This window comes from Hyperolius riggenbachi, chromosome 8 (genome assembly GCF_040937935.1).
Source record: "Hyperolius riggenbachi isolate aHypRig1 chromosome 8, aHypRig1.pri, whole genome shotgun sequence".
NCBI classification, from domain to species: Eukaryota; Metazoa; Chordata; class Amphibia; order Anura; family Hyperoliidae; genus Hyperolius; species Hyperolius riggenbachi.
This window is the reverse complement of record NC_090653.1, coordinates 159,423,730-159,495,818: the sequence shown is the minus strand read 5'-3', so window position 1 is coordinate 159,495,818 and position 72,089 is coordinate 159,423,730. Positions and strand designations below refer to the sequence as shown.

The window sequence follows — 72,089 nt, the reverse complement described above, 5'->3', positions numbered from 1 at the left end:
AGAGTGTGGGCTAGCCGACTCTGGGCTAGGCTCTGGAGACGGCGTCCTCACCTCGGGGCAGGCAAACTTGAGATGTCCTCGCTGTCCACAGTGGTAACACTTTGGAACATATGTTGCATCAGGCGAATGAGTAGCAAGTGCAGCTTTCAGCCTCTGTGACTGTGGTACCCGATTCCCACGGTTCGCAGGGGGAGGAGAGCTAGGTTGCATAGGTCTCCCCCCCTTTCCAGCTCTGGGATGTAGGTTTGCAGCTGTCCGGTACACGGGTGGCCACAAAAGTGTCTGCGAGGTCTGGTGAAGCTTTGGTGGATTCAGGCTTCCGCTCCAAGACAAACTGCCGGACCTCTGGTGTACAACAGTGCAGCAACTGGTCCTGTACGATGAAGTCCTCCAGACCTTGGTGAGAGTCTTTGTTGAGGCCTCGTGACCACTGCCTGAACACAGTGAGCAGGCAACCCGCCAGGTCTGCATAAGTGTCTGTGGGGCCTTTCTGCAGGGCCCAAAACTTTTTGCGATATACCTCTGGGGTCAACTGGTACTTAGAAATAATTGCAGCTTTTATCGCATTATAGTCATTGTCTTTTTCAGCGGGTAAGTCCACAAACGCCTCAAGCGCTTTGTCCCGCAAGTTGGGGGTCAGAAATCTCGCCTACTGCTCCTGGGGCAGATGATGCTGATGACAAGTCTTTTCAAAGGATTGCAAGTAAGTGTCCAGGTTGGTTCCCTTCTCCATTTCAGGGAACTTAACCTCCCTGGTGTTCTGGACGAGCTCAGCTCGTCCAGTCAGTGACGCCGGAGGGGACCGCTCAGGCCCTGGTGGGCCGATTTGAATAATTTTTTTTTAAAACACGCAGCTAGCACTTTGCTAGCTGCGTGTTGTCCGCGATCGCCGCCGATGCGCGCTACCCGCCGTGTAACAGGGCCCCCCCGAGACCCTGTGCGCAGCCTGGCCAATCAGTGCCAGGCAGCGGTGAGAGGTGTTTTTGTGTAAACTTTAAACATGCAGCAATGTTTTTTCTTTTTGGACAGTAGTGGCTTCCTCTGTGATATCCTCCCATGAACTCCATTCTTGTTTAGTGTTTTATGTATCATAGATTTGCTAACAGGTATGCTAGCATATACCAGAGACATTTGTAATGCTGGGAAAACACGGTTCGTTTTGGAGGCAGATAGATGGTTAGATAATTTCCGACATGTCCGATCTCCCGTTCGATCGTTTTGTGGCTCGATTCCTGATAGAAGTGAATGGAAAAAGATAAGAAAATCATCTGCAGAATCGAGCGGCAAAAACGATTGAGCGGAGAATCGAGTGGCAGAAACAAACCGTGTATGACCAGCATTAATCTTTAGCTGACACTCTAGAATTCTTGTTCACCTCATTGGGTATTCTGTGCTGTGCTCTTGCAGTCATCTTTACAGGATGGCCACTCCTAGGGAGAGTAGCAGCAGTGCTGAACTTTCTCCATTTATAGACAATTTGTCTTACCATGGACTGATGAACACTTTTATAACCCTTTCCAGCTTTATGCAAGTCAAAAATTATTAATCGTAGGTCTTTTGTGAGCTCTTTTGTGCGAGGCATCATTCACATCACGCAATGCATCTTGGGAAAAGCAAATCCAAAACTGGTGTGTGTTTTTTATAGGGCAGGGCAGCTGTAACCAATACCAATCTCTCGCATCTCATTGATTGGACTCCAGCCAGCTAACACCTCACTTCAATTAGCTCTTGGAGATGTCATTAGTATAGGGGTTCACATACTTTTTCCACCTGCACTGTTATGTTTTAATATAATGTTTACATGGTGTGCTCAATAAAAACATGGAAACATTTATTATTCGTGTGGTATTAGTTTAACCACATGAGGACCGCAATGTTAACTCCCCCCCCCCCCCCCCCCAGCTTTAAGGCCAAGCACAACACAGCACACAAGTGATTCCCCTCCCTCCCCTTTTCTCCCCACCAACAGAGCTCTCTGTTGGTGGGGTCTGATCGCCCCACCCCCAGTTGTTTGTTTGTTTTTTAATAAATATTTATTCTTATTTATTTTTATTAAATATACATATTTTTTTATTATTATTTTCCCTCTCCCTCCCGCCCACCCGCCGCCAGCCAATCACGGCGATCGGCTGTCATAGGCTTCAGCCTATAAGAGCCGATCACTCTCAGGTGCCCCAGGGGGACAGCCGTGTGACACGGCTGTCCCCAGTACAGCACTGCTGCGGATCGCAGCGCTGTACAAACTAATTAGACAGCGTCTAACAGTCTCCCGATCGCCGCTCGGATACTGAAGGCGGGGAGGAGTACCGCCTTCTGAGCAGGAGATGTGCGCGCAGTTGGCAAGTAGTTAAGCAGACTGTGATTGTTTATTGGTGTGACTTAGATGAAGATCAGATCACATTTTATGACCAATATGTGCAGCAATCCATATAATTCCAAAGGGTTCACATACTTTTTACTGCTACTGTACTTAAAGAAAAACTCCGACCAAGAATTGAACTTTATCCCAATCAGTAGCTGATACCCCCTTTTACATGAGAAATGTATTCCTTTTCACAAACAGACCATCAGGGGGCGCTGTATGACTGATATTGTGGTGAAACCCCTCCCACAAGAAGCTCTAAGTACCAAGGTACTTCTGGCAGTTTCCTGTCTGTGAACCCTGTTACATTGTGGGAAATAGCTGTTTACAGCTGTTTCCAAGTGCCAAAACAGCAAGCAGCAGCTACATCACCTGCCAGCAGTAAAAATGTCACCATGTAATAAATGTCAGAATATAAATCAGGGATTTAAAATATTTTACAATGGGCAAACACTGACTATATCATTTATACATAATTAAGTAGCCATGTGCGCGGCTACTGTAGCGGCATATTATTTACAGCATATTATATGCAAAAACCATTTTTTTTTTACTAGACCAGCATTGGAAGGGTTAAACACAGAGGTTTAAAGTTCCGTGGAGAGATATGCAGAAGTTCAGATAGATACATTCTATTTAGTTGAATGTATCTTTTGATAAATGTTACACACTTTTTGGCTGTCCTCCAAGCTCCTTCTCAGTGAGAGAGAGTGAGTCACATTCAACACTTAGATACATTTATGTAAACAAAATGTATCTATTTCAGCTTCGGATGCGTCTGCAGAAATCTCCAGGAACTTTAAAGCCCTGTGTAACCCTTCCAATGCTGGTCTAGTAAAAAAAAAAATGCTGGTTGCATATAATATACTGTAAATAATGTTTTAGAGCAAAGTTGAAATGCAGGGTTATATTCCGCTTTAAGCCCCATTAGGGCTGCTCGTCCTTCGCCATCTCCCTGGGTGACGCCTGTCACCCACAATTATTGCCGCACTCCCACAATTGTCCCCGCACTCCCCTTCCATGTTCCTGTCCCTGGGAGCGATCTGTGCTTGCGCAGTACTTTTGTGCAGTACTTCTCGTCTCTGGTACACTTTAACCTCCCTAGTGGTATAAGTCTTCTCAAATTTTAGATTCTAAAAGAGATTTTTCTGGAAAGAATCAAACCGCTAAGTATAGGCAGCCAGAGGGCCCACCCCCACAGTTTAGGTAGTCAGAAAGTGCCCCCCTTGTTATTGGTAGCCAAAGAGCCCCCCCCAATCCAGGTAGCCAGAGAGTGCTCAATTATCCCCTTCAGAATAGCTAGCCAGAAGATGCCCCTCACAATCAATATAGGTCACAGAGTGCCCCCCTCCTTCCCATACCCTATGCAGAGAGTGCAGTGGAGCCTAGATCACTCACCTCCCCAGGATCTGGCCACATGCTGCAAGTCTTCCTCCTGTCCTCCGGGGGATCTCTATCTCTATGCTGAGATTGCTCCGCTCTCGTCATGTGACAGATGGCAATCTCCACATAGTGATTTTCCCCGGGCGGGCACGGAGAAGATGGGCTGCTGTGACTGGATAACAGGGAGGTAAGTGATCCTTAGAGCTCTGATGCACACTCTGTAACCCGGCCCAACTCTCGGTCACGACTATAACTGCAGTGAAAAGTAACCCCAAGCTACACTACAGAATACCGCCAAGGGGGTTAATGTACCTGTTTCTCTCCACTGCCTGTGATGGTTTGTGAAAAACCCCATGAAGGACCTTTTACATCAGCAGAAATGGGTATCAATAGTTTTATATAATATGACATCATGGAACTGCTTTTTATGCCTTAATGTGGCCCGTTGCTTACCAACACATGTAATATAACAGTTGTCTATACTCAGTTTGGGGAAAACCCCTCCATGGGCCATCTGCCGCCATTTTGTGTTTAGCAGAAACAAGTGTTGACAGCTTGATATTTTGCATCAGTGGAGGTTTCATTGTCTGTATGTACAGTAGCTAATGATAAACATTGAAAAATGCCTCTAGGAATTTAACAGGTACCACCACTTGTGGCATAGTAAACAAAAGCATGGCAACATGTGAGTCTCAGGGCCTTGAAATGAGCAGTTGCCTGAGGGACCATGGGATCGAGACACGTAACCGAGGCTGTGGAGCCTAAATCGTCTGACTCCTTAGTTTATGATTCCTCTGACTCTTCTAATTTGCATATAACAATCTTGTTAATTGAAAGTATTTAACATAAAAGGCATTTAATCACTGCCAAAGCTTAGGAATTTTAAAACTATATTAAGATAGCATCTGCTTTTGGGAACAAAAAAATCCTGGCAAGGAAGCTGACAGTGTACCCTGTAGGTCACCCCAGCCTGTCATTGCCAACATGAATGCTCCAGCATGTTGTCTACATAATCAGATTCATATGAGCCTCATATCAGCCAGGTTCCAGGGTTTAGCCCTGCCACCTTAGAGAAAAAAGCAGCTGCCTGTTCTGCAAGGAAGCAGAGTTATGCACCAGAAACCAGCTGATACAGGGATCAGTAAATCTTATTAAACAGATAGGCCTACGCTTTCTAAGTGCTTTCCTAAGAGCTTTTGCAGAGCAATTTTTTTTTCACTTCCTGACGTCAGTCAGGAAGTGAATTCTTTCACTCGGAAATGAATAAATACAATGGGCTTGATTCACAAAAGAGTGCTAAGTGTTAGCACGGCCGTTTTCGCGCGAATTTTCGCATTGCGCGCGCATGCGAAAATTCGCGCAAAACGATAATGTTTTCGCGCGCAAATGCGAATTTTCTTGCAAAAACGATATCGATTTCGCGGTAAAATTCGCGTTTGCGCACAAAAACGTTATCGTTTAGCGCAAAAATTCGCGATCGCGCGCAATGCAAAAATTCGCACGAAAACGCCCGTGCTAACACTTAGCACTCTTTTGTGAATCAAGCCCAATGTATTTATTCATAGAAGCGCTCAGGAAATTGCTATACAATGCGTTTTTTCAAGCGCTCCATGATTTCCCTATACCTTCCATTATAGCCGAATCGCCCCTGAAAATGGTACAGGCAGCGCCTTTGTAAGCGGATCGCAATTGAACTGCTTACATGTGAACACTCTCATAGGAGTCATTACACAAGAGCTTTTAGGGCGATTTGTAAAATCGCCAGCGCTTAAAAAAACCTGCAAACGCTCATAGTGTGCACAAGCCCTAAGAGTACTTGTACAGGCTGCAGACAGGAACAAAGAACATTGATTGGGCCTTAGGCAATCTAACTGTGGGTACATCTAAGAGTAATGTGCAGGTACTCTACAGGAGAATGAGGGGATTGTTCCTTTATTACACACTAGGCCTAAGGCCCGTTTAAAAATGGGTGCTAGGCTCTTGCCACATAAGCTGCACGTCTGTGCACGCCCATCACGCGCACACCGCCACGCACACATCGCACACGCAAATGCCTGCCTCTCCCCCGACCCTGTGCTCCTCCTGCCCCAACGGCTGCACAGGCGCAGTAGCCAAAACACACGGACAGGAGGATGATGCAGTGACGCATGGTGTTTTATTATACAGGATTCTTCAGGCACGATCTGAGCCAGGTTTATGGGTGATGGACAACACTTCTGCGTTCATGTGCTCAACATTCTCAGTGGATTCACTACAGCTCTGAGGGGAGTGCAAATGTAGAGTATAGTAGTACTATATAACTTCATTTGTAGTCACCAACCGCAAATTAACAACATATAAAATTAAGTCAGTATGAGTAGAAGTGTAGATGGGCACCAAATGCTTGCAAGGGACAGTCACTATCAGACTGCTCTTATGATGGTTGTGCTCACGTAAAACAGCAATCAATCATTAGAAAGAGAAGAAAAGTCGGAGCACCAGCTCATGCACATAGGGAGGCCTGTATCTCTCTTTTGTAACCCTGCTGGAATGCCTGTATGCCTATACGACTGCCATTAAATCCCTATGTGCATGAGCTGGTGCTCCGACTTTTCTTCTCATTCTAATGACATATAAAATTAATATTTGCTTACAAAATGTGCTTAAACCTGCAACACAGAATTATTGGCATCTCGTTGACCACCCCTACTAGTGACGCAACTACACATCTGGCTTTATTCTTACAGAAGAGATGTTATTTATTATTTGTAAAAGATTCCGGTGTACTCATCAGATGTACAGTCACAATCAGATATGTATATCTGATTTTAAAAATATGGTGACTGCTTTATTACAACAGCATAAGTAACTTGTTTTTTGATTGGTTTATTTCATTTTTCGTGGACTAAGCACTGCTATTACCATATATTTAAATTATTTATGATGACTATTGTCATAGACCGCACGGGCCGGTCTTTGATCGGGTCAATCACTCAGAAACTCGGTCTCGCTGTCGCTTTGCGCATAGATGCCCGTATGTGGATTCGCAGTCTATGAACCGACTAGCCCAGAGGAGCGTCCTGACTCCAAAGGATTCACCACGCACGTACAATTCAAAAGCTTGCCACCACATGTGAATCAGCACATGACTGTAAATATATTAGCACACTGCGAACACTGTAAGTTAACCCTTAGCTGTATGCAGGGATCGGTGCCAGATCTGTCTATCTGTGCGCCTATCTTCAAGCATACGGGTTATAAATACAAGATACTCTAGAACACAAGGTAAGGTTTTCGGAGGAGTAAGTACGATTGTGTATGTTCAGGAACAGGTCATAACCGCTAAACGATTTTTAAACATTTTAATAACAAAATTGCATTACACACATTTACATACACTAATTAACATACACACACAAAGCTTAAAATAAAAGGGAATAATTGTGAAAGGTTTACTTAGCCGAAATGCAGTCTGTGTAGGGATATTTCCTTCTGGGAAAATAAATGCCAAGTCCTTGGTTTCAGAATCATAGGTATATTTTGTAATCCAAGCATATGTTACAGTTCCAAGATGGCCGCTAACCACATGGTCCTCTGGTTAGCAGCAGCAGGCTCTCGTGAAGATGGGATTTGGAGGACTGAAGTCCGCCTGCTGGCAATGTGCTTTTAATTAAGCTGGTTTGGGGGTGTGGCCACGCCTGCCCCCTCTGAATTACCCACCAATGACAGTCCACCTTCTAGGAGGATTTTGAGCTTAAATGGTAAAACACTGTAACTCATAAACTATACATGTTATATTTAGGTGGATAGCAGGTTCATACTTGTCAGAAAATACCGATTAATATGACATCTTGCATGAGTGCGTTAGGCTGTCCTGTCCCCGAGAAGGGTCGTACACCAATAACCAGACGGGGTCGTACACCAATAACCGGACGGGTTAGGGTTATGATTTTTATATCATCAGCACATTGAACAGATTTTAACGAACAAGACTATATTAATTTCATAGCTGTGCTATACACGGTTTTCATTTAACAGACCAAAATTAAAAACCAAATGCATTTAAACCTGTTCCCCAGCTGTGCCGCTTCGGCTGGACTCCCGCTGGGAAAGCTGCCTTAGCCTTTCCTGTGATGAAAGTAACTTTTGGTGCTCAATTAGCATCTGAGTGTGACCAGCCAGAACAACCTTTGACATATTAGTTTTACGTGTAGGAACGCTAAGTATTATGACGTACGCATGCGCAGAGGGTTAGCGGACGTTTGTACGCATGCGCTGTATTTTGGCGCCAGAACTCCATATATAAGCACTTCCGCCCATAAACAAAGTGCTGTTGTTTCTGACAGTTCTGGATGAGCCTGAGTTCGGTGAATCCCTGCTCTGTGTTGTTTTCCTGTTGTGACTCCTGGCCTGTGACCCCGACTCTGCTTGATTGCCGCCTGCCTCGACCTTTGCCTGTGACCTCGATTCAGCCTGTTATCCGCCTGCCTCGACCTCTGCTTGTGACCTCGACTCCGATAGACATCCGCCTGCCCCGACCTTGGCTTGTGACCCCGACTACGCTCTTGTCTTCAGCTCCAGTATCTGACACGTTGATCTCCACAGCGCAGTGTCAGCTGTTCTCCAATCTACTGTGGGATTTACCTAAGCACAACCTGGTGGGCACTAGGCAGCGAAGTTTCCACATCCCCCTCAAGGGGTTGTGGTCCTGCTTCCCCCTCAAGGGGTCGTGGGTGAAGACCCATGGTCACTTACATCCTGTGCTTGGGTGGTCCGCAAACGCAATAGAGCGGTCAACAGTCTCAGCATTCATCATATCCTAACACATGCCTTCACTGAAAAGAAAAAATGGCATTTTGCGCTGCTTTGCAGAACGATACAGAATCGCTAATTGTCTTGACTTCCGTATCATTCATGACACCTCCCCCACCAGGTCAGAGCAAGGAGCACGACCTGATCGGTGCGTCTACTTGGTTACTGGACAGGCTCTCGACGTTTTTATCTGACTGTACTTTAGACAACTCACCAGAGGCATAAGGCCGCTTTGTCCGGTGTGTCCCAGTGTCCGCTTTGCAGAGGGCAAGATACACACCAATCAGGCTTACCTCTAAATGCCTGCCTGGGTTTGCCCAACACTTCCTGTAAGGGAGAGAGTCGTTGGCTGACATCCAGGTTACTTTCTGACTCTCGGGTGCCAGCCCGCGAATCTGGAAGCAGCGTGGCATACCGCTGCTCTAACTGACTACGCCCTGGCAAAACATTTTGGTCAGCACAACCTAGTTGGACATTAGAACACATTGTAAAAAACAGATTAACCTTCACCTGGGTGGCGCAGCTTGCCCCTCCTACAGGAGGTATAGAGGGTTGACCCCTGTGTAGTTTTGCGCTGGGTTGCTTCTGCCAGGGTGAGACATGAGAGGAACTGCCTGTCTCCACCAGCTGTTTTGTAACAGGCAATGGTGGAGCACTCTGGCTGTTATAACAGGAGGGGAGGTCTAGGCCCCCAGCTGCCTGCTCTGACACCTGGCCCCCTTCCGCAGCCCTGCAGGAATCTGACCCAGGCAAAACAGGACCGTTGCCTCCTAGGTTAGAGGCAATCACATTTAAACATACATTATTTTCAGCAATATGAGGTTCAGCATGAAACCGATTAGCAATATTTAGTACAACATCAATATCACAGTTATGTTCATTTCTCACATAATGTACACATGCATCTGAAACAACACTGACAGGTTTAGAATCAGACAAACAGTGATTAGACAGCTGTCCATTAGAAACAGGTACCTATTCCTTGCCTCCTTCCCTAGGAGAGCTAGGTACCATTACCCCAGCTGCCTCTCTCTGTCCCTCCCCAAGCTTGTACAGTACCTGAGTAGGTCCAGACTGGCAATCCGGGGTGGTGATCATAGGTTCATAAAAGGATTGTAGGGTGCCAAGATCTGTGCCCAACAGCACAGGCACTGGGATGTCATCTGTCACCCCCACAACTTTTGTCTGGCGCCCCCTTCCCCAATCGAGAACAACACGAGCGTTGGCGATGCATGCGTGTTTGCCACCAACTCCCATAAGTGTAACACGCTCATTAGGATGGAAATTCTCCCTGGTGACAAGATGAGAGCAAACCAATGTAAGCTCTGCGCCTTTTCGCGGAAACCGACAGCAATCTGGTCGTTTACTTCCACAACTTGATGATTTCTGGAAAGTCGAGGATTTGCTGCTCCAATGACAAGGTAGGCGTGTGCAGTAGAGTGTGGGCTAGCCGACTCTGGGCTAGGCTCTGGAGACGGCGTCCTCACCTCGGGGCAGGCAAACTTGAGATGTCCTCGCTGTCCACAGTGGTAACACTTTGGAACATATGTTGCATCAGGCGAATGAGTAGCAAATGCAGCTTTCAGCCTCTGTGACTGTGGTACCCGATTCCCACGGTTCGCAGGGGGAGGAGAGCTAGGTTGCATAGGTCTCCCCCCCTTTCCAGCTCTGGGATGTAGGTTTGCAGCTGTCCGGTACACGGGTGGCCACAAAAGTGTCTGCGAGGTCTGGTGAAGCTTTGGTGGATTCAGGCTTCCGCTCCAAGACAAACTGCCGGACCTCTGGTGTACAACAGTGCAGCAACTGGTCCTGTACGATGAAGTCCTCCAGACCTTGGTGAGAGTCTTTGTTGAGGCCTCGTGACCACTGCCTGAACACAGTGAGCAGGCAACCCGCCAGGTCTGCATAAGTGTCTGTGGGGCCTTTCTGCAGGGCCCAAAACTTTTTGCGATATACCTCTGGGGTCAACTGGTACTTAGAAATAATTGCAGCTTTTATCGCATTATAGTCATTGTCTTTTTCAGCGGGTAAGTCCACAAACGCCTCAAGCGCTTTGTCCCGCAAGTTGGGGGTCAGAAATCTCGCCCACTGCTCCTGGGGCAGATGATGCTGATGACAAGTCTTTTCAAAGGATTGCAAGTAAGTGTCCAGGTTGGTTCCCTTCTCCATTTCAGGGAACTTAACCTCCCTGGTGTTCTGGACGAGCTCAGCTCGTCCAGTCAGTGACGCCGGAGGGGACCGCTCAGGCCCTGGTGGGCCGATTTGAATAATTTTTTTTTAAAACACGCAGCTAGCACTTTGCTAGCTGCGTGTTGTCCGCGATCGCCGCCGATGCGCGCTACCCGCCGTGTAACAGGGCCCCCCCGAGACCCTGTGCGCAGCCTGGCCAATCAGTGCCAGGCAGCGGTGAGAGGTGGATCGGGACGCCCTGTGACGTCACGATGTCGATGACGTCATCGCGATCGTCGCCATGGCGACAGGGGAAGCCCTAAAGGAATTCCCGTTCAGAACGCGATTTCTTTATGGGCAAGCGCGCCGGCGGCGATCGGAGGGGTGGGAGGGACGCCACAGGGAGGGGGCATCATGTAGCTAGCGCTAGGCTAGCTACATGATAGAAAAAAAAATTGTGCAAAAAAACCCTTTTTTTTGCACAATTTTTTTTGTTCCAGAACGCCAGGGAGGTTAAACTTGGGTGTCCCAAATGGGCATGCTGTGGGCCGGGACTCCGGAGCACTTGGCGAGGGATCTTGGCCTTGTGCTCGCAGTTTGGCCATTTCAAGGTCATGTCTGCGTGCGTCTTCTCCTCTCTTTCCGCCTGCAGCTGGCGCTCTGAAGCTTCTCTTTCCGCCTGCAGCTGGCGCTCTGCACGTTCAGCTTCTCGTTCCGCCTGGCGTTCTGAACGGTCAGCGTTTTCTCTGACAATCTCCAGGTACAACTCAGGATTTGTATCCAACAGTCTTTGTAAAGCATGCTGCATTCCAGCATCAGGAACACAGGAAAGGTTTGCATGGACGGGCTTCTGCCGGTTACCATGCTCCTCCGCATTTAGTGCGATCTGTTCAGACTTGGTTCTGTTTTCCCTTTGGGCTGGAGGCGTGTCAATTCGATTTAACAGCTCACTTCCAGCTCTCCCAGGTCCAGTAACTTTCGAACCAAGCGAGGGCTCTTCCAGCATCTGATCCGGCTGGGTATTCAGTCCCAATAAGTCCTCGATTAATTGCAATTTTGTTTTATTATACGTCTCAATGCCTCTTTCTTCACACAAGTTTGCCAGATCCGACAATTGCATTCGCTTGTATCCTGCTGCATCAGCCATTGTTGGGAAAAAAAAAAAAAGATAGAAAAAAGAGATTTGGGGGTGCTCTGTGCTATATGTTTAATCCATATAAATGGTAATGCACCGGTTATCGACCACAGATTTTGATCTGTTCTGAAAGGTTAATCAAATGATGTTGCCGTTGATGTTCTGAACATACACAAATCCCAATAAGCTGCCAACCAATGTCATAGACCGCACGGGCCGGTGTTTGATCGGATCAATCACTCAGAGTCAGAAACTCGGTCTCGCTGTCGCTTTGCGCATAGATGATTGATTGGTTTATTTCATTTTTCGTGGACTAAGCACTGCTATTACCATATATTTAAATTATTTATGATGACTATTGTCATAGACCGCACGGGACGGTCTTTGATCGGGTCAATCACTCAGAAACTCGGTCTCGCTGTCGCTTTGCGCATAGATGCCCGTATGTGGATTCGCAGTCTATGAACCGACTAGCCCAGAGGAGCGTCCTGACTCCAAAGGATTCACCACGCACGTACAATTCAAAAGCTTGCCACCACATGTGAATCAGCACATGACTGTAAATATATTAGCACACTACGAACACTGTAAGTTAACCCTGATCTGTCTATCTGTGCACCTATCTTCAAGCATACGGGTTATAAATACAAGATACTCTAGAACACAAGGTAATGTTTTCGGAGGCGTAAGTACGATTGTGTATGTTCAGAAACAGGTCATAACCGCTAAACGATATTTAAACATTTTAATAACAAAATTGCATTACACACATTTACATACACTAATTAACATACACACACAAAGCTTAAAATAAAAGGGAATAATTGTGAAAGGTTTACTTAGCCGAAATGCAGTCTGTATGGGGATATTTCCTTCTGGGAAAATAAATGCTAAGTCCTTGGTTTCAGAATCATAGGCCTTTAGGTATATTTTGTAATCCACGCAGATGTTACAATTCCAAGATGGCCGCTAACCACATGGTCCTCTGGTTAGCAGCAGCAGGCTCTCGTGAAGATGGGATTTGGAGGACTGAAGTCCGCCTGCTGGCAATGTGCTTTTGATGAAGCTGGTTTGGGGGTGTGGCTACGCCTGCCCCCTCTGAATTACCCACCAATGACTGTCCACCTTCTCCTAGGAGGATTTTGAGCTTAAATGGTAAAACACTGTAACTCATAAACTATACATGTCATATTTAGGTGGATAGCAGATTCATACTTGTCAGAATATACCGATTAATATGACATCTTGCATGAGTGCATTAGGTTGTCCTAATAACCGGACGGGTTAGGGTTATGATTTTTATATCACCACATTGGGCAGATTTTAACGAACAAGACTATATTAATTTCATAGCTGTGCTATACACGGTTTTCATTTAACAGACCGACATTAAAAACCATATGCATTTAAACCTGTTCCCCAGCTGTGCTGCTTCGGCTGGACTCCCGCTGGGAAAGCTGCCTTAGCCTTTCCTGTGATGAAAGGAACTTTTGGTGCTCAATTAGCATCTGAGTGTGACCAGCCAGAACAACCTTTGACATATTACACCTGGATTCTGGCTAGGTTTCACACCCCTTGGCCAATCAACAAGTCACTGGCCAGCAAGGAATTCTGTTTGAACAAGTTAATCAAACACACATGCCTTAACGGAAAAGAAAAAATGTAATTTTGCGCTGCTTTGCGGAACGATACAGAATCGTTAATCTTCTCGACTTCCGTATCATTTATGACAACTATTATCTGAGAAATAGAACATTTTATCAAATTTTTTCTTTCAATTACACTTGGAATTGGTGATTTTTTTCATGACTCTTTCTCCAGGCACTCAAAATTGCTCAGACTCTTAGACTCCAACCCCACAGCCCTGCACATAACTGCAATGATCCATCCATCTTCAGCTTTCACACCCCACTCGCTGCTGTTGTATAGCACATGGTGCATGTGTGACGCCACACACGTACCCCACATGCCAGTAGCCATGAGGAGTGGCAATAAGGAAGCAGAAGTAGGAAGGGCACCATGGCGGACAACAGCAGACATGTAAAGTATTTTAATGCACAGGCAGGAGGCACATTTACATTAGGAGAGCAGCGACATCACAGGCTGATTCCTAAGTGATTTCATGCTAAAATCAATTGGGAATTGGCCTGCGGTGTATGGGCAGCCAAGAGATCTCTCTCCAATCAGATTTGATCAGAGAGAGAGATTTGTCTCTTGGTCAAATCTGCCCATGCATGACTAGATGATTGGACACCTTAAAGGAGTTATCAGGCATTATTAGGCAAAATAAGTGCTACTTACCCGTGCAGCCCCAAGCTTCCAGCATGTCCCTCACCTGCGCAGTACATTCCGGTCCACGTGGTGGTGATTGACAGCACCGCTCGCGCAGGTGCAGTACAGACTGACCTCCAGGTCATATACTGTGTATAAAATAGGAGCCATTCACTGTCAGTTTTGCAATAAGTGGAGAACACAGCAGTAGGCCTTGGCTCTCTGAAATTTGTTGAAAATGTGCCACCTTAGATCAAAAGAATCCATCTGAAAACCTTTGAAACCAGAGCCTTCTATCATGCTATGACCATCCATCTGAAAACCTTTGAAACCAGAGCCTTCTATCATGCTATGACCACCATTTGGGACTCCTTGTAGAGACAAAAGAAGAAATTTGGGAGCCCCAATCGTGTGTTATTCTGATATATGGATTAGATAAAGTAAGAGAAGATATACTCACAAGTGTGGGTTCCTGCCACAGGCAACCACTATATGTGCAAATAGGGAATTTTTCTTGTCCCCACTTGGGCTAAGATGTCGTTCTCCATAGACAGAAAAAAGGGCAGTAACACCCATCCACCGGGTGGATAATCAAATCACTTAGAGATTACAGAGGCGCCAGTGAAGCATAAAATAGATTAAAAACAGCTTAAAAATGAGGGTTATTGGTAGACCAACCTCCCCACAAAAGATACATACTGACATACATACTGTTGTATGTATCATAAATCAAATACATTCATTTCTTACTCCAAAGATTATGCAACGCGTTTTGCGAGTCTGACGCCCGCTTCCTCAGTGTTACATAGGCGCTATACACGTATACACACATTTTTGGTTACTCCGTCTTGCACAGACCCGTGAAATGCGTTGCAGAATCTTTGGAGTAAAAAATAAATGTATTTGACTTATGATACATACTGTTGTGTCTTTTGTGGGGAGGTGGGTCTACCAATAACCCTCATTTTTAAGCTGTTTTTAATCTATTTTATGTTTCACTGGCGTCTTTGGGATTCCTGAACCAGTTCAATCGGGACAACTCCATTGCTAGAAGTGTTTTTAATGAAAGGCCACTTGCTTAAGACTCGAATTATTGGGCATGTATCACGCTGGTGCCTGACGAGGTAACGTACAGATAATACACAACAATAGTACAAGTGTATCGTCTAGATCGGTCAGAACTTGCGCACAAGTATGTCGAAGTACAGAGTCGTTAAGTTAAATCATAGTAAAATTCAGACAGGGTCATACACGTGTATCATATGTCAGTCGTATTGCAAGGATCAGGCAGTAACAGAGTCAGGGACAGGTCGAGTCGGTAACGTTAATCAGATGGCAGCGGTACAGAAGGACTAGACAAGAGCGAGGTCAGGAAACAAGTGAAAGGCCGGTACACAGGATAAATATACAATCAAGAATATATACGAAAATAACAAATGACTGACTAACTGGAGTACATATATATATATTGTGCATCTACACAATATATTAATGTAGCTCAAAGTAGCTAGCTAGACCTAGAACCAGCAAACTGATTAGTATCAAGGTCGCCGAGCAATGAATGCTCTGGCCTTAAATACAAGAACTCCCTATCAGCAGCCAGCAGTCACCTAGTGACATCACCTGCAATCATCCCTAACCCTCCTCCTTAGCCTATAAGGCTCCCTAGAACTCGCCTGTGTGCGATGCGTCACATTACCCCCCCCCCCCCTCTTGTGAAGTGGTCTCCGAACACTCTCCTCCAGGCTTATTAGGAAATTCCCGATGAAAGTCCTGAATTAACTGATCAGCATGGATCTGACGGGCCGGAACCCAATTTCTCAATTTCATATTCTGTTTCACCGTCCACCTCTACGGGTGGAGGAGGGGCTGAGGATGGAATTGTGTTCGCTGCTGGTTTTAAAAGAGAAACTTGAAATTAATAACTTCTAATAGATTGAGGTACTGTTACCCTATAAACCACACTGTTAATCTTCTCTTGAATGAGATAAGGGCCTATGAACCTAGGTCCCAATTTAGCAGAAGGTTGACGTAACGGGATATTCCGGGTAGAAACCGATACCATATCCCCTGGGGAAAAGTCAAATTCAAGTGAATGTTTAGCGTCAGCATATCTTTTCTGTCTGGATACAGCATTCTGTAGATTTTGCTGTACCTGGGGCCAAATCTGCTGAATGTGAGTACTCCATTCCTCTAAAGCTGGAAGAGGAGAAGGAGAAGATGGGAAAGAAGTAAACTTAGAATTCTGACCAGAGACAACTCAAAACGGTGACAGGTTTGTGGATGAACTAGGGAGGTTATTAAATGCAAACTCGGCAAATGGTAAATAATCCTACCAAGTGTCCTGACAGTCAGATGCAAAACAACGGAGATACTACTCCAGGGACTGGTTGGTTCTCTCTGTTTGCCCGTTGGTTTCCGGATGAAACCCGGAGGAAAAAGAGAGTTTGATGCCTAAAAGATCACAAAAAGCACGCCAGAAATGTGACACAAACTGAACCCCCATCTGACACACTGTTTTCTGGAATACCATGCAAACGGAAAATGTGTGCAATAAATAGCTTTGCCAGTTCTTGAGCTGAGGGTAACCCAGAGAGAGCTACAAAATGTGCCATTTTACTAAATCGGTCGACTGTGCCCCAAATAACTTTTTTACCTCCTGAAGAAGGTAAATCCACCACAAAATCCATTGAAAGATGTGACCAAGGTCTCGATGCAATGAGCAAAGGTCCAAGATGACCTCGGGGAGCCACCCAAGATACCTTATTCCTGGCACAAGTGGTGCAGGCTGCCACAAATGCCTTACAATCTTTCTTAATGGAAGGCCACCAAACGTGACGGAACATAAGTTCCAAAGTCTTGGTTTCTCCTGGGTGCCCTGATTATTTTGACTCATGCAAGATCTGTAACATCTGGAGTCGGAGATGCAAGGGTACATAATCAACATTAGGGGGCTTCCCCGGAGGACTTTCTGATTGATATGGCTGCAAGGCCTCGTACAAATCAGGAAGTTCTTGTGTATGAGTGGCGGCCAGAACACACTAAGAGGACACAATACTTTCAGGGACTGCGTCCTGAGATGACTCAGGTTCAAAAGTTCTTGATAAGGCGTCAGCCTTAACGTTTTTAGACCCGTTTTTGCTCCATGTACACTGTTATAGGATGACTTGCTTCTTCCAACCAGTGCCTCCATTCCTCGAAGGCCATCTTTACTGCTAATAATTCATGATTACCCACTGTAACGATCGGTGTAACACAGAGAGGGTCTGATTACCGGTGAACTGCAGTATCACCGAGAATACAGAATATACCCGATTATTGGTGATCTCTGGACACCAAGATAACAAGTGAGTGTATAGATGCAACAGTATACTTTGAGTACTTCTCCAGAAGTAGGTTCCTTCCTCTAGCCTAGACTCTCCAGGGGGGAGGAGCTAGGCTGAGGGGAGGAAGGACAGAGCGTGAGTGACACCCCGAGAAGGGGTGACACTAACAGGTCTGGGAACTGCCTCTAACAGTAAGGCCAGTTCTCGAGGTCGGGCAAGCCAGGTCGTTAACACACAGACAGATAAGGTACAGATTCAGAAGGCCAATACAGAGTCCAGGAACGAGCAGAGATTGGCAACAGGGTAACAGAAATAGCAAGGTACAGTTTCAGAGTTCAGAGGAGTGGTCGGACAGGCAAAGGGTCATAACAAATAATACAGTTCAATATTCCTAATGCTAAGGTGTGAGTTCCTTGATCGTCAACACCTTTGGAAACTATGCTAGAACACAGATACAGACAAGGTCTGAGTGCTACCACGTAGTGATCGCAACGGCAGACAACCAGAGAATGACCAGCACCCAGTATATATAGCAAAGCGCTCTCCAGCGCCTCCCCTAAGTGCTGGACCAATGGCAGGTGGTGAAAATGTCAGCTGACCCGCCTGGTCAGCTGACCCTTTTCTGGCTGTCATATAAGCTCTGCCTCTTAGCGTGCACGCACGTCCTTCTGAACCTATGTGGACTAGCAGTCCCAGCCACACGAGACATGTCTTGTACTGTGACTCAAGCGTGGAAACCGCCGCCCCGCTCTCTATGCGAGCGACGGTTTCCCTGCGTCCAGCCGCAATGCCAGCTGCTATGTTATGCGTACAATCCGCCGCCTCCAACGTGGACTCCACCGCTCTGCCCATGCGGCATGCGGCGGTTTCTTCGCGTTGTGCCGCCATGTTAGACGCGGAAACAGCCGCCTTACTCTGAGCCCTTGCAGGGGCTTTTCTGCGTTTCCTCACACCCACGTCGTAATGACGTTCAGCAGGGGAAAATTTCCTAGAAAAGAAGGTACAAGGATGCAACCTTTCTGGCCGACCTGAATACTGGGAAAGAACGGCTCCTACCCCTAAGTCAGAAGCATCTACCTCTAGTATGAAAGGTAAATTTACATTAGCATGGGAAAGGACAGGAGCTGAGCAGAATGCATTCTTCAGATCCGAGAATGCCTTATAAGCCTGGGGTGACCAATTGTTTGGATCTGCATCCTTTTTGGCTAAATCAGTCAATGGTACAACCAAAGAGGAATTTTTTTTTTATAAACCTGTGGTAGTAGTTAGCAAAACCTATAAATCATTGAATGGCCTTGAGGCCTTTGGGAGGGGACCAGTTCTGTACTGCTGATAGTTTTTTCTCATCCATGGACAACCCAGTATCAGAAATGACACAGCCCAGGAAAGGCACCTGTGTAACTTCGAATAAACACTTCTCAAATTTAGCAAACAGTGAGTTTTCTCTTAATTTTTGTAACACACATCTCACATGTCTCTGATGTTCCGACAAAGAATCAGAGTAAATCACAATGTCGTCTAAATAAACGACCACAAATCTTCCCAATACATCTCTAAAGACATCATTCATGAAATCTTGGAAGACAGCTGGTGCATTACATAACCTGAAGGGCATCACAAGGTATTCGTAATGCCCATCTTGAGTATTGAAGGCTGTCTTCTACTCGTCTCCTTCAAGAATTCTGATCAGGTTGTATGCCCCTCGCAAATCTAATTTAGAGAAAATCTTAGCCCCTGAAACCAGTGCAAATAGATCATCAATCAGAGGTAGTGGGTGCCTATTTTTAACAGTAATCTTATTCAATCCCCTGTAATCAATACAGGGGCGTAACCCTCCATCGCTCCGGCTGGTGAAGTGGATGGTCTAATAAAACCTTTCTCTAGGTTTTCCTTAAAGAGGAACTGTAACGACAAAACGTCCCCTGGGGGGTACTCACCTCGGGTGGGGGAAGCCTCCGGATCCTAATGAGGCTTCCCACGCGTCCTCCATCCCTCAGGGGTCTCGCTGCAGCCCTCTGTGCAGCGGTGACGTCAATATTTACCTTCCCGGCTCCTGCGCAGGTGCTCTGACGGCTGTCGGCTCCGAAGTAGGCGGAAATACCCGATCGCCGTCGGGTCTGCTCTACTGCGCAGGCGCAAGTTTCCGGCGCCTGCGCAGTAGAGCGGACCCGACGGAGATCGGGTATTTTCGTGCCGAAAGCAGCCACAGCGCCCCCGCTGGAGCCAGCAAAGGTAAATATTGAAGCTACAGTCGGGTCTGTCGCCGGCTGTTCGGAGGGCTGCAGCGAGACCCCCGTGGGACAGAGGACGGCGTGGGAAGCCTCATTAGGATCCGAAAGGCTTCCCCCACCCGAGGTGAGTACCCCCCAGGGGAGGTTTTTGATGTTACAGAGTCTCTTTAATATACTCTTTCATAGAACGTTTTTCAGGCCGTGTGAGATTGTATAGATGACCTCACGGGGGCATGGTACCGGGCAACAAATCAATGGGACAAACGTAAGATCTGTGTGGTGGTAACTTATCAGCTGACTAGGGAGAGAACACATCAGAGAAATCCTCATACGGTGGTGGTAGTGCTATCTGTTTGACCCCCAGACTGAGGAGAGGGATACCCCATATGTATACATCCTGGCAATGCTGTGACCAACCTGTAAGTTGTCCTGAACACCATTCAATATGGGGGTACTGTTTCTATAACCAAGGTTACCCCAACACAAGCGGACTAGAAGGCATACGGAATACATACAATTGCATTTGCTCATGATGTGAAGCCCCAACCTGCAATGAAATCTCTGGTGTGATGGAAATGGGTTGTTTTGGCTGCAAAGGAGTGTCATCTATAGCCATGACAAATAGTTTGTTTTGCAGAGAGAGTGCTGGAATACCTGCTGCTGCAAAGACAGAATCAATAAAATTTCCTGCCGCACCTAAGTCATTAAAAGCTTCGGTTTGAAATGAATCAATACCCCAGTGTAAGGTGACTGGCAAAAGATACCGACCATTTTCTAAACTCGGCCGCATATTCTTCAACAGTATGCTTTCCCTGACGTAAGTTTCGCAATTTGCCAGTGGCCGTAGCTGAAATGTCTGGGTCTGCATGAATTACTGCCATAGCATCAAAAAAATTGTCCCACTGAGGAAAGAGCTACATCCTCAGAACTTAACCCATATGCCCAAGTCTGTGATTCACCTTGTAATAACGTTTTGATCAGAGAAATTTTCTGAGACTCTGTACCAGAAGATCTAGACCTAACTTCAAAATATGACATACATCGATTACGAAAAGTTAGCAAAATCAGAGCGAGCACCTGAGAATCTCTCAGGTAACGGCATTTTTGGCTCGACAATAGTTGGAATAAGAGCCGGTGGAGGAGATTGCTAAACATTCGTTGGTATATTGATCTGAGCGAGTGCATTTGATAACTGAGTTATCTGCGTTTGCTGGCTAGCCAATTGCTCAGTGAGGTGATTAACTGCACCAACAAGAGTTTGAATCTGTTCTCGCATTTCCTCCATGATATATTTTATATGGACCTTGATAATATCACGCTTGTGCGTGATGAGGTAACGTACAGATAATACACACCGATAGTACAAGGTATTGTCTAGATTGGTCAAATACAGCGTGTCAATGAGTGCCACAGCAGAGATTGACTCGTGGAGTGTGGAGGGTGATTAGGCCTAATCACCCTCCACACTCCACGAGTCAATCTCTGCTGTGGCACTCATTGACACGCTGTATTTGAGACAATTCCACTGAGGTCTATACTAGTAAGAGCACTGTCTTATGTCATTAGAAGGAGGGGGAAATAAAAGGAAGAAGAGGACTATACTATAGATAAAAAAAACCAGCATGCAACTGATTTGCCAGCCAATGGCAATGGCAATTAAAGGGCCAGTGCTTCTAAGTTTTTAGGATTTAACACCTGGAAGGCCCCTTATCAATACAAGCGCTATTGCTGGTCGTTTAAAAGGGATCAGCCATACTATCTGGTGAGCGGCTACCATTACGTTTCCTCTTACTGGTGGAGGGCGCTGCATCACACGTGTGTTCCACTTGTGTATGACTTGTGGGGTGAAGAGATTATCCTGTGTTGGACGGAATTACGCTATGTACATATTTCTGTTTGAGTTCTAGATCCAGGCATTCTGAAGATATCTGTGAACAAGAGTTTGCTGACATATGCATTTGCTGATCTTTCATTTAATCAGCCATTTCTTATGGTGAGAGTATACTGTGTGGACATTGCACTGTGTGGATATTGCTGCTAATAGAGACTGATATACAAGTTGATGTTGAGCGCCTGCACACTCTACTTACAAACTGTTTACAGGGTGGATACCCCCCAAGTGTGTGGCGATCCATATACATATGTGTTGAACTTTTGGCTTGTCTATGTATATATATATATATATATATATATATAAATATATATACACATTGTTTTTTCATTTTAATTGTAATCGAATTTTATAGTTAGGGGGAGAGGAGCGCCATTAAGCCACCCTAATCATAATATTTCACCTAATGACATCACCTGCAATCATCCCTGACCCTCCTCCTTAGCCTATAAGGCTCCCTAGAACTCGCAAGTGCGCGATGCGACCTTTGGGTCGCACCCGAGCCGGAAGACACCAGCCGGAGGGAAGCCGGGGTTGCCACCAGAGGATTCCAGCGCGGCAGTCCCGCCACTCGCAAGGACCACACCGGAGACGTCGCGGGACCTACGGCTGGAAGGTAAGCTCGTAACAGCATGTAGCTTTTACCTCTGTAAAATAATAAACTGCCAGTAATTACTGGCTTGAGATATGCTATGTGCTTTGAGTCCTATCAGGAAAAATTGCTTTACAAAACTTGTGCATGATATTGTTATTTTATAAGTAGAAACAGCATCTGACAATGTGATAACACAACTCCAACTGTCATTAACAGTAGAGGTAGTAGAAGACAAAAACACAGGAGATCCGGGAGCCCAATTTGGTGCAGTACGTTATTATGTACGGAAGAAATTTCATAAAAACAGTAGGTATTATACTCACAAGAGTAGGTTGCTAATAGAGGCAACCACTCGTTTTCGCAAGTGGGGAAATACCGTCCCCACTCGTCCTTTTATACCTTTTTGGTCGCTGCTCCTAAAAAGGCAGATCCGTCAGAGATTTTCTAACGTTGATCTACCCCTAAATTCAAGGGGTATTGACTGTTTTTTTGGGTACAGTAGGAGGCGCCCGGTAAGGAAATTATAATCTAAATAGTTCTATATGGTAGGTACAGCATTAGGTAGAAAAAATGGTGTGGTCCTACCTTCTAGATGTCCCTTGCGGGAAATATACAGATCGAGATGTATACTTATATAGGTTTCTCCAGCCTCGACAACCAGGTGAGACTTTTCCTATAGGGCCTAGAGCCCTCACCTACTAGTATCACAATGTGCGCTTTTTTTCTCCTTTCTGTCTCCATATTCAGCACTGTTCTATACAGGTAGCAGCACCTGTTACACAAGGGGACCCGCAGATTAGGGATGCTCAAATTCGGATTCGGAAGATACCCAGATAGTTGCAATCCGGATATCTCCCAGTAATGCTGGGCGGGGGGGTCAAGCTTACCTCTCTGACGTCTTCTTCGCTCGTCCCTCGGCGCCTCCCACGATGCGGTCCACGCGCATCACGTGACTACAAACGCTTCCTCCTTCAACCCGGAAGGAGGAAGTGTTTGTAGTCACGTGACCGCTGCGTGGACCGCATCATGGGAGGCGCCGAGGGACGAGCGAAGAAGACGTCAGAGAGGTAAGCTTGACCCCCACGCACAGCATTACTGGGAGATATCCGGATTGCAACTATCCGGGTATCTTCCGAATCCGAATTTAAGCATCCCTGCCGCAGATCACTCTCTGATGGTAAACTTTACTATCAGAATCCACAGATCTACATATCCTATACTATAAAACCTTTGTCACTGCGTCCAGCTGTCCGTGTCCCTGTTTTTGTAAAGGACAGCTGGACAGGACCAGGGAGCGAGGCAGGTGAGCGGGGCGGGCGGATGTGCACTGGCGGTGGCTGCAGGAAAAAGACCTAGAGCCGTTTTTTAAACAGGCTTTGGTCTACTAGTACTGTATATTTTTTGCAGTGGTCCGGTGTTATGCTGGGTACACACGTTGAGATTTCCCGCTCGATTCGCGGTTCGATTCGATTGTTTCAAACATGCTAGATCGGATTTCGATCGTTCCTGCCGTCGATTTTGTATACTTAACGTGAAAAAAACAATCGAAATCCAATCAAGCATGTTTGAAATAATCAAATCGATCCGTTCGATCCCGCGAATCGAGCGGGAAATCTCAATGTGTGTACCCAGCATTAGGCGTGGAAAGAATCTAAAGACATAACAACAAAAGTTGTTGAGGTGATACCGTTAATGACTAACTGAACAAGATTTATTTGCAAGATTTCAACACTATAAGTTTCTTATTCAGGCATGATATACAATGCTGTTCCAGTTCTGTATCATGCCTGGAGAAGAATCTTGATTTTTTGAAAGCTTGCAAAGAAATTGCGTACAGTTAGTCATTAGAGGTGTCACTAAACAACTTTTATGACTTTGGGTTTTGATATTTTGTATATCACATAAATATTGTTAAGTTTTGTTAAAGCTAATGGGAATCGGGTTTGTTAAAAAAAAAAAAAGTCAGATACTCACCTAAGGAGAGGGAAGGCTCGGTCCTAATGAGCCATCCCTCTCCTCTCCCGGTGGCCCTGGTGCTGCGCTGGCTCCTCCGTTCTCGTCCCATGCAGGGTTGCCAACCCAATTTCGCATTTTTCCTGGACAAAATGGTCAAAAAATCTGGACACCCCAAATTTTGGACGGACAGGGGGCGGAGTCATGGGCGGGGTCAGTAGCGGGCTTTTTAGGGAACTTTTTGTGAATTTCGGGAGGAAAGAAACATAGCTGAAGCAGGAGATTGCTGCGTAGGGCTCATGTGAAGCAGCCCTCTTGAACGGAGAAGAATTTTTTCCCATAAATATGGTAGGACATTAGACTATGACTATGGTAGGATTAGATTGTGAGCTCCTCTGAGGACAGTCAGTGAACGACTATGTACTCTGTAATGTGCTTCAGAAGATGTCACTGCTATATAAATACATAATAATATGGTGGGACATTATGCTATGACTATGGCAGGATTAGATTGTGAGCTCCTCTGAGGACAGTCAGTGACATGACTATGTACCCTGTAATGTGCTGCAGAAGATGCCAGAGCTATATAAATACATAATAATAATAATATGATAGGACATTAGACTATGGCTAAGGTAGGATTAGATTGTGAGCTCCTCTGAGGACAGTCAGTGACATGACTATGTACTCTGTAAGGTGCTGCAGGAGATGTCAGTGTTATATAAATACATAATAATAATATGGTAGGACATTAGACTATGACTATGGTGGGAATTAAATTGTGAGCTCCTCTCAGTGTCGTTAGCCACAAGAGCACGATAAAGGAGGCGCACACAGCCAGGAGTGAAAGCAGCACAACCGAGTGGGCTGAGGGGACACCGAGGGCTGTCATTGACTGTGGAGAGGCTGGAAGAAGCCCCAAGTAAGTAAAACATAATTCCCTCACTTTAGGTTTCCTTTAAATTACAACTGCCCTAGTAAGGTAAATGAAGGCTGTCATATTTATTTCCTTTTAAACAATACCAGTTGCCTGGCTGCCCTGGCAAGCTCGTTGGCTGCAGTAGTGTCTGACTGCTTTTACTGCATGCTTGTTTCAGCTGTGTGATTAAAACATCTGATCTGATTGCTTGTTCAGGGTCTATGGCTAGAAGTATTAGGGGCAGAGGATCAGCAGAACAGCCTGGCAACCTGCATTGTTTAAAAGGATTTAAATTTAGGAACCTCTATTTCCCTCTTTGTTCACAGCTCAAAACACTCACTTTTATGGCATCCATTAGTCAGGGATAACAGCAGCATTTACATTTGCACAATATATTAAGATATGACCTGCCTTTATGTGTTGACCCTTAACTTGGTCACTGTGACTGTAGAGAGGAGGTGGGCTGTGTGCAGGAGACTATGGAGGATCTATGGCAGCTGCTGGGCTGACAGTGATTGAGGTAGGGGACTCAGGCTGAAGAATCGGGGGTGGGGGGACACATAAGTGACAGGAGGCAGGCTAGCTTGGAATGCTTTGTAGTTCAGGTAGAGCCGCGGCCCCCCTCTCTCACACACAGATACAAAGTGACTCACAGTCAGTGTGCTGGTCGGCTGTTTGTCTCCCTGGTGGTCCCTCCTGGCGGCGGCTGCTGGGCTCCAATCAGTCTGTGGACTCAGGCTGCCTGCTCCTGCTCGGCTGCTTGCTAGCTCAGCTGGTGGCTGGCTGTGGCGCTGCAACCTCAGCTCTGACCAGCCATGACACTCACTGTCCTCCTCCTCTCCTCCTCGCTCGCTGGGCTGGGTGGGCTGGCTGGCTGCCTGCTCCTGCTCGGCTGCTGGCTGCCTGTGGCGCTACGACCTCAGCTCCGACCAGCCGTGACACTCACAGTCCTCCTCCTCGCTCGCTGGGCTGGGTGGGCTGGGCTGGCTGCCTGCATCTCTATTATTGGGCAGCGAGTGGCGCCTGCGCCAAAAAAAGTTATCTGATTGGAAGGGAGGGACCCAGCGAGGAGAGGGGAGGCTGAGGGAGGGGGAAAATAGAGTGTGCATAGCGCATGGCGCATGCGCAGAATACATTTGCACATTTAATGCGTTTTGGACGGACGACTACACTTGAAATACGGGCAGTACGGACAGCTGTATTTTAAGTGCTTTTGTACGGGCAGTCCGTCTTTTTACGGACGCTTGGCAACCCTGGTCCCATGCCAAAGACAGGCGGCGCACACGCGAACAGGTCATAGAGGGCGCGTGCGCATGCGTAGTGTAGAGCGGCCCGTCTTCGGGAGCACTCGGGCTCCCGAAGCATCTCCGAAGCCTCCCTTCGGCTGGGAGACAGCGGTATTTGACCGAAATGGTCGAATACCACTACGGGGAGCCAGGACAGCAGCGGGCACCGGGAGAGGAGAAGGAGTGCTCTATGGGACCCAAAGCCTCCTTCCCCATAGGCGAGTATCTGACTTTTTTTTTTTTAAACCTGGTTCCCATTAGCTTTATGTTTACATGATTGAATTAACCTCTCTATATTACCCTATCAAATTTGGGTGGTACGATACAAACTCCCCAGTCAAGCCACCAGAACTTGTAGGCTTTTGAAGAAAATGCCAAAGAGAACTACCTTAAAATGCCCACCCTTCTGGAAGACCAATCTGAATACAATTTTACTTTTTCTTTTATAAATGCAAGTATGCAACATTGTGCTTGGCATTATTTTTTATTATTATTATTTCTATAAGCAAGCAGCCACGACAACTGTCGCCTTTGAGTACTCAACAGCGCCTGAAGCGCTTCCCTCTTGGCATAACAGCGAACAACCTTCTAGCAACTCCTCGCTCTTACATAATCCAGCAGGGCCAAAACACACCTCAACGCACTGCATTATGGGAAAAGTAGTTCTTTGGTCCTAAAGACCGTGTGACCCGCACGTCAGAGCCGCCCAACCCTGTTGGGGATTGTCTCTCCAGTTCCCGAGAGGTTGACAGATCTAGGTTACCTTAACTACATCTTCCATCATGCACAGCGCGCCATCGGGTAACGTCACATTACACATGCGCCCCGCTCTCTTGTGCCCCTGGTAAACAGAGACGTCAGCTAGAAGTTTTGTGGTGGCCAAAACAAAAGGGAAAGTGACATTTACACGGCGGAACCGGCAGAGAGACTGGCAGAAATACAGGCGGCGTACTGGCTGTTGCCTCCTCTGGCGACAGTGGCGAGTCCCTTCTTCTAGGGTCGGCGCAGGTGTGAGGTCGCGTGACGGGCGGGAGCTAGCAGTCACCTGGCGGTGGCTCCCACACCTGTATGTGGCCAGCATGGGGAACGTGGGCTGAGTGCTTAGTGACCCTGCTGGTGAGCTTGCAGCGCCTACGCTGCAGCCTTTCCCGTGTCCCGCCGTTTCACAAGGCCCCACTGCGTGCCAACAGCGGCCTCCAACACAAGCTGACATATGGAGGGAAGTGAGCAGCCTCCTGTGGACATTGACCCGGACTTCGAACCCCAGGCCAGACCAAGGTCCTGTACATGGCCACTTCCCAGACCAGAGCTGTCAGTGGTGCAGCAGCCTGCAACACCATCAGAAGAGCACAGGACCGAAGCACCTGAGGCTTCCTCTCTGCTTCCCAACGAATCAGAAGACCGAGTGCTTTCTGATGGACTGGTGGGCCCTGGGGCGACACCCAGGAAAGGGGGATCTAGGAGAAATGCTTGGGGAAATCAGTCTTATGCAGAGCTCATCAGCCAGGCAATAGAAAGCTCCCCTGAGAAACGCCTGACCCTATCACAGATCTATGAGTGGATGGTGAAGACTATTCCTTACTTTAAAGACAAAGGAGACAGCAACAGTTCTGCTGGATGGAAGGTAATAAAGTACCAAATAAGGGCCCAGCCACATTTTTTTTGTTTTTGGTAGAGGTGACCAAATAATTCAAATTTTCCGTTTTTTGTAATCTACGGCTGCCTACACTGCAAACAGATTTAGAATCAATTTCACTATGAAACCGATTCACAATCTGTAGAGCTTAAATCTTCTGCGTGGACAGATTGGGATCAATCGATTTTGGACGGATATCGATCGTTTGGTCAGCGTTTGCGCAATGATTTGACAGATTCAATCACAGTGATTGAATCTGCTGTATATCGGCGAAAAATCGTGTAAGTGTATGGGCCTCCTTAAGGTGTCCATACGCTGGCAGATGGCCACCACATTCGACCACCTGATCGATCCCAATCAAATTGAATCTGATCATCAGAGAGGGCTTTATTGCTGCCAGTGTACTGTAAACCCTTGTAGAAATCACATCTCCCTGCTAGGCCATATGTAACCCCCCCCCCCCCCCCCCCATATTGTCTCCATTGCTAACCAGGATGCCTGTGACCCAGTGGCACATACATGACCACATGCATGCAGTCAGGGTAAAGGCACTTGGGTGCAATGGAGAGTAGACTCAGGAGGAGCATGCCAGTGGACAGGCTCCCCCTACAAAATTCATCAGGGGAATCAAATTGCACATGGGGGGGTGGGGAAGGCCTGGGTCCTTCGGTCCGGAAGTTGAATGCTGCTACCGCCTTGCACCCAACTGCCCCTTCCGAGCGAGATCTTTGTGTTTCGGCTCAGCAAGATGCTGTATGGAATCCAGTCTCACAACAGGGATTTAAGTGAACCTGAGGTGAGAGTGATATGGAGGCTGCCATGCCATGAATTAGGTTTGGCACAATACGTAGCTCAAGTAGATAGGTTAGGCATACAAACCTACAGTTTACAAAAGCAGAAATGACAATATACATCATGCAGAACAACTTCCAGATTGTGACACAAGAAGTCTGACCCGCATAGTCTTATAGGCAGGTTAACCAAGAAACACAGTCCTTGGCTGCAGCTCAAAGCAAGGGGGAGTATGTGGAAGGGAGTTCAAGAGGTTGACAGCTGAAAGGAAGAAAGTTCCTGTGTCTAGTGGTCCTGGTGGAGATGGCTGGAAGCCTGCGGCACGATGGGAGCAGACTGAAGAAGGGGTGACCTAGGTGAGAGGGGATCGTTGGCAATCCTCAATGCTGTGGAACACAGTCTGGTGTTTGTATAGGAGGGCAGGCGAGGGATCTCCCAATGATCATCTCCACCGACCAGCTAATCTTGTCAGTTCTGACAATATTGACAAACACCTGATCTGCATATGCTTGTTCAGAGTCTATGGCTAAAAGTATTAGAGGCTGAGGATCAGCCAGGCAACTGGTATTACTTGAAATGAAATAAGTATGGCAGCCTCCACATCACTCTCACCTTGGGGTCACTTTAAGTCGACTAGTGTAACACTCACTGATAAGGATTTACAGCCATAAAACCCTTTTACTGCCTTTGCGCGCAAGGGACAGATTAAAAAAAAAACTCTAGTTCATATATTTAAGCTTCTGGGACACTAAAAGACTGTGTCAGCATATGAGACAACACTACATTTACCAGTTTCTACCAGCATAGTTGAAATCTGTGCCCTATTTACATCCACCTAAGCCTGCCAGGGTGTAGATTTCAACTTCCACATTCCGCTTGCCAGCCGAACCCGTCGTTGGTCATGATACTGCTATGCTCCAGCCCACTCGAGCGCCGTATCTCGGTCAGGAGCTAATTTCTAAAGGTGCATATATACCTTTGATTGGCACCCGATCCCCTTGAACAATATTGCTGGATCGGGCTGTACAGATGCAAAGTCAGTTATGTAGCTGACAACGTGCTCTGTTATGCGGAGGGACAACACATTTTTGCGAGCACATGCATTTTATAATCCTATATACCCTTTTCCATTATAAATCTGATGTTTTTCACACGTGTGCTTTCTGTGTTCCATGCTACCTGGTCCTCCATTTACAATACATGCGTGGGAAATACATTTTTATTGAGAAATTACTGACAACGTTAATTATCGTGGGTTTTTTCCACCACTTTCACCAAAAATTTTCCGAGTGAGAGAAAAGATTGGTAAAAAAAAAAAAAAAAAAGTGCGGTAACAAGGAGGTAATAGTAAAAAAAAGGTTGTTAAAAAAATTGCAGCGTAAGTGTGTAAAATATTGTTTTCTGTGAAAAAATTCCAAAGTCTAGCAAACAAAGATTAAAGCGGACCCAAACCAAACATTTTTTTTTTTTATTAAAAATATTTAGTTGCATCACTCTGACACATACAAAGATAAATAAACACTCCTTCAAGCCTATGAGCATTTCAGTACATGCTTTTCACCCTTCTCTTTCCATAACTAGGGTTATACAGGTGGCAGCCATTAGCAATTCCTCCATTGCTGGACACCATCTACTCCACCAGTTTGCCGGAAAAATCCCGGCAATTTGAAAAGAAGGGAGGGGTTCCTCCAATAAATGTAAAATATTTTATATTTGTCATCATGCAGCTGAAAAAAGGCTGCTATTTATTATTATAATTTAGAAAATAGGTTTTATTTCTGAAATCTTGTATTTTTAATTTGGGTCCACTTTAAAAGGTTCTAGACTACATGTAATTGGATGTGAGGTGAAAAATAACGCCAGGTACTTACAGGTGATAACAACTAGCAAAAGTCATCAGTTACTGCATTTAATTGATTGTTTTAAGCTCCATGAATTTGCCTATTATATAAAACAAATTTGCATTGAATCCTAATAATTAGCATCTCATTGACCATATTTAGTCTTGGGAATTTACTTGTACAGGTTCTTCTCAAAAAATTTGCATATTGTGATAAAGTTCATTATTTTCTGTAATGTACTGATATACATTAGACTTTCATATATTTTAGATTTATTACACACAACTGAAGTAGTTCAAGCCTTTTATTGTTTTAATATTGATGATTTTGGCATACACTTCATGAAAACCCAAAATTCCTATCTCAAAAAATTAGCATATTTCATCCAACCAATAAAAGAAAAGTGTTTTTAAAACAAAAAAAAAAGTCAACCTTCAAATAATTATGTTCAGTTATGCACTCAATACTTTTGCAGAAATAACTGCTTCAATGCGGCGTGGCATGGAGGCAATCAGCCTGTGGCACTGCTCAGGTGTTATGGAGGCCCAGGATGCTTCGATAGCGGCCTTAAGCTCATCCAGAGTGTTGGGTCTTGCGTCTCTCAACTTTCTCTTCACAATATCCCACAGATTCTCTATGGAGTTCAGGTCAGGAGAGTTGGCAGGCCAATTGAGCACAGTAATACCATGGTCAGTAAACCATTTACCAGTGGTTTTGGCACTGTGAGCAGGTGCCAGGTCGTGCTGAAAAATGAAATCTTCATCTCCATAAAGCTTTTCAGCAGATGGAAGCAGGAAGTGCTCCAAAATCTCCTGATAGCTAGCTGCATTGACCCTGCCCTTGATAAAACACAGTGGACCAACACCAGCAGCTGACATGGCACCCCAGACCATCACTGACTGTGGGTACTTGACACTGGACTTCAGGCATTTTGGCATTTCCCTCTACCCAGTCTTCCTCCAGACTCTGGCACCTTGATTTCTGAATGACATGCAAAAGTTGCTTTCTTCCGAAAAAAGTACTTTGGACCACTGAGCAACAGTCCAGTTCTGCTTCTCTGTAGTCGAGGTCAGGCGCTTCTGCCGCTGTTTCTGGTTCAAAAGTGGCTTGACCTGGGGAATGCGGCACCTGTAGCCCATTTCCTGCACACGCCTGTACACGGTGGCTCTGGATGTTTCTACTGCAGACTCAGTCCACTGCTTCCGCAGGTCCCCCAAGGTCTGGAATCGGTCCTTCTCCACAATCTTACTCAGGGTCCGGGCACCTCTTCTCGTTGTGCATCGTTTTCTGCCACACTTTTTCCTTCCCACAGACTTCCCACTGAGGTGCCTTGATACAGCACTCTGGGAACAGCCTATTTGTTCAGAAATTTCTTTCTGTGTCTTATGCTGCATACACACTTGAGATAAAAGTCTCTGGAAAAGGCAAGATCACAGACCAATTATACCCCATTCCATGTAGTATGAGAGCCATACTCTACACAGTCTATTCTATGGAGCTGCACTCCCCATCAGATAAAATCTTTGCAAGATGCTGCACACAAAGATGCCCGTACACATTCAAAAGATCATTATCTGCAAAAGATCTCTTCCTGCAATAGATCCATTCCTTCAAAATGCATTCATAGTCTATGAGATCTGCAGATCATCATACACACCTTGTTTAGCAGGCAATCATCTGCAGACCATCTGCAGATCAGATCCACCAGGATGGATTTTCAGATGTGCAGATGATTGCCAGATATGCAGATGAAGTCTGTTAAACAAGGTGTGTATGAGGATCTGCAGATCTCATAGACTGTGAATGCATTTTGAAGGAATGGATCTATTGCAGGAAGAGATCTTTTGTAGATAATGATCTTTTGAATGTGTACGGGCATCTTTGTGTGCAGCATCTTGCAAAGATTTTATCTGATGGGGAGTTCAGCTCCATAGAATAGACTGTGTAGAGTATGGCTCTCATACTACATGGAATGGGGTAAAATTGGTCTGTGATCTTGCCTTTTCCAGAGACTTTTATCTCAAGTGTGTATGCAGCATTACCCTCTTGCTTGAGGGTGTCAATGATGGCCTTCTGGACAGCAGTCAGGTCGGCAGTCTTACCTATGATTATGGTTTTGAGTAATGAACCAGACTGGGAGTTTTTAAACGCCTCAGGAATCTTTTGCAGGTGTTTAGAGTTGAATGAGAGGATTAGGTTAATAGCTCATTTAGAGAACCTTTTCATGATTAGAGATGTCGCGAACCTCCGATTTTCGGTTCGCGAACCTCCACGGAAAGTTCGGTTCGCGAAAAAGTTCTCGAACTGCAATATACTTCAATGGGGATGCGAACTTCAAAATTTACAAAAATTTCTACTGGCTAAAAACATGATGGAAAACCATGTTTCATGGGTTCTAATACCTGGACCTCCCTCCTACCTATTCCCTCCTGCCGGAGGGAGGAGGGTCTCATCTGCCAGGGAGTTCCAGTATTTCAAAAGCCAGCTTACATACTGTGGCTGGGGATTGAACCCAGGTCTCAGTGTATGGTAGGTAACTAAAATATCCATTATACCACCAACACTTCTAGCTGAAGCTAGCCTAGCATGTACAATTTATGCTCAATCCAAAAGAAAAATAACATTTATATCATGCTTTTCTCCTGGCAGACTCAAAGCACCAGAGCTGCAGCCACTAGGGCGCACACTATAGGCAGTAGCAGTGTTGGGAAGACTTGCCTAAGGTCTCCTACTGAATGGGTGCTGGCTTACTGAGCAGACAGAGCCGAGATTTAATCCCTGGTCTCCTGTGTCAGAGACAGAGCCCTTAACCATTACACCATCCAGCCACTGCTTCAGTTGTGTGTAATGAATGTAAAATATATGAAAGTCTAATGTTTATCAGTACATTACAGAAAATAATGAACTTTATCACAATATGCTAATTTTTTTAGAAGAACCTGTATAATTTATGATCAAAAGTGGTCTCAGAGATGTCATGCACTCCCTTAGGTACTCTTTAGGTGGTTTATAACTGCATGCATGGGGGGGCTTGGTGTGTCTGCTGGATGCTGACAGCTGGGCTCATGTCCTAGAGAGCATAATGAAATACAACTCATTTGTAGAAGAGGTAGGCAGTAGTTAGTATTAAAGAGAACCCGAGGTGGTATTTAATTATGTTACTGGGGCACAGAGGCTGGTTGTGCACACTAACACCAGCCTCTGTTGCCCCATGGCGTGCCTCCATGTCCCCCCTGCGCGCGCTATACCCCCCACAGTGCTGGCGACACGCAGCGTGTCGCCAGCACAATGCTTACCTATGTGCTGTCAGTCAGCGCCGCTCCCCGCCTCCTCCGCATCGGCGCTACCCGCCCGCGTCCCTTCCCTCCTATCAGCGGAAGGGAAGGGACACGGGCGGGCAGCGCCGATGCGGGGGAGCGGCGCTGACAGACAGCGCTTAGGTAAACATTGTGCTGGCGACACGCTGCGTGTCGCCAGCACTGCGGGAGTATAGCGGTGCGCAGGGGGGACATGGAGGCACACCATGGGGCAACAGAGGCTGGTGTTAGTGTGCACAACCAGCCTCTGTGCCCCACTAACATCATGAAATCCCACCTCGGGTTCTCTTTAAGCTGCTGAAGTCAAACAACCTGGCACACATAATTTTCTGAAGACTTGTTTTAAGAAGGTCCAAGACATCTTGCCAGACTTGCCATTAACCTTTAATAATTTATTGCAACAATTGAGTTTCAGCAATATAAATGTGCATTTGCATTTTTCCAAAGCAGGGGTTTTACCATCTGAATTGGGCGAAGTGCTGGCCAATGTTATTAAATGCTTATTTTAACATAATAGCTGAGGTTATAGCTACCACACTTAGCAAAGCTCTGCATGAGTGGAGTGTAAGATCAAATAAGTTGTGTCCAATGTAGACAGGCAACAACATCACATGAAGAACACATTTTATAGAATGACCAAACTAATTTCATCCCCTACCATGCTTCTATCATTAAATAGTAAAAAATAATTTCAGTACATTAGCCTAAAGATGTATATTTTTGTATTACTGAAGTGGGGAATTGGCAACCAATTTCCTTCACTGATTAGAGCATTTTAGCACAAGTGTAAGGCCTATTTGTTATGTATAGCGGGTATTGCTCTAGCCTATATTTGTCAGGGGTACGGTATATGCTTTAGGGCTGCCCGCTATCACAAATGCTCTTTATCTTTGTAACTAAACCTGGAAGAGATGATCTGGTAGGCTGAATATCTCCCAGAAACATTGGGACCGCCAGACACAGCTTCTCTGCAGAGGCGGTCCCAACTAATAAATCACAGGGTGTCATTGGCAAATCTTCTCCCTCCCTGGAAAATCAGAAAATCTGTTCTAGCTATCAATAACCAAATATCTTTGGTGATCTTTGGCAACTGCATACTGCCTGCTAAGAGCTGCAACAAGTGCAGGGTGAATGTCTGCTTCATTGATCCCTATTGTTGATCTACGTATGGAGGAAACTTGATCTGTGTATGGAGATATTTTGCAACATGAAGTAGTTATGGTGGAAAATTCTACAGGGTGGGCCATTTATATGGATACACCTTTAATACAATGGGAATGGTTGGTGATATTAACTTCCTGTTTGTGGCACATTAGTATATGTGGGGGGGGACGTTTCTAGATGGGTGGTGACCATGGCAGCAATTTTGAAGTCGGCCATTTTGAATCCAACTTTTGTTTTTTTAATAAGAGGGTCGTGGGACACATCAAACTTATTGGGAATTTCACAAGAAAAACAATGGTGTGCTTGGTTTTAACGTAACTTTATTCTTTCCTGAGTTATTTACAAGTTTCTTGTTTACAGCCATTGACATGTCACCGAGATTATATTAAATTCAAAGATAAAAATTGTGTTTGTCTGGTGAAAGCAGTAACCGGGTCATTGCAGCAGACTTCAGTGCAAGACACCCTACGAGACCACCCATCTCCCATGCTACAGTTAGCAACTGCTTGCTAAGTTTCGTGAAACTGGTTCAGTGTTTGGATTTGCCAAAATGTGGACACATGAAATCTGGGTACTGTACATACCCATGTCTATCTCATCATGTCACATGTCACTTCGGGTATCCTTTTTAAGGTTAATTGGCAAATCTCTTTATTTATTTATTTTTCTTGGATCAACTGGAATATGTAAGGGTGGAGGACAGGTACCTCATTTTTACTTTTTTTTTTTTTTTTCTTCCTTTGAACTTGGTGGACTACTATGGTAACTATAATAGGAAAGTGATGGAGTTTGTACAGCATATACATTTTTATTTAATTTGTTTTACAGTTTATTGATGTTCAGGGTGAACTACAGTATTTTTCAGTTCAGTAGTAGTAAAATATTGTTTTATAGTCTTGCCTAAAGGATTAGTTCACATTTTACACAAGTTTAAGCCTTTGACAGCCAAAGGCGTGAAGGCACCATTTAATGGCTTTGGCCTCGATTCATAAAGCATTACCATATTCGGTAATGCTGAAAACAGCTGACATTACTGAGCACTTAGGAAAATGTTAATTCATAAAGGCTGTTACCGCATGAAAAACTGAAGTTACCGAGCAGTGAGGTAAATTACTAACTTGTGCAGTAAATACCTCAACAAATGTCAGCAAATGTCAATTTATAAAGAATAGATCATGCTGTAAGAGCCTGAAATTTTATTGGCACCTCTGGTGTGGTGAAATGAGTGCGATACTGTGAGAAGCCAGCGAGACTCAGACCAGCAGAGAGGGATAAGCTATGATTGACAGGAGTAGAAGCCAGTAGACACAGCCCCTGTCTCCTGCACGTTGGGATAAAGTATTTTGATTGGACCCACAGGCTTCTCCGGGCGGGTCTAGCTTTTCTACCCCCAGGCAGTGAGCAGAGAGAACGGAACAAAAGCGCTTCCCCTGCCTCCCTACGGCGGTTTAACCTCTTAGGTTCCTGTTTGAAGATGCAGAGTAGCTAGTGGGGAAATCACCTAAGCAGTGCATGTGCAATGTCTCCTGGAAGTTCATCTAAGCTGTGGCAAATAAACTGTTAAGAAATACTAATAGACAGATTCAGAGCGAGCGGAGGCAGTATAGCAAACAGTATAGCAAAACTTGTACATCCTATAGGGATGTCAGGATGCCTCTTACTATTGTAATGCCCTCACTGCACGGAGTTTTTGACTATTGAAGCCGGTAAATTACCAAACCTCTACCGCATTTTCTACCGCAACATTTTTATGAATTAACACAAAAGTCTAAAATACCGAATGCAGTGATTTACTGAGCACTTTACATTTACCGCTCTTTGAATCGAGGCCTATATCTGTTACCAATAAGTAATGTAAAAATCACCTCTTTATGGAAGCCAAGATGTTGAAACAAGCTCATCACGGTATGATTCACTGCTTATACTCCCCCAGTGCTGCTGTTTGTAGTCTCTCATAACACAAAAGTGCTACCCTGGGCACTGTATAGTTCTCGTCAGATTGCTGCTCAGTGAAAAGGAACTGAAAATAACCCGCAGCCCCATACATAATAGCATAACCGATAGAAAAAACACAAAACACTTGTACTTGCATGCCTAATATTTTAGGGCTATCATTTTGGGTTAATGGTAATATAGGCAGCTTTAAAGTGAACCTGAGCCGAAGCTCGGCTTCAAAACAAGTTCTTACCCTGCAGAAAGCGAAACCTCAGGATCCTATTGAAGCTTCCCTCTTGTCTGCAGACCCTCTTGCAGAGCGAGGCTGTGCAGCTTCATTTCCGTATTAATGGCCATGCTGTAGCCTCGCGAGCCCACCCTGCTTACTGGGCATTCTCGGGTGGCCTCAGTCAGGTATTGCGCGGCCATGTACAAGGAAGAGGCGCTGCACAGCCCCAATCTGATTAGCGACAATGGCTTGTTAATCTTCCGGGGGGAAGGGGATGCTCAGCGATGGAGGACAGCAGAATAGAGAGGATCTTGAGGCTTCCCTCTCTTTAGGCAAGTATCTGATTTTTTTTGTACCCGAGCTTCGGCTCAGGTACACTCAAAAGCAAATCTGAAGCAAAAATAAACGTATGAGATAATGAACTGTATGTGTAGTACAAATAGAACATTACAGGCAAGGTCCGAGCACAATAAAAATAAAAAATCCTCTTACCTCGGGCTTCCTCCAGCCCCTTGCAGCTGTCCTGTACCCTTTCCGCAGCTCCGGTGGCTCCCTGTCCGGTGCAGATGCCGACCTCGCCTGGTCGGCATCTGCTTGTGCTTCACCATGCGGCTCACTGAGTCGCGCTGACGTCATCAGGACTGTACTGTGCAGGCGCAGAACTACTGCTTCTGCGCAGTACAGTCCTGATGATGTCAGCGCGTTTCTGAGAGCCGCAGGCGCAGTGGGCATCTTGTGGTACTCGGATGTGTCCTTCTAATCGTGTTGTTTTCCAGTGCAGGAAGAGTTAAAACACTTCAGTTGTTATGCCAAAGAGCTTCTCTGAGCTATTTGACCAACTTGGTGAAATTAGTCCTGTTTTCTAAATATCTTAACCACTTCACCACTGAGGGGTTTTACCCCTTGAGCACCAGAGCAATTTTCACCTTTCAGCGCTCCTTCCATTCATTCGTCTATAACCTTATCATTACTTATCACAATTAAATGAACTATATCTTGTTTTTTCCGCCACCAATTAGGCTTTCTTTAGGTGGGACATTATGCCAATAATTCTTTTATTTTAAATATGTTTTAATCGGAAAATAGGGGAATAAATGCATTATTTTTCAGTTTTCGGCCATTATAGTTTTTAAATAATGCATGCTACTGTAATTAAAACCCATGAAATGTATTTGCCCATTGGTCCCGGTTATAAAACCATTTAAATTATGTCCCTATCACAATGTTTGGCGCCAATATTTTATTTGGAAATAAAGGTGCATTTTTTTTCAGTTTTGCGTCCATCCCTAATTACAAGCCCATAGTTTATAAAGTAAGTGTTGTACCCTCCTGACATAAATATTTAAAAAGTTCAGTCCCTAAGGTAACTATTTATGTATTTTTTTTAATTGTACATTTTTTTATTTTTTTTTTAATTACAAAAAAAAAAAAAAAAGAATGGAGTGTGGGAGGTAATGAGTTAATTTTTTTTGTGTGTAAGTAATCTATTTGTATGTGAAAAATGCTTTTAGGGTGTAGTTTTACTATTTGGCCACAAGATGGCAACAGTAACTTTTTGTTTAATGCGACCTCCAAGCGTCCTTCAGGACACTTGGAGGAAGTACTAGGAGGCTGGGATCGGGTTTTTTTTTCACAATGATCGCGCTGCTTAGCGGAGAAGCAGCGGATCATTGCGGGGCTTAGATCAACGAGCGGGAATGGATTTTCCCGTTCATTGATCTCCGGGCGAGCGGCCGGTGGCGTGTTTACCTGCGGGAGTGCGCGCTAGAGCAAGCGGGAGCGCGGAAAGTACCGATTTCTCCGTCCCTGGGGGTGAAAGGATGGAAAAAGGGACGGAGAAATTCGTACCCGCGGGGGTAAAGTGGTTAAACAGCCTAGAAACAGTGAAAGACAGCTTGAGATAAAGATTTACTGCAGGAAAGTTCAAAGGTTCATTAGCTCTGCTCTGTTTTAGGCTCTGTTCCCACTTGAGCAGAGAACAGACATTACACCATCTGCTTCTAATGATCTGGCTCAAGTGAGAACTGAGGCTGGCTGCTTAAAATATACAGGTCCTTCTCAAAAAATTAGCATATTGTGATAAAGTTCATTCTTTTCTATAATGTACTGATAAACATTAGACTTTCATATATTTTAGATTCATTACACACAACTGAAGTAGTTTTTTTTTAAATCATGTAGCGAGCCCAAGGCTCGCTACATGATGGCCGCTGTGCAGCGGCATCCCCCCACCCGCTTCGATCGCCTCCGGCGAACTCTGATCAGGAAATTTTTTTTCAAAGAACATAAAAGAAGTAAGGCTCCTTTCACACTATGTCCATTGCGTCGTAACGCTAATTATTGTTTCATTGAAATGCGTTACAATTATATTTCAATGGCACTTTAACCCTTGCATGTTTGCATTGCGACACGTTCTGTTGGGATAACAAACTGCATGCAGTGCATTATTAAGCAAAGCAGAAAGTTCTGTGTATGGTGCAAGCATAAGTCTATAAACTGTATGCAGCCATGTATGTGTCGACTTTGCATCATTGTTGAGCTGTGATCCTATTTCTCTGGATCTGTAGTGGATATACTGTGAAAATAGCCTAATGCCTGGAACCCACTAGCAGCACTTTTCTAAGCCCTTGTGATTTGAAAAGCACTTGCTAGTGTATTGCTGTAGGGGATTTAAAAAAAAAAAATCACATCACTCAAGTGGGATCAAACACAGCACGGAGGAGTCCACAGCCGTCTCCCTGCCACCGTTCACAGCGGCCTGAAGCCGCTGCCATGGAGACCCGGACGCTGCAATGAAGGATCTCACGGCCGTTCCCCCACTGCTCACAGCCAGCAGGTGCTGCCAACGGATCCAGGTCGCCGCACAGAGGAGGGTCACAGCTGCTCCCAGCCTCTCACTGCACGTGGGACACGCCATGGCAGGCCACATCCACCAAGGCCGGAGGATCCTTTTGTTACCTGGATCCCCATGGGCCCTGGAGAGCTTGGTCCTTTCTCCACCAGTCCTGGCTCTGTATGCTTCAGCTGCCAGAAGCACGGGGTCCCAATCTGCCTGCATCCACCATAGATCCCTGCACATCAACTGGACTGATGGCTGGATCCAGGGGTGTTTTTTAATCTGCAGCCCCAAGGACCCTGCCTCTGTCTCTCTCTTCTTGCCTTGGTCTTCTCTTTGTCTCTCTTAGCTTTCCATTCTCTCTTTCTCTATCGACTCTTTCCAGGACACACTGCGGGGCATCTGGAACTGCTGTGGAGCGAGCGCCGTCGGTAGTTGGCAGGCTGCTCCCCTCACATAGCACTCCAGATTACCCCACGCGTCCTTCACTACAGTTATAGGTGATATGTGTATATAGGTATATGCTTACTTGTATTATTGTACTTGATTGTATGTGTTGAATTGCATGCATGTGTTTGTACCATCTCTGACCCTGTATGAGCCAAAAATAATTCTGGGTACAACCCCCGTTGTACTTTGCGAAATAAATTTGAGTCTGATTCTGACATTAGCAAGAGCTTTTCAAATCAAAAGTGCTTAGAAAAGCATTGATAGTGGGTTCCAGGCCTTAAAGATAACCCGAGGTGGGGATCGTAGAAGAAATCTATACACAGAGGCTGGGTCTGGTTATAGTGCCCAGCCTCTGTTGCTAGTTGAATCCCCGCTAAGTACCCCCTGCGCTCCGCTCTCCCCCATAAATTACAGCCGTGCTAGCGACACGCAGCTTGTCGCAGCGGGCTGTATTTACCTCACTAGTGTCACTCACGGCGCTCCCACGCCTCCTGCAGAGCGCCGGTCCCCGCCCACGTCCCTTCCCTCACCGCTGATTGGAGGGAAGGGACGTGGGCGGGGACCGGCGCTCTGCAGGAGGCGGGGGGAGCGGCGTGAGTGACATTAGTAAGGTAAACAGTGCCCGAGAGCGTGGCTGTAATTTATGGGGGAGAGCGGAGCGCAGGGGGCACTTAGGGGGGATTCAACTAGCAACAGAGGCTGGGCACTATAGCCAGACCCAGCCTGTGTATAGATTTCTTTCTACGATCCCCACCTCGGGTTCTCTTTAAAGGAATACTGTAGGGGGGTCGGGGGAAAATGAGTTGAAGTTACCCGGAGCTTCTAATGGTCCCCCGCAGACATCCTGTGCCCGTGCAGCCACTCACCGATGCTCTGGCCCCGCCTCCTGTTCACTTCTGGAATTTCAGACTTTAAAGTCTGAAAACCACTGTGCCTGTGTTGCCATGTCCTCGCTCCCGCTGATGTCACCAGGAGTGTACTGCTCAGGCCCAGTATGGTCTGTGCCTGCGCAGTACGCTCCTGGTGACATCAGCAGGAGCGAGGACACCGCAACGCAGGCACAGTGGTTTTTTTAGACTTTAAAGTCTGAAATTCCAGAAATGAACAGGAGGCGGGGCCGGAGCATCGGTGAGTGGCTGCACGGGCACAGGATGTCTGCGGGGGACCATTAGAAGCCCCGGGTAACTTCAACTCATTTTCCCCTGCCCCCCCCCCCCCCCCCCCCCTACAGTATCCCTTTAAGGCGTTGTCTTCATACATACAAGAGTGCACTTTATACTACATTCGCATATAATACCTTTTGACTGCACATTATACATTGTAACACTTGCATTATGATGTGCCTATGCCAATAACCATTTATAAACCCACACTTGTCCAGAAAAATGTACACAGCAATGCACTGCAAATATGCAGACCTTTTATTCCACGTGAACCAGCCTATTGAACAATATGAGTAGTGTGGTGAAATGTGTTCATAAATTTTTATTATAATGTAATGCTACATGCAAATGTGAATAGAGCCTCACTCTTTCAAAAGATTAGGTTCTCACCTTGTACCCTATCTGTATGTTGTTTGTATGTTCTCACCATGTTTGTGTGGTCTTACTTTGGGATTAAAGTGAACCTGAATAGGGCAGAAATAAATAGATACCTATATAGAAGGAAGGTTCCTGATCCTGTATTGCATACATGTGAAACTCTGGCCTGTGGGCCAAATCTGACCCGCAGAGGCATCAAATCTAGCCTACCAGTGGTTTCTCCTTTTTGCATTATTTTTGGCCCACTCTAGATCACCAGGGAAGCCATACGGGGGGAGGGGGACACTAGGGAACTGTATAAGAGAAGGAGGTGGCCACTATTTCCATTGAAATTGGAAAGTTAATGAGACAGAACAGTGCATTATAGGTACCAAAAAAATATAAGAATGTCTTGAAGTGGAATTGAATGTGCGTTGTTTCCTACTTGCATTCAGTTAGTGCCTAGGATACAGACAGGCTATACATAAAAAAAGCACAGTTAGGGCCCTAGCACACCAGAGAGCGTTTTGCAGGTGTTTTTTTTTTTTTTTTTTTCTCTTTAAAAACGCATGCATTGATTTGCAGTAAAATTGCAGCAAAATAGCCGCATTTGGGATTTTTCGAGAAATCTCAATCGCGGCAATTTTACTGCCATTTTAATGTAAGTCAATGGAAGTGTTTTTTTTTTTTTTTTCTTAATGAAAACGACCTGCAAAATGCTCTCCGTTGTGCCAGGGCCCTTACAGACCTGGTGATATGAGCTTAGCGGTAGGCCTGAAAGATAAATCAAATTTAAACCGAAATCGCGATCACCAAGATCACAATTTCGGAATTGTCAAAGCGGCATTTATCGCGATCACGTCATTTCCGCATGATGAAGTTTGAAGAAGTGGCTTCAAACTTCCCCAAAGTATCGGCGCGTGCGGCCCGCATCGTTGGACATACCCTCCGCACAAGTCGAAATGCTGTCCGAACTCTATTGCCGTCTGCCGGTTCTTGTGCTTGGCAAAACTCCGGGTTCCTGTATGTCACATGACATACAGGAAGTATTCCGTGCATTAGAGCCTGCAGGAGGCGAAGTGGATAGATGGGCATCGCTGGACTTGTGGTGGAAGGTATGTCCAGCACTGCCGCAGCTTGGGGGACAGAGAAGAGGCACAGAGAGACAGAGTGGGCACAGAGACACAAAGGGGGCAAGAGAAAGACCCAGAGGAGGCATAAAGAGGCAAAGGGGGCACAAAGAGAGACAGAGGGGGAACAAACAGGCAAAGAGGGGGAACAAAGCTTGATTTGAGGGAAATCGTGAATCGAATCGAAATTGCAATTTTAGACAGAAATCGCTCAATTAAATTTTTTCCTAAAATCGTTCAGGCCTACTTAGCGGTTTTCTCCCCGCAAACGCTTGACGGTGGTTGCAAGTGTTTGCAACCAACCTTTGTGAATATGACTGTCAGCGCTTAGTAATATGTTGGTGTTTTAAAAATACAATAAATAACATACATCTAATAGTTATTCAGTGATAGTGTACCATTGGGCTTCTGGTCTCTCTCTTTCTTTTTTTTTTCTTTGATGATCCTGGTGTTCCTGTGACTGCCAGGAATTATCCTCTTCTATTGAGTTTGTACTTTTTTCTTTTTTGCATATTTGTTCATCGATCACTGCCCTTGTCACTACCGAACTCTCTCTTTTTGTATCATTTTCAAATGTGAATGCACCATTATTTCTCATTTTATGGTCTTTAAAACATGGGAAACCGTTCCAATAGGGATTGTGATATTTGTTTGGATTCCTTTGTACAGCCTTATTCCCACAACACATGATTTGATTTTGCAAGCACATGCTTTCTGCTAATTGTAAGGACACTTATTTTATAATTAAATCGTGTTACTCCATTCTCACTGGTGCAGTGCAATGCTCCCTGCATTTAAATGACTGTTATGTGTCCTGCCTTTTTTTGTGTGAGAGCAAGTCTGTTGTATTTAGTAGAGCTGAATGGGATATTTTAACTGTACCAAAAATACTACATTTTATAGTCTGTAATAGGCCTGAACGATTTCAGGAACAGATTGAATTGCACGATTTTTGTCAGAAATTGCGATTTAGATTCTGTACACGATTTTTGCTATACAACGATGGATCAGATCGCTCTGACCATCCAGTCGCTCTCTACCTGGCGGGGGACAGTCTGCAACAATCACTATTACTGCGTGCCCCTCTCTGCCTGTCCCATGTGTGCTGCTGGTTAGGGAATGATAGTAACCGACGCTGAAAATGTCACCTCGCTGCTGCTGGCTGGACAGCTTCTACTAATCACCCAACCACTGCTTCACACAGCTATTACACTCCTCATCTCCCCTGAGCTCTGGTAGGTTACATGGGGAGTCACTGCTGTCATGCCACACAGTACTGAGCAGTGTATAGATAGGAAGGCAGCTAGATATATTATGTAGAGGTAGGGGAATATATAAATCATATACATATATCTAGCTGCCTTCCTATCTATACACTGCTCAGTACTGTGTGGCATGACAGCAGTGACTCCCCATGGAACCTATCAGTGCTCAGGGGAGATGATGAGTTTAATAGTTGTGTGAAATAGCTAGTGGTTGGGTGATTAGTAGAAGCTGTCCAGCCAGCAGCAGCGAGGTGACATTTTCCGCGTCGGTCACTGTCATTCTCTAACCAGCAGCACACATGGGACAGGCAGAGAGGGGCACGCAGTAATAGCAATTGTCCCAGACTGTGTGCCCCCCCCCCCGCCAGGTAGAGAGCAGAGAGCGGACAGAAGTTTAATTACTGTGTTAATGGCTCCCTGGGCAGCACCGCGTCTCCGAATCTTTTCATCTTCCGGGGGTAGGGGCGGGACCAGCCTTCCTTCCCCCGTCTTCCCCATTCACCAGCCTGACTCATCCTGAGAGGGGAGGGGGCATGGTCCTCCTCTCCAGCGCCTACAGGGGAAACTTTCTCTTTTGTTTACACACTGAGGAGGGAGCAGAGTTATGTATCAGCGGCTGAGAAAACCGCAGCTCTGACGATCTCAAGATCGTCTTACCCTTGATCACGATTTTCGGTTTAAAACCGAAAATCGTTCAGCCCTAGTCTGTAACAGCCTTTATCGTGCTAATGAGCTTTTCTGCAGCCAGTGTAGTGCCTGTTTTTGTTTTTTTGCATTGTATGGGCTCCCCTGTTCAAATCTAACAGTGTATGTGATGAGATCATTTGTCCCAGGATCATATTTGGCAGCAATGAAAGTTGGATCCAGACTGCACTAAAATCCTTGTTCATTCAGGTCTTCTGGGACCAGGGCTGCATATAGACCATGAGTGGGAAGACTGGTGTATGGGGCCCTGCCAGGGGGTCCTACCACGAAGCACATGAAGGCACTTATTAGACACTTGACTAGAGCTGCAAATTGAGGGGGATGCTTGCTGTTATAATGTAGATTCTGAATGTCATTCAATAGCCGCACTGGCCTTCATCTGTCATGCAGACCTTCCTGGCACCCCCTGGAATGCTGAGCTGTCTAGAAAGGCTGTAAATCTTCTGGTAGTCCAGGTTAAAGTTTATTTTCCCTGTCCAGAGAACCTGACAACCAAGGGTGCGGAGAGAAAAAGCTCTCTGTTCTCTCTACATTTCTTCTAATGACTATGTCTGCTTAACCACAGATAAGGAATCATACAAAGATTTGTAGACAGTCCCTAAGTGTGTCAGGGTCTTCTGTTGTGTACACTACAGAGCCCTTCTCCCAGCTCCAATCAGAGGCTGTGAGGCTATGCACAGCACCTGGAGAACAGATAGCAGAGTGACTGGCTTGGTCTGCTTTTCCCCTACGTTTGTCCACATGTGGGATTCTGTCCGTCACGTCTAATATACTTTTCAAAGAGAGCAGAGAGTCTGCTGGTCAGTACTTATTTTACCACTTTACTTTCACCCTTCAAGAGCCGATGCTGTATTATAGAGCTTCCTCCAGCCCCCACCAAGCTGATAGTTTCCTCACTGTCCTACTGTGTGGATCCTCCCCAATTCTGCCCGGAAAGTCTTTTGGTCTAGGGCATACTACGCATGTGCGGTCGTGCGCCCCCATCACCAGGAGGGCACGCGGCCAGACTATGAACGCAGCTGGGCAGTAGGATGGCTAGGATCAGCCTGGAGGGTGCTGGAGGACCCTGGTCTTGGGTACTGAATTATCTGAAATTAAGATGAATTATCACAAATACCTTCTGTTTTTAGAAGGCAAAATTACTTTTGTAGAACATAGTGGAGTTTTTCGCAGTCCTCATTATTTTACATAATTTATTATGCCATGTCTTCTCACAACAGATTTTTGTCTCTAGTTTGATTCTGTTCTAGCCTGTAACGGATTTTGTTTTCCATCCAGTACTCTGCACCAAGGTACTAGTGCTTTGTTTTGTTTATTGAAAATATCATGAAATAATCCCTTCTTTCCCCTTATATCCAGCCTCTTGTAGGGCAAAGCATAGTGTAATTATTTTTATTTATTAAGTTTCAATATATTAGGCCCAGTGCACACCGAGCGGTTTTTGGAGCAATCCGCCGGCCGCATCCGCCTGTAAAAACGCTTGGCTAATGTATTGCAATGGGATGGTGCACACCGGCGGTTTGAGGTTTTTGCCCAGCTGCAAACGTGCCTCCTGCTGCACGTTTGCGGTTTTCTGAAGCGTTTCGTTCTCAATGTGAAGTATAGGAAAAACGCAAACCGCTCTGAAAAACGCTACTTCAGAGCGGTTTGCCAGGCGTTTTTTGTTACAGAAGCTGTTCAGTAACAGCTTTTACTGTAACAATATGTGTAATCTGCTACACAAAAACGCTCCAAAAACCCTAGGCATGTTTAGAAAACCTCTCTAAACATGCCTAGAATCGCTCTGAAATCAGCTCCCAAAACCGCGAGAATATTGCGGATCTGCTAGCGGTTTTAGTGTGCACTGGGCCTTACACAGCACTGTTCTGTCTTATCAGGATGGCCTAGGTAACACTGCAGCGATTTTTATGGGGGTTTTCAGCCCTTGGCTCTTTACTGGTGATCATCAGAATAGCACAGTCAGTGTGACACTCTGTAAGCTTTCTCACTGCAGCGTTGTGATTTATATAAAATTGCAGTTGTGCTACATGCAGCATTTTTTTTTTTTTGAAAGATTGCAATTAAAGAAGTGGTGAAACATCATATTTTCCTTCAAAATTGTTTAAAACATCATGAACTGGGTCTAACGGCTTTTCCCCTATAACTTCAGTAGGAATGGAAAGAAACAATGTATTCCACTAATCCATAATAACTTCACATGAGAAGATCTATACGAGAGAGAGTGATTATATTTTAAAGTAGTTTGACTTTTTAGTATTGGCAGTATGCTGTATATAATTATCCATGATCTGCTATTTGATGATTTTACCATCTTACATTTTAATATTTTGTCATGTTTATCTTTACACAGAATTCAATCCGTCACAACCTGTCTCTGCACAGCAAGTTCATAAAAGTTCACAATGAAGCGACTGGCAAGAGTTCTTGGTGGATGCTAAACCCAGAGGGCGGAAAAAGTGGAAAAGCACCACGTCGAAGAGCAGCATCTATGGACAACAGCAGCAAACTCTCAAAAGTGCGTAGTAAAGTTTCGAAAAAAAAGGCACAAAGCCCTGGAGAACCTTCTGCTGGAAGTCCTAGTTCTCAGACATCTAAATGGCCCGGTAGCCCTTCCTCACGAAGCATTGATGATCCTGATGTATGGACCAGTTTTCGGCCCCGCACAGGTTCCAATGCTAGTAATCTTAGTCTTCGGCTATCCCCTATACTGACAGAACAGGATGATGCTGCTGATGAGGAACTACACTCCCTTAGCTTTTCTGACAATGTGCCTCCAACTGTCTCAGAGGAATTGGAACTTATTGATGGTTTAACTATGTTGTCACCTGGAACTCCCTTACCTCCATCACAGTCATTATTACAGACAACTCCCAGTTTTTCAATTCGCCCACCTCAAACTTTGTCCTTTGGTAACTCCTTGTTCAGTCCAGTTGTTTCTCCAGGCCAGAGTTCATCTGGACACTTTCAGCGACCTCAAACTCTGGAAGCACTCCTCACATCTGACTCTCCTCCACCAAATAATGTGCTGATGACGCAGGTTGATCCAATTCTGGCTCAGAGTGGTGGCCAAAGCTTACTTATGTTGGGTGGTCAGAATAAAGGAAGAACATCAGAGCAACCAAGCATTAATTTGAATGCCCCAGCCCCTCAAAATAATTTTACAATGTTAGGACTTCTGCCATCATCTTCAGTGCCAACCCACTAACCAAACTCTTTTGGTGCACCATCAGAACGTCTTCCCACAGATTTGGACATTGACATGTTCCTGGAGAATCTGGAGTGTGACGTAGACTACATAATAAACAGTGATCTTATGGATGAGGGAGGCATGGACTTCAACTTTGAGCCTTTACACCCTGGTACCAACCAGAGCAACAACCACTGGCTGCCGAGTTAAACTCAGGTATGAATTTGAATGGAGAATGACTGACTGAAATCTTGAATCTTAACCTCCCTGGCGGTGCATTTCTGTCAAAAGCAGTACATATTTTTCAAGAATTTTAGGCCTCAAATTCTTAAAGGAATACTATTAACTACTTTGGCCTCCTGGATGTACTAGCTACGCCCAGGAGGCCATGTGCGCGCTCCCGCGGCCACGGTTCGTTAGCCTGGCAATCAGTGAATCGGGCTACGGTGCCCGATCACTGATTCTTCTCCCCCGCTGAAAAAGGGACAGCTTCTCTCGGAAGCTGCGCTTTTTCTGGCTGTAACGTCCCCCATACGCCGCTCTTAGCGTATGTTACGCTTAGAGTGACGTCATGTAAACAAACTCATGGCCGCCATCTTGTGGCCAAAAGTAAAACTACAACTAAAAGTGAAAAAAATAAAACTCAAGACACATTTACATTATAAAACTATGGCTTACATCCCACCCTCCAAAAAATACCCAAATAAAATGTTTAATACAAAAAAAAAACCATTACAATAAAAAAAACATGTAAATATTTACCTAAGGGTCTAAACTTTTTAAATATCAATGTAAAGATGAAATATTTCTAATTTTTTTTTTTTAAAACTTGTAAATAGTGATAGATGCAAAACGGAAAAAATGCACCTTTATTTCCAAATAAAATATTGTCGCCATACATTGTGATAGGGACATAATTTTAACGGTGTAATAACCGGGACATATGGGCAAATACAATACATGAGTTTTAATTATGGAGGCATGTATTCTTTTAAAACTATAATGGCTGATAACTGAGAAATAATGAATTTTTCCCGTTTTTTTTTCTTATTCTTCCTGTTAAAATGCATTTACAGTAAAGTGGCTCTTAGCAAAATGTACCCCCCAAAGAAAGCCTAATTGGTGGTGGAAAAAACAAGATATAGATCAGTTCATTGTGATAAGTAGTGATAAAGTTATAGGCTAATGAATGGGAGGTGAAAATTGCTCGGATGCATAAAGTGAAAACGACTGAAGGCTGAAGTGGTTAAACTTAACCAATTGCTGTCAGTATCATAAATCAAAATTGCAACAACAGTCTGTGCGAACACAGCATATCTTTTTGCTGTGCCGTGTATTTTTTTTTTTCTAATTTACCTTGTAGATGGCATTGCCTGACAAACTGACGGCGACGGGTAATGGGGCAGCTCATTATGTCAGAGGGGATTCCTTTCCTGGAGCCGAAGGGAAGATCATGATGCGCCCTCCTCCAGCTTATGTTTGCCGTTGCGTAGCAATGGCAGCCTGACACATGGAAGTCTCCCTCTGGGGCGATTGGCTGGGCAGAATAGAAGCGAGAGTGGTTGTCTCTCGCTCCTCATAGCAGGCTTCGGCAGGTTGCATGCTCTATAATGCGCACTGATGTGGGGGAACATGAAACTAGCATAATGCACTGCCGCACTGTAAAAAAGGTATCCCCTCTGACATAACGAGCTGCCCCATTACCCGTCGCCATCAGTTTGTCAGGCGATGCATTCTATAAGGTAAATTAGAAAAAAAATAACACTGCACAGCAAAAGATATGCTGAGTTCGCACAGACTGTTGCAATTTTGGTTTGATACTGACAGAAATTGGTTAAGTTTAATAGTATTCCTGTAAGTCATAACTCACCAAAATATATCAGAATAAAGGCCTGGTAGACATTCTGCATATATATAAAAGACTGGAACACAAAATTGTTGCAATAATTAAATTTATCCGTAAACTGCAAAAATAAAAAGAGAAAAATTAAAAATAGCTGTACAAATAAGGCAGCAGATTAAGCAGTATGTACATTTTTGCACCTAATACACCTCCCCGTATGGTATATTTTAAAGCAGAGAACGGCACAGAGGGCAACATTACAATCTGGGCAGTAGAATCGGGATTCCTTATGGATTTTTTCCCTTTCTCATCAGTTGCTGCAGCATACAGCACATGTCCTGGCTGGAGCATTTTTTTTTTTTGTTTTGAGTGGGCGGAATATACTCCATGAAGTGATGGCCAGTTAGGCGCTAGGCACGGCGCCTAACTCTGGCATCTGCTGCAGTTTGGTATTTGAGGCAGATGCACTCACACATCTTCCAGACAAAGTCATCATGTGTTAGTGGCCTGTCACTTTCCTTCATAATCAAACTGAAGCGATACTCTGACATCACAGTTCCAAATAAAAGGGGTTGCAATAATTTAGTTTTGTTGTTTTATAGACCAATACCATTTCTGCACCACTCCCTGCAGAATAATTAGGCTGAGAAAACGCCAAATGTCATGTTTGGTGACCGTCTCCCATGTCCTGCTCCTTGAAAAGCGCCCTCAAGGAGCAGCCAGTTGTTGGGCAGCATATCGGTTTGTCTCCTCCACTATTACGTCAATGACAGTATCGGGGAAAAAGAGCTGCAGGTAGGCCAGGGGATTGTGAGCACAGTCTACCTTCAGGCCAGGCTTCCCAGTAAAAGGGAAACGGGGGAACTGGCGGAGCCTGACTAATGTCAATGGGGCACCAAATGCGGACATCACTGACCTCGGTGGTGATGGAGTCACTGTCGCATCTCCAGGTGCATCACTGTCACTTGAGTTCGCCAGTGACTGCAGATATCTGTCCTCTAAACTCCTCCAGTGCTTCCGCAGTGAGACTCCCTCTTGACGTAACAAATGACAGGCAGGCAGAGGTCTGTGCAAATTGCAGGCAGAGAGTTGTCAAATCCAGGCAGAGGTCGGTACAGGCAGCAGGCAGAGAGTAGTCAAAATCCAGGCAGAAATCAGTGCAGGCAGAATGCAGAAAGAATCGTCAAAGTCCAGGCAAAAATCAGTAACTGGTAGGCAGAAAAGTAGCAGCAGATCAGCAACTCACAGATCACACATTACAGCATAGCTCACAGCCACAGCCAGGAAGCAACGACGCCCGAAGTCACCCCACACCGCCGCTCCGTTATTCTGATTGGCCGCTGTGTCCCCGGAAGATCAGAGGTAATGGGGACTCTGGCGGCTGTGGGGGAGAAGCCTGGGTCCCGCTAGCCAGAGCTGATCGCGTGCTGACCTAGGAGATCAGTGGAAGCGATGGTTGCAGGCAGCCTGAGCTAAGCTCGGGAATACCGCTTCCAGCATGTGCCCATCAGCCTGAGCTCAGCTACGGAATACCGACAGGGGGGGTTAAAGTATTTTTGCATCATGGTAAATATATACAAAACTGATTTACAGTTTGCTATTAACCTCCCTGGCGGTAAGCCCGTGCTGAGCACGGGCTATGCCGCCGGGAGGCACCGCTCAGGCCCCGCTGGGCCGATTTGCATAATTTTTTTTTTTGCTAGCACTTTGCTAGCTGCATGCAGTGCCCGATCCGCCGCTATACGCGTCGCCGCAGCCCCCCCCAGACCCCGTGCGCTGCCTGGCCAATCAGTGCCAGGCAGCGCTGTGGGGTGGATCGGAGCCCCCTTTGACGTCACGATGTCGGTGACGTCATCCCGCCCCGTCGCCATGGCGACGGGGGAAGCCCTCCAGGAGATCCCGTTCGCCGGCGGCGATCGGAGGGGCTGGGGGGATCATGTAGCGAGACCTCGTCTCGCTACATGAAGAAAATTTTTTTTAAAAAAAAAAAACTTATTTGCTGCCCCCTGGCGGATTTTGACAAACCGCCAGGAGGGTTAAATAATGTGAAATCTGAGTTCTTAAACAGCAGATTTTTTCTTTCTGTATTAATACGTTTTTAACCTTTCTGTTTTGTACAATTTATACTGTTTCTATAGACAGATCTCCAACCTGATGTCTTTGAAGAGTGGTGACTAAATTACATCCCTGCAGATTCTTCACAAAACGTTATCAAGATCTCAAGTTCCCGATATCATGTTGTATTTAAAATCACTGCACACATGTTCACCTGAGCGGCATTTGATGTACTGTGGATGGAGAGAGTGTCCCACTCCTTGCAGATATGCCAGGAGTTCTGGTTCACCATGAGCTTTCTGGTTAGTCTGTATATGCCAGGAGTACTACATCCTGCCTGCCAGAAGAGGACATCTGGTGGTGCCAAATTTACTTGAATTAGTTCCAGCTGTGGAGTTTTATGACACAGTATACAGAGCCTGTACACAAACAGTGGTTTCCTTTGAAGAGAGGTAAATTTGGTTTCTAAACCAAAACTTATCTGTGACGAACACCATTTTCGAGCAAAGTTTTTATACCCCCAAGGAGAGCTTGCAGAATATCTGTACCAGATCTGGCTGAATCTAAAATTTGATCACTTCTTGTGATCTGTACTCCCTTACAGGAGTGTTTCTGGTTTAATTCTGTATGTAATATTTTTACATATAATTTGTTCTAGGAAAAATAATTGGGGAAGCTGTGGGATGCCACCAGGTTTTGGTAAGATGGGTGAGTCGAGATTAAAAAACAAAATCCTCCCACCAGTAAACTTGGCTTATCATACAGAAATGCCCTTATAAACTGGAGGATACTACATGTCATCATTTCCTAATCCCTCTTCCTAATCCCTCCCCCCCCCCCCCCCCCCCCCCCATAAAAACAAAAATCAAGGGGTTTATTTCTCATGTAAAGTATCCTCAAGCTCAATATTTAGGTTGATCATTGGACAACTTGGACTATATCTAATCTCAAAGATTGAAAAAAATATATATACACATTTCTCCTGTTTGCTACGGCAAAATGTTTTTAAGTGCTTGCTGGCAGATTTGTCTTATGAAATTAATCTCGCAGAGTAGCACCTAGAATTGGACAAATCCTTCTAAAGAGGTGAGCATGTTTGGTCTCTTAATTTGGGCTTGATTGAGTCATTAGAGTACACTGACACTCCCATTTGGAGTGCTGCAATTATGTACGGTTTGCGAAAACATGCAAAACAAGGTAAGAATCCAGTCTTGCAGTCCTTGTAATGGTGGCCACTAGTGATCCAATCTTTCATCCAATCTTACCATTTATATGTAATACTAGGGACTGTCTAAATTATGCATTCAATATATTTGCTATAAATTTACCCTTTACCCTTATACTACATAGATTTGGTAAAATTGGATGAAAAAGATTGGCTTATTAGCAGCCTCCGTAAGGGATGACCAGGAGATTTTTGCACTTTTCCCTCAAGTGAAGTAGCGTTTCACTTTAAAGTCAATGTGTAGAACCATGCAAATCAATAATTATATGATATCTGTGGCCAACTGCGTTACTACAACCACTCGTGTAGCAGGGGTACAACCTTTTGAAGAAGACCCAGACTAAACAAATCCACATGCCACAAAAAGGTAAACTGCTTTATAGGCAGCATTGCTTCTCACTGGCAATTTGTGCATTAAAATGCTCTGCCCTGTCATCCTTGCATAACCACGCTTCTGCCTCTGCATTAATGCTGATGTATATGGATGACATCTTAGTAGATGCTCACACTAGCAATTGCTAGGAGTGCAAAGAGAGTGGGAAGATCTGACAAGGAAAAGGGTGAAGGTGGCCACACACCATACAATTAAAAGATCCAAAGATTTCCTTTTTTTTTTTCAATTTTTGGAGATTAAACGTGTTGGAAATTTCAGACCAACTTTTATCAAGAATTGTATGGTGCGTGATGGATTGTAAATTACTTGATGTACAGTTCAGATGAAAAAAATTTCTGAGCTTTCAATTATTTTATTTATGATCGGGGGGAAATTGAACATAGGTGTGTGGTACATTGGTCAGATTTTTGATTTGTTACATTCAGTCAGAAAAATTGATTGCTATTCTTGAATTGAACAGATATTTTAAAAAAATGGATGGTGTGTGGCCACCTTAAAGATAACCTGTACTGAGTAAAAATAATTAAAATAAACACTTGAGGTAACTTCAAATGAACATTACATAGTTACCTTGCCATCAGTTCCTCTCAGAAGCTTGCCATTTTCTTCTGACAATAATCCCTTCCAGTTCTGACAATATTTTGTCAGATCTGAAATATATCAGTTGCTGTCAGTAAAATATCAGTTGCTGTCAGTTATAGCTTAGAGGAAAACTGATGTACCAGGTTATGTCCATGTTTCCCTATGGCTCAAGCGGGTGATGTTACAGTTTAACTGTGCGCTGACCAGAAAGGTGTTATGGGTAATGGCCATTTTCAAAATGGAGGACGGAAAATTCCCTTGATCACAGTGAACAAACAGGACGCAGGACAGGAGAAAGACACTGAGGAGTAGACTACATGGAAGGTAAGTATGACTTGTGTATGCTTATTTTGACTTTTCATTTTCAGTTCAGGTTTTCTTTAAGTGTTTTCAGGCACAGATGCCAAAGATAGGTATGTAAAGTGCCTTCCTGTTAGTTTCCGTTTGATCAGCTTAGTCCAAGCCTGCTTTTACACATCAGCAGTTGTGATGCACAGTTAGCCAAGGGGACATATGACTATGATTTGCATGACTTTGTAACCATACTGAAAGCCACCCAAGCACCTTTTATAAGGGAGGTCTGTAATTGTGCGCTTTGGGGGGGGGGGGGGAGTTGTTGGAGTGAGGGCTGCTCCTGTGGGCTCTGATCTGTATGGTGTTCACCATTTCTTCTGCACAGTGCCTCTCCTCCCCCCACTTCCCCATGGCAAACTATTACGGCTCTCCCTTATTGGAAGGTTCATTTAAAGAAAAAAAATTGAGGTGCTCAGTTCTCTTTAAAATTAAATTTTTCATCTTCTTTACATTTGAAGATTTGTAAACACCTTCTGTTTTAAGAAGGCGGTACCATATATATCACTGTAAATGTTAACGGGAACCTAAACTGAGAGGGATATGGATTTTTCCTTGTAAACAATACCAGTTCCCTGGCAGCCCTGCTGATCCCTTTAGCTGCAGTATTGGCTGAATAACACACCTGAAACAAGCATGCCGCTAATCCAGTCTGACTTCAGTCAGAGCACCTGATCTGTATGCTTGTTCAGGGGCTGTGACTTTAAGTATTGGAGAAACAGGATCAGCAGGAGAGCCGAGCAACTGGTTTTATTTTAAAAGGAAAAATCCATATCCTTCTCAGTTTAGGTTCCATTTAAAGGGACACTTAAGTCAAACAAAAAAAAATGAGTTTTACTCACCTGGGACTTCCAATAGCCCCCTGCAGCTGTCTGGTGCCCTCGCTGTCTCCCTCCGATCCTCCTGGCCCCACCGGCAGCCACTTCCTGTTTCGGTGACAGGAACTGACAGGCTGGGGGCGCGAGTGATTCTTCGCGTTCCTGGCCACAATAGCGCCATCTATGCTGCTATAGCATATATTATATACCATATAGCAGCATAGAGGGTGCTAATGTGTCTGGGAACGCGAAGAATCACTCGCGTTCCCAGCCTGTCAGCTCCTGTCACCGAAACAGGAAGTGGCTGCTGGCGGGGCCAGGAGGATCGGAGGGAGATGGCGAGGGCAACGGACAGCTGCAGGGGGCTATTGGAAGCCCCAGGTGAGGCTAATTAGTTCTACTCATCTAGTCCTACTCCAGAGCCTTGGTTTTCCATACCATTTGGATTAAATTGCTCTTTTAGGCCTAGTGCACACCAGAGCGGTTCGGCTGCAGTTTGCGATCCGCTTGCGGGTGCGGATCTGCTAGGGTAATGTATTTCAATGGGCTGGTGCACACCAGAGCGGGAGGCGTTTTGCAGAAACGCATACTCCCGGGCTGCTGCAGATTTTGGATTGCGGATGCGTTTCTGCCTCAATGTTAAGTATGGGGAAAACGCAAACCGCTCTGAAAAACGGCACTTCAGAGCGGTTTGACAGGCGTTTTTTGTTACAGTAGCTGTTCAGTAACAGCTTTACTGTAACAATACATGAAATCTACTATACCAAAACCGCTACACAAAACCGCAAAACGCTAGCTGAAACGCTGCAGAAAAAGAAGAAAAAGCGTTTCCAAATCTGCTAGCGTTTTGCGGATCTGCTTGCGGTTTTTGGTGTGCACCAGCCCTAATAGTTAAGAGTGGATCAAGTTTCTAGAAGCAACTTATCCACAAGGGCATAAAAGAATTTGCATGGCTCAGAACACGGTCCTAAAATGAGGACTAAAGCCCTTGTTTGTTTTCAGTTTGTGATTGGAGTGGTGGCATGTACATACCTTCTGTTATAAGAGGAAAATGCTGTAGTTCATCAAATTGTGTGCAGAGGTGCAGGCACCAACACACTGACAACTCTAAGAACACACACATATACACATATACATACATTTATTATATTAGGAATGCAACATCTTACGAGTATGACTAATTTTTATACTAATTTTTCTAGTTCTCACTAGAGGGTACTTTGTGATTTGCTAAAACACTAAAATTTTAATGGGGAATGTAGGCCATGTCCTCTTAGCAGATAATTTTTATATTGAGGGTTTTCTAATACTCTGCTCAGCTTTCATACATTTATAGAATGACCTTTTAGCCTCAGTGGCTGGTCCTTTATGCAGGAGAACCCCTTGAATTTCTGTTTGTCAGATTAATAAAATATTTTAAATTTAGAGAAATGCAAATGATGCATTACTGTGTTTTTACAACCCTATATATAATTACAAAATGTTTTCATTAATGATAGGCTTTTTGTAATCTGAAGAGGGTTATTTTTGTACCATTGTATTGTAGGTAAGGAACATAGAAACAGTTTTATTAACTGTTCAACCTTTTTCATGCTAGATTAAAGACCTCATGCTTTATATTCTTATATACATAGCGGCCTTATGTGTACCCAAAGGAAATTAATAAGGGCTCACACAAGAGCACTGCAGGATAACACACTTAATGTATCTGATGTTTTTGTATTACAATAATAATATGCTATTAAAGCATGTGCTAGTACTTCTAAAGATAATAATCCTTTTTTGTTTATGCTTTATTAGTAAGGCGCTATTGGTGTGGATATGTATATTCTAAGAGGGAGTACTACATATAAACTATATCCAGTTTGGTGAAGTGTTGAGAGCCAGATTGTTTCAAGTATAACTTCCTGTTTAAACATAAAGGCCTCAGACTTGTTCTCAGGCAAAACAATACCTCTGTTGCAGTCACATTTTACTTTTTTGACTTTTGGTGTAAGCAAAGTCCAGGAATAAGGGAAGGTGGCTGTAACCTGCAAAAACAATTCATATCTTAGTTTGCAGTATTCCGAACAAAGAAGAAAACATGGGTTACTATACATTTCATAAATATTTCCTGTGTTTAAAAACTATCAAAAAAATGAAGGCCTACACTTTTAGGGCTGGAACCCACAGGAGCGCTTTTGGCAGCGTTTTGGCAGCACTGCGATACGCTAGCAGTTTGCCAAAACGCTGGGCTAAGTGTAATGGATGGGGCAACTTCCACAGGAGCGTTTGCGTTTCCCAGAAACGCAAACGCAGGACCTGCAGCATTTTAGGAGCGTTAGCGCTTCAATGTAAAGTATTGAAACGCTAGCAGAAACGCTCAGCAAAACCTAAACTGAGCGGTTTTGCTAGCGTTTTGCGGTTCAGCACACTGTAACAAAATGAAAAATAATTCACAGGACCAATCAGGATAAAAACGCAAAACGCTAGGCACCCGCTGGGGAAAAAAATACAATGTTGCAAAACACGACCAAAAACGCGCATGAATCCGCTTGCAAACCGCTCAGACAAAACGCAAGCGGGTGCGTTTTGCGTTTGCGGTTTTCATTGGGTTCCAGGCCTATGTATCTTGTTAAGTCCTGAACCTGAAAGCACTTATTTTAATGGATTTTGACCAGTAGAGAGCTTCACATTGGATTGTACGTTTTGCAAGTGCATATCATTTTGAGCTGGTATTAAAGATGTGAAAATTTAAAGGCGTTCTGTTGACCTTTTATAAAACAAAAACTGCCAGTTACCTGGGGCTTCTATCGGCCCCCTGCAGCTGGAATGTCCCGCGCCGCCCTCTTCCGATGCGCCGGTCCCGATGTAATTATTAGTTCAACTAGACGAATAGAAGTTCAGCTGCATGGCCTCGCTCCCGCTTACTGCGTAAAACTTCGTACTGCTCCTGCGCGGTAAGCTCCCTCAAGCCAAGGCTGCGCAGCCGCACTTCTATTCGTCTAGTTAGACTAATAATTACACCGGGACCGGTGGCGGGGAACGGAGCATCGGAAGAGGACATTACCGTTGCAGTGGGCAAATAGAAGCCCCAGGTAAGTGGCAGTTTTTGTTTTTTAAAAAGGTCAACAGAACCCCTTTAAACAATAAGAAACATATATTTGCCTAAGGAGCCTCTGGATCCTGTAGAGGCTTCCCACGCTGTTTCTTGTTGCTGTGTGGATTTTCCAAATAAATCTAACAGGCTTGTTTGATTGAAGAAGAGTCACGCACCCCTTCAGGAAAAAGCATGGCCGTACTGCTCCTGCGCAGTAAACCAGAACAGTGGCTCCATGATACTGCGCAGACTCGGCCGTGCGGGTGTAGCATGGCTAGACTCTTCTGGACTGTCCAGGCGAGGAGCTTTGAGGATGACACTAGGAGCCTCTACAGTATCCAGAGGCTTCCCTCTTTAGTAATTGTTTTTTCTTTTACCAGAACTTCAGCTTGGGTTCTTTACTATATTTAGATTTAGGTGCTCCCGAGCCCCACTTAATGGTAAGAAAAATATTTTCAAGTACCTGTTAAAAAATTTTTTTTTTTTTTTAATAAACCTCATGAGGGGAATAATGAAGGCTCACTAGCTCCTGAAATATCTTAGTTTGTTCACTGTAATTCGGATCTTCTGACTATATATAATGCTGTTAACCGCCTAACATGGAGCCTTTTGGCAGATCACATGTTTTTACTTTTCTGATCTGATTAGTCTTGGAAAATATTATAGCAGGGGGATGCGTACTACAATCGGACAACTAGGAAGTGAACATTGTTCTTCTTACGACAGTTCACAACCATCTAGATTAATACAAAGCGCAGGTAGCCCTGTCCATCAGTTGTTTTTTTGTGTCAGAAAAGGTGTGACCCATATTAACCAATCAGGGTCCATAATTTTTAAATCCCACAAGAGCTTGTAGGTGACAACAACAGCCGGGCATATAGTTTCCCTTTTTACCTTACCTGCATGAAGCCATTCTATGATAAAGTGCAGCCTTGTTCCTACAGCCCTCCCCATAGGAACAGTACGTGTCCCCCAGCTGTAGCAGAAGGGTGTATCTGAATGAGCTCCTGGTCAGAACTGTCACATTAGGCATCGAATGTCAATTCCTATGGCGACAGTTAGTGTGCATACACACCTTTTAGTATAGACCCCACACAGTGAAAGCAAAAATCTGATTGGTCAGCTAAGACAGCTTTCCAGGATAAAGAATATCCACTGAACACCCATTTTGTTTATCTGTTTATACATAAATACATACATGGTAAAAATAGTTTGTATTAATTTGTATTTTATTCCAGCTATTATAGTATTTTAAAATGATTTCACCACAAATTGTGAAAAAATGATTTGTAAACCTCTTAACTAAAAGTAATGCTTTAACCATCCTAAAAGTTTAATGGTTTGTTGACAATTTATCACATTTTAGTAAATGTAACAATACTGTGATTTCTATGCCTGCTAAATGTTGTTGTTTTGTTTTTCTGTTCTAATTCAAGATTTTATTATTTCAAGTTGTGAATATTTAGCGTTGTGGAAGTGTGTACAAATGTATTCAAGATGTGTGATTTTTTTATGATTCCTGAATGTTAAAGACTTGAGTCTCTGTAGTAGAGGTTTTCTACAATAGAAAGACATTGGTACTTGCGTGTGAAGGCTCTCGTTCATACCAGGCAGTATATAAGGGCCAGGAATAAGTCAGATTCTGTTGAAACTTTTAAATACAATAGTCCAGAATATGCTATAAACTAAGAAAGCCACTTAGATTTGTAGTGGAATATTTTCTAAAATATTTTGTGTCCAGTTGAATTTACAATAAGATCTGAATGGATGCATATATCTACTATTACGCTATTACATAGTTCAGTTCTGTATGCGAATGTACCAATAATGTCTGTTAAAATACCTTTTTGTTAAATGCTGAGGAGTGTTATGCTGGCAAGAGGATTTTCTTCAGAACTTGAAGCTTTTTTTTTTTTTGGGTGAGAAAATTGTGGTGAAGATTAGAACCTATGTGAGACTTTTATTGCTCCTTTGACTCCGAATTCCATAAATTCCTGTTGCCAGTTACGCAGTAGTTCTGCACCTGTGCATTATGCTCCGGTCCACGTGGCGGTGATTGACAGTGCCGTGGTCACCAGACGTCAGCGCCGGGGACCAGGAAGCAGCGGCGGTGAACGGCTGACGGTGGAGATGCAGCGAGGGACATGCTGAGAGCTTGGGGCTAGACGAAGTCCCGGGGAAAGTAGCACTTATTTTGCTTATAATTGCCTGATAACTCTTAAGATCTAAAATACCCACCTCAGGTTCTCTTTAATCCAAACAAAGCCAGTCTGTCTGGTGCTTAAAGTAAATGCAATTTACACTCCACACATAAATATATGAAATATATGGGTATAGAGTGTTCTCACCAGAATATCTTTCCTGCCGGATGGCATGAAAAAGTAACTGGGTGGGGCATGACGGGGAAATGCAGGGCTGGTGCAATTTTGCTTACAGCATTGAATAAGGAAGAGGAGATGAGCAGATGACAGAAGGGTGCTTACCAAATGCACCCGGCTAAAAAAAGAAAGCCTTGGGAGGACATCGGGTTTTCCTTCATTGCATGTAAAGCCTTGTACAGACACTCAGCTTGTGATGCCCTAAAGAGTTACTGTAGTGACATGTAATAGAATCTAGTAAATTATTTAGGATACCCTCTTTTACATTAATTATCCTGGTTTCAGCGCTCAGTGTTGTTTAGTCTAGGCTGTTCAAACGTGTGGAATTCTGCAGAGCGTTCTGGGAGACCAGGTATTATTTTTGCTGGCTTCAGAGCACACAGTAAAGAAACATTACACAGTGATACACCTGCTAGCAGTAAAGATGCCACCACCTGTAATAAATTTCAGAATGTAAGAAAAGATAATGTAATGAATGGTACAGTTCCTCTTTAACAATTGATTGTAGGGCCAAAGTTTTAGGACCAATGCGTTGTACAGACATCCTGCACGGCTGTGCATGGTTTTGCAGAAAGGAGGGACCATGGACAGCTTACAAGTGAGCGGTATTGGATCAGAGGAACACAATGCAATCGTTTGGTGATCAGCCACAATGCATAGCTATGTTGTGGTATGTCTGTACATATGCTAGGAGTAAGTATTTTCTAGTGTGTGGATGAGACTTTACCTGTAAAAGCCACATATTTGGTGATTGTACAAAAAGAAAATATCTAGTCCAAGAGTGCCTTAGTAATCACCAACAAGTGAAATTAAAATTTGATACATAATAATATTTTTTCATGCAGTTTACTTGTGGTTGTTGACTGTAGCCTCATAGAAGAGATTCTTGCTTGTCACAGAAGACAATGGCAGCAAGTGTGGGAAAATCTCTGCAGCGAGGTCACAAAAACGTCAATCGCTTCTCTATCCATTCTCTATCCATGATTGTACAAGTTTTTGATAATTTCCACTTTGCCAAATAATAACAAGGTAATGTGAGGGCATCTATCAATGGCTTGCTAAGGTAGGTCCACACATTACAGTGGTAATTTATGTATATTACAGATCAGAAGAAGAAATTGTGCTGCTGGTGTAGGCAACATTCAGTTCTACAGGTTTTATGGAATGCTATCTGTATCTTACGTATATAAGTGCAAGTTATCTGTAGTATTGGGGTATAATCACAAAACTGTGGTAATGACAAGAACATGCGTTAATTCTTATGCATAATGAACAGAACCATCAGTATATTATATGCAATGTATTGTTCTCTACTAATCATGTAAGGCTAGGCTCACAGTGGGTCGTTGCGTTCCCTGTATAACTGCCATGTAATAGAACGAAAAAGTATTACCACAACTTATGGCCATGTTGTGTCACATACAAGGAAGCATACAGTCAATGTAAAGTATGCTTTCCTGTAACTGTTAGCATGTGCAGCAGTGCATTACCATACAACAGCCCGTTATAACACAACACTACCGATGCCTGCTGAATGTCGCATAGTTATTGCAGTTCGGTAAAGCACTGCAATGCATCGCTATGAACGAGGCCTAAGACTTTATGCTTGGTATTCTCATTATTGCAGTTTAAAGAATAGACTACTTTGTAGTGAAAAGGTATAAAACCAGTGGCGTGTTGGTTTCGCTTTTTAAGATGAAAGAATGTGTGTGTGTGTGTGTGTGTGTGTGTGTGTATATGTATGTGTGTGTATATATATATATATATATATATATATATATATATATATATATATATTTACACTAGCTGGTTGCCCGGGTATGTATTTGGCTGGTGTCTGCTCCACCCACTTTTTCTAACCCTAACAATTACTCAATGACCAAGTTTGTGGTCTTTGGCATCAATAATTTGCCTTGAAATGAAAAAATATGATGGGTTGTTTGTGGCTCCACCCCCGTTTCTGAATTTGAACCCCAGTCACCCAATGACCAACCTTACCAGGTTTGAGGCCTGTGCCATTAACAGTGCAAGAATGGTAGCAATTACATATTCCCTTGGAAAGTAATAGGTGAAGCTTTATACACTTTTGTAGGCTCCACCCACTTTTCTGAATATTAACCCCATTCACTGAGTGACCAACTGTGCAAAGTTTAAGAACCCTCCCATTAACAGTGTAAGAATGGCTGCAGTTTACATTTTCCCAGTGAAATTTGTATTTGTCTCCACCCACTGATGACTCAGCATTGCCCGGGTATGTATTTGACTGGTGTTGGTTCCGCCCACTTCTTCTAACCCTAATGCACAAACTCTCAGTGACCAAGTTTGTGAGCTTTGGGGTCTTTAGCATCAATTTGTATATTCCCATAGAAATTAAACAAATCAGATTGGCTGTTTGTGGCTCTGCCCCTCTCCAGCATCTGAACCCCAATGACTAACTGTAGCAGGTTTGAGGCATCTGCTATTACCAGTGTAAAAATGGCAGCAATTTAAATATTCCCCTTAAAAATCAACAGGTGAATTTTGATTGGCTATTCTAGGCTCTACCCACTTCCCTGAATATTAACCACTTGATGACCCAGCCTTTACCCCCCCCCCCCCCCCCTCTTAAGGACCAGCGCTGATTTTGCTGATCTGTGCTGGGTGGGCTCTACAGCCCCCAGCACAGATCAAACACCAGGCAGAGCGACCAGATCACCCCGCTTTTTTCCCCATTAGGGGGGTCTGATCGCTCCTGCCTGCGTGTGGCGGGGGGGGCACCTCAAAGCCCCCTCCACCGCAGGATTCCCCCTCTTCTCCCTCCCTTCCCCGGAGATCGGAGGCTGCACAGGAACGGATCTGTCCTGTGCAGCCTCTAACAGGCTACTGCCTGTCATGTGACAGCGATCCCCGGCCACTGATTGGCCGGGGATCGCTGATCCAGTACTACGATGCTACTGTTAGCAGCGTTGTACAAATGTAAACAAAGTGGATTATTTCCGCTTGTGTTTACATTTAGCCTGCGAGCTGCGATCACGGAATTCACGGAGCCCCCCGACGTGAATTGACAGGAAGCAGCCGCTCGCGCGAGCGGCTGCTTCCTGATTAATTAGCCTGCTGCTGGCGACGCAGATCTGCATCGCTGGTCCTGCAGCTGCCACTTTGCCGACGCGCGTTATGAGTGCGCGGTCGGCAAGTGGTTAATCTCAGTCACCCAGTGACCATCTGGGCAAAGTTTGAGAACCCTGCCATTAACAGTGTAAGAAGGTCTGCAGTCTACATTTTCCCAGTGAAATTTGGGTTTGGCTCCGCCTACTTTTTGTAACCTGGACATACAGTCACTCAATGACCAAGTTTGTGAGGTTTGGGGTCCTTGCCATCACTAATTTGTATTTTCCCAAGAAATGAAACTGTCTGGGGCTCTGTCCCCTTTTCTGAATTTGAACCCCAATGACTAACTGTACCAGGTTTGAGGCTTGTGCCATTAACAGTGCAAGAATGGCAGCAATTTTAATATTCCCCTTGAAAATCAACAGGTGATTTTGATTGGCTTTTTTAGGATCCAGCCACTTTTCTGAATATTAATCCCAGTCACCCAGTAACCAATTGTGCAAAGTTTGAGAACCCTGCCATTAACAGTGAAGAAGGGCTGCAGTTTACGATTTCCCAGAAAAATCTGTTTTTGACTCCACCCACTTTTTGTAACCTTGACACACAGTCACTACTCAATGACCAAGTTTGTGAGCTTTTGGGTTCCAGGCATCAAAATTGTGTGAATGGAAGCAGTTTATCCATAAAAAGCAAATCTGATTGGCTGTTTGTGGCTCCATCCCTTTAGTTAATTTGAACCTCATTCACTTGATGATCGACTGTAGCAGGTTTGAGGCCTCTGCCATTAACAGTGTAAGAATGACAGCAGTTTAAATATTCCCCTTGAAAATGAATAGGTGAATTTTGGCTCTTGTAGGCTCCACCTACTTTTCCGTATATTAATCCTAGTCCCCCAGTGACCAACTGTCAAGTTTGAGAACCCTGCCATTAACAGTGTAAGAATAGCTGCAATTTATATTTTCCCATGTAAAAAGTTGGTTTTGGCTCTGCCCACTATTTCTAACCTTGACATACAGTCAGTCACTGACCAAGTTTATGAGCTTTGTGGTCTTTCGCATCAATAAGTTGCATTTTACCATTGAAATTAAACCAATCTGATTGGCTGTTTTTGGCCCACTCCCTTTTCAGAATTTAAACCCCAGTCTCCCAGTGACTGACTGTACCAGATTTGAGGCTTCTGCCATTAAGAGTGTATGAATGGCAGCAATGTTAATAAGCCTTTTGAAAATCAAAAGGTGAATTTTGATTGGCTGCTGTAGGCTCCACTCACTTTCCTGAATATTAATCCCAGTCACCCAGTGGCCAACTGTGTCAAGTTTGAAAATCCTGCCAATAACAGAATGGCTGTAATCAATCTAAAAAATCTGATTGGCTGTTTGTGGCTCCACCCACTTTAGTGAATTTGGACCCCAGTCACCCAATAACTGACTGTATCAGGTTTGAGACCTCTGCCATTAACAGTGTAAGAATGGTAGCGATGTAAATGTTCTCCCTTAAAAATCAATAGGTACATTTTGAATGGCTGTTTTAGGCTCCACCCACATTTCTGAATATTAATCCCAGTCACCCAGTGGCCAATTGTGTCAAGTTTGGGAACCCTACCATGTAAAAAAAATAAGTTGTTGGTGCCGCACCCTTATTCTAACCTTGCCATACAGTCACTCAATTATCAAGTTTATCAGCTTTGGGGTCCTTGGTATCAATACTTTGTATATTCCCATTGAAAAATAAACAAAGCTAATTGGCTGTTTGTGGCTCCGCCCCCTTTCTGATTTTGAACCCTAATCACCCAGTGACCAACTGTACCAGGTTTGAGGCATCTGCTATTAACAGTATAAGAATGGTAGCAGCTTAAATATTCCCTTTGAAAATCAAAAGGTGAATTTTTATTGGCTGTTGTAGGCTCCACCTACCTTCCAAATTCTTAATCTCATTCACCCAGTGACCAACTGTGCAAAGTTTGAGAACCCTGCTATTAATGGTGTAAGAATGGCTACAGTTTATATTTTCCTAGTCAAATTTGTTTTTGGCTCCGCCCACTTTTTGTAACCTGGACACACTGTCACTCAATTACAAAGTTTGTGAGCTTTCAGGTTCCTGGCATCAAAAATGTGTGAATTGAAGCAGTTTATCCACCAAGGAAATCTGATTGGCTGTTTGTGGCCCTGCCCCTTTAGTGAATTTGGACCCCAGTTACCCAAAGACAGACTGCAGCAAGTTTGAAGCCTCTGCCATTAACAGTGTAAGAATGGCAGCAGTTTAAATATTCCCCTTGAAAATCAATAGGTGAATTTTGATTGGCTGTTGCAGGCTCCACCCACTTTCTTGAATCTTAATCGGATTCACTCAGTGACCAACTGTGTCAAGTTTGAGAACCCTGCGATTAACAGTCTAAGAATGGCTGCAGTTTACATTTTCCTATTTAAAATGAATGGCTGAAATTTGATTGGCTGTTTTATGCTCCGCCCACTTTTCCTGGATTTGTAACCTCGGTCACCAAGTGACCGACTGTGCCAATTGTGGGGACTCTGGCTTGATTACTGTGAGAATGGCAGCCTTTTACATTTTTTCCATTGACTTGAATGGGTGAAATCTGATTGGCTGTTTGTAGCTCCGCCCACGTGTGCAGGGGGGCCGTGAGACCCCCAGAACATATCAACCCAGGTACTAAGGGATCTGTATACCAAGTTTCGTTCAAATCGGTCAAGGCGTTTTCGCGTGATCGCGGCACACACACACACACGATTTTTGTATGTGTATGTATGTATGTGTGTATATATATATATATATATATATATATATATATATATATATATATATATATATATATATATATATATATAGTCTATTTGGCTTCTATGTTTTATTGAGTACAACCAATAGTATAATAGAGCATGTTTACATAAACTATACATACCTGGGGCTTCCTCCAGCCCCCTTCAGGAAGATCGCCTCCTCACTGTCCTCCTGTGCCGCTTGGATCCTCTCCGCTATTTAGCCCAGTAATTCTATTCAGGGCATACTGCGCGAGTCGCTTTGACAGGAGCACGCAGCCAGACTGCTCAAGCTCCGACTGTCCCAGACTGTAGGAATAACTGGGACAAATAGTGGAGGTTCAAGGCAGCACGGGGGAGGATGGCGAGGAAGTGATCAGCCTGAAGGGGGCTAGAGGAAACCATATATATATATATATATATATATATATATATATACACCGTGTTTCCCCGAATTTAAGCCCTAGTAAATATTTCGAGTGTGCTCGAAATATAAGACCTACTCCTAAAATAAGCCCTAGTAAAATTTAGCCTGCATCCCTCTAAAAGAAGTCCCAAGCGGCAGACCTGTTCTACCTGCCCGCCCGCAGCCTCTCTTTACCTCCCGGCTGCTAGTGCTCCTGGCCCCGTCCTGCAGAGAATCCGCATCCTCCGGTTTATTGCCGGCATAGTTCACACACCGCAGATTAGCGGTGATGTCTGGTAAAGGCAGCTAATGTATCCAATAAGAGCGCTGCCCTATACAGGAAGTGATCTTTGTTTACTTCCTGTATAGGGCAGCGCTCTTATTGGATACATTAGCTGCCTTTACCACACGTCACCGCTAATCTGCGGTGCGTGAATTATGCCGGCAATAAACAGGAGCATATGGATCTTCTGCAGGACGGGGCCACGAGTGCTAGCAGCGGTAAGGTAAAGCGAGGCGGCGGGTGGACGGGGAGAACAGGTCTGCCGCTTGGGCTGTGTTCAAGCCTGCGGGCGGGTGGCCGATCGTTCAAGCCTGCGGGCGGGTGGCCGGGGGGAGAGAAGGTCTGCCGCTTACGACTTCTTTTAGGAGGATCTGGACTTTCTGCAGGAGGGGGCCAGGACAGTGTAAGTTGTAAAGCGAGCAGGAGCAGGTCTGCTGCTTGGGGGATCTGCAAGTCTGACAGCTACAGGGGCTTCTTTAGCAGGGAGCAGAGGGGGAATCTGCCTATATACACTAAAGGTGACGGCTACCCCCGGAAAAAATAAGACCTCCTCGAAAATAAGCCCTAGCACATTTTTTGAAGGGAAAATAATATAAGACTGTTATTTTCGGGGAAACACGGTATATATTTTATGTACACACACACACACCCACCCCCTCCAGCTTCCTTCAGGCTGATCACTTCCTCGCCATCATCCCGTGCTGCCTTGAAAAGGGTTGTGGTCACTATTCTTAAGACGGCTCTCTAGTGCCGTCTTAAGAATAGTGACCTCAACCCCCCGTTTTAGGGGAAGGCACTAGACTATTTAAACCAGTGCTATACAACATGATGTAAGCTATGATTAACCGCCCTGGTGGTAAGCCCATGCTGAGCACGGGCTATGCCGCCGGAAGGCACCGCTCAGGCCCCTCTGGGCCGATTTGCATAATTTTTTTTTTTTTGCTACATGCAGCTAGCACTTTGCTAGCTGCGTGTGCAATGCGATCGCCGCCACTATTCGTCGTGCCGCGGCCGCCCCCCTCCCCCCCCCCCCCAAACCCCGTGCGCTGCCTGGCCAATCAGTGCCAGGCAGCGCTGTGGGGTGGATCGGAGTCCCCTTTGACGTCGGTGACGTCTTCCCGCCTGTCGCCATGGCGACGGGGGAAGCCCTCCAGGAGATCCCGTTCTTTGAAACGGGATTGGGGGATGCCGCTGATAGCTCAGCGGCTATCGTGTAGCAAGACCTTGTCTCGCTACATGAAAAAGGAAAAAAACGGATTTGCTGCCCCCTGGCGGATTTTTAGCAAACCGCCAGGAGGGTTAATGAGCTCCGATACGCGTGAGCTTTTTTTAAAAATTTTGTGTACTCACTGATGTGATAAATAAACAGAGACTTTTTTTTCACCCAGCCATCAGTGTAGCGTGACCTTCTTTCTTCTGCTGCCTGTTTGAGTTCCTTGGATCCCTTGATCCCTTTGGTAGCTACAGGTGGCTGTAGCGAGTTCTTTTCCTTTACCATTGAATCTATCCACATTGATGTGCTGATAAAAAGCGGACAAAAGCCCAAAACCTTGAGTAACAAATGGTGTGCATTTCTGTAAATTTATGGTGAAAAGGGTTAGTCCAGATAACATTGTTGGTGCCATTCTTTCTGGAGAAAAAAAAAACCCTACTGGGTGGAGAACATTATTCTTAAAGTGACTCTGTAACAAAAATTACAACGTTTTTCTACCATCCTACAAGTTCCTAAACCTATTCTAATCTGTTCTGGCTCACTGCAGCACTTTGTACTATCACGGTCTCTGTAATAAATCAATGTATCCTTCCCCTGTCAGACTTGTCGGCCTGTGTCTGGAAGGCTGCCAACTCTTCCGTGCTGGTCTGTTCCTCTATGCACACTCCAGTGTGTGTTTTATTTACATAAGCCAGCAGCTTCTCTGCTATCTTATCAGTGATATAAGAGAGCTGGATAAAAACCCTCCTCTGTTATGCTGGGAATACACGTTTCGTTTTTGCCTTCGTTTTAGCCTTCGATTCGTTCAGTAAACGAATTGAGTGTTGAAAACGTATGTGAAAATAGTCATAATCTCATTATAGTTTCGATTAATAGACCCCAAAAACGAACGACTAGTGATCGAACATGTTTGATATTATCTCTTTATCCATCTAATCGAGCCTGTTTTGGTGGCCATTTTGTTTGTTTATAAACAAACTTTTTAAAACTGTTTTTGACTACTTTTAATGTGGCGGGGAGCGGCGAAATTGTGACAGAGGGTAATAGGAGATGTCCCCTAACACACTGGTATGTTTACTTTTGTGCGATTTTAACAATACAGATTCTCTTTAATGCTGACCGATGGATTACAGTCAGCTGCTAGAAGAAACTCCTGTCCTCCTAATGCATCCATCAGCTAGGTGTGAAAATAAAGCTGCACCAAGTTTCCATTACTTCTGAACTGGACACCACCCAGCGTGCTTCTCCTGTGTCCCTACACAGGAGTTTTTCTATGCATCAGTGTATAAGCAGAAAGACATTCTTGCACTCCTTTCTTGAACCAGTTTTGCATGGTTGTATTAATATTGGTAATTGAAGAAAATGAATCTACTTTAGGCTTGGGACCCACTAGGGATTGCTGTTGCGCTTTGCAGTAGTGCAGTCGCTTTGTGCAGGGATTCCCGGTACAATGCACCGTAATTAGTGACTGTTTGGAAGCGCTGTACAATAAACTACAGCGCTTCTGAGTTTTTTTGTTTTTTTTTTTGTAAAGCTGTGGAAATAAAGTTTAAAATACTTACCCAGGTCTCTCGATGTCCAGCTTCTGGCACCTAGCTCTGCCCTCTAGCACAAAAGGCCATAGGTGCTTCTCTAGCTCCAATCAGAGAAGTATCTGTGACCTCTTGTGCTAGGGGGCGAGGCTAAGAGTCAGACATCGCAAGACCCGGTACGTATTTTAAGTTTTATTTTCATAATTTACTATTTGCCCCAAAATCGCTTTTGAAAAGGGATTTACTAGTGATTTTCCAGTGCTCCTGTTTAGTGTTGGAGCACAATCGCTCCAAAAATGCCACAGGCTGAATGTGATTTGGCCAATCGTTCCAGTGGGTTCCCCTTGTTGCACTTTCACTGGCAAAGCACTTGTTGGAATTGTCAGCGATCCAAAAGATTCCAAATCGCTCAAGTGGGTTGCATGCCTTAGGCTTTACTCACATCTAAAATCGAAATAGCTAATGCCAGCGATTTTATTTATTTATTTTTTTTGTGCGTTTTTTTTCCCCCTCCTGGTGCTCCACTGCGTGCTACGATTTTGTACAAAGCGGTTCAGTTCTTTCACCCGGAAATTAATAAATGCAATGTATTTATTCATAAAAGCGCAAACGCAATCGCCGGATAAAGTGATTTGGGAGCGTTTGGCGCTTTTCCTATACCTTCCATTGTAGCAAAATCTCCCTGAAAATGGTACATGCACAGATTTTTGCTGAGCGGAAAGTGGACGAAACGCGCTGATATGAACTGTCCCATAAGGAATCATTGCACTAGCTATTTCAGGGCATTTTTAAAAATAGCGCTCCAAAAAAAAGCAAAATGCCCTAGGTGTGAACAAGCCCTAGGAGAGGTTATGAGTGCATTTTAACCACTCGAGGACCGCAGTGTTAATCAGCCTATGAGAGGACTGCAATCAGAGGCCGGTGATCGACGATCTCGTACAGCACTGTATGGATGTAAACAAAGGGGATTTCTTTCCCCTTTTGTTTACAAACAGCGTGCTAGCCGCGATCGGCGGCTAGCAGGCTAATCGCGGAACTCCGCTCCGTGAACGGGCAGGAATGATCGCGCATGCACACGGCCGTTCCCTGGAAAACTGCAGCTCCAGGACTTGATGCCAATTGCCGTGACGCGGTCGTTAGGAAGTTAACTAGCTATAAATGAGGTGTGTAAGTCCCTAAGGGACTCTTAACTACTTTCACACTAGTGCATTGCGTCAGACAATATAATCGCATTGTTACAGTGGTTTGCAAAAGTATTCGGCCGCCTTGAAGTTTTCCACATTTTGTCATATTACTGCCACAAACGTGAATCAATTTTATTGGAATTCCATGTGAAAGACCAATTCAAAGTGGTGTACACGTGAGAAGTGGAACGAAAATCATACATGATTCCAAACATTAAAAAAAAAATAACTGCAAAGTGGGGTGTGTGTAATTATTCAGCCCCCTGAGTCAATACTTTGTAGAACCAGCTTTTGCTGCAATTACAGCTGCCAGTTTTTTAGGGTATGTCTCTACCAGCTGTACAAATCTAGAGACGGAAATCCTTGTCCATTCTTCTTTGCAAAACAGCTCCAGCTCAATCCGATTAGATGGACAGCATTTGTGAACAGCAGTTTTCAGATCTTGCCACAGATTCTCGATTTAATTTAGATCTGGACTTTGACTGGGCCATTCTAACACATGGATATGTTTTGTTTTAAACCATTCCATTGTTGCCCTGGCTTTATGTTCAGGGTCGTTGTCCTGC

The 72,089-nt window shown here is 44.7% G+C and overlaps 1 protein-coding gene across 1 annotated transcript; it reads left to right on the top strand.

Moving 5' to 3' along the window:
* The first annotated feature begins 27,082 nt into the window (after positions 1-27,082).
* On the top strand, positions 27,083-54,299 carry FOXO4 (forkhead box O4). The gene is made up of 3 exons (XM_068247615.1): positions 27,083-27,936; positions 47,483-48,535; positions 52,301-54,299. Exons 1-2 carry the CDS (start codon positions 27,526-27,528, stop codon positions 48,335-48,337), a joined length of 1,266 nt encoding a protein of 421 aa, XP_068103716.1. The 5' UTR covers positions 27,083-27,525; the 3' UTR covers positions 48,338-48,535; positions 52,301-54,299.
* The last annotated feature ends 17,790 nt before the right edge of the window (positions 54,300-72,089 follow it).

Coding starts and splice junctions, on each gene's coding strand:
- FOXO4 (XM_068247615.1), top strand. CDS start 27,526: ATGGAGGGAAGTGAGCAGCCTCCTGTGGACATTGACCCGGACTTCGAA. Junction 27,937..47,482: donor ACAGTTCTGCTGGATGGAAG/GTAATAAAGTAC, acceptor ATCTTTACACAG/AATTCAATCCGTCACAACCT.